The sequence below is a fragment of the Protobothrops mucrosquamatus genome, unplaced genomic scaffold (assembly GCF_001527695.2).
Source record: "Protobothrops mucrosquamatus isolate PMUCROS unplaced genomic scaffold, P.Mucros_1.0 scaffold2078, whole genome shotgun sequence".
NCBI classification, from domain to species: Eukaryota; Metazoa; Chordata; class Lepidosauria; order Squamata; family Viperidae; genus Protobothrops; species Protobothrops mucrosquamatus.
In genome coordinates, this window is record NW_015388182.1 from 1 (window position 1) to 72,089 (window position 72,089).

A 72,089-nucleotide genomic window follows, 5' to 3' on the forward strand; every position below is an offset into this window, starting at 1 on the left:
GGTAACCAGAGATTCTCAGAACTGCCGTCACTAAGCAGATTGGCTACATGATGTTGTGCTTTAAAACCACATTGCTTAGTGATGGAAATTCAGGTCCTAATTACCCATCACTAATTGAAGACTATAGGTTATGATGTCAATCTCTCAATAAATTTTCCCCCTTGCTGCATGCTTTAAATACTGAACTTACCCTTCTCCTTTGCTACCCGATTCATCACAATGGAGTCTGTAACATCTAACAAAATAGCAAAGTCAAGACCAGGTGGATGCACAGGGGGCTCTTTTGGAGCTGCAGGGTCTATAACCAGTGTGGGCTTTTTCAAGTTTATTGTATTAGTTTCTGTCTGGTCTGGATCTCGTCCGGTCAATGCTTTTTCAAGCAGTTTAGCCTGATTCAGTGTCATTGGGAATCCATCCATGATCCAACCCTTTTCTGGCTGTAGCCGACTAAATCAAAAAAGGGAGGCAGGGAGGGAGGGAGCAATCAATAGATCAAGACCAAAAATGAAATATATTTGGAAGAAATTATTAAACTCTAACTAAAACAACATCCTTTGAAATTTGCCCCTTCTTCCAATGCTACATTTAAAATTTATATTTTGGAATTCTGATACATCAAAAGCATAGATCCTGAGAGTAAACCCACTTTGGTCAATCTTTCCACAGTTGGTGCTCTTCAAATGAGTTAAAATTAAGAGCTTTTCTCCACTTTTATCAACCTGTGACAAAAACATGCCCCCCAAAACATTTTTCTTTTGTGTCTTCAAAATACTCCCACATGACACCTGAGGCAGTGTTGTCTTTGCTTACACTGGCATTACATTAAAATTTTCTTCCTTTTCCTGAGAAGCTTTGTTATGTCACAGCCTGGTGCTCTTCACTTTAATCAGTGATATAATGAAGTCACCAGTAGAAGGCAGGTGGGCCTGTCTTCTCCCCTCCAGTACCTGGGCATTGGCTTCAAGGGACTTTATTATTTCCCAAATCTAATTCTTTCAAAATGGGCTTTCGACAGTACTGGAATGGGGTGAACAACAGCTAATTGGTGTTGTCAGGATGCATGTGCTACACAATGAAACTGGGAGAGAAAGGGTGGAAAGTGAATGTCCAATTGAATGAAATACCTGCATGCCACAAATACGACTAAACTTGGTGGAATGCAAAAAGCAAGAAGGCAGATGAGTATCTCTGGGGCAAATATATCAATACTGAAGTACTGTACATTGAATCCTATTGTGATTCGCCTCCTGGTGGAAGTATATATTGAGTTGCTTACAGGAACTGATAATGTGAAAATAACACTGCATTCTACAAGTAACAAGACTATTGCAATGTACTAAATTTTTTGGAACTTGTAGAGACTGACATATCTCTGCCTCAATAAATAAAGAAGAACAGGCCAAGTATTTAGGAAAACTATATTTGACTGAAAAGCTACATTTGACTTTGAGAGTCAAAACCCAGGCAAATCAAGATTAGAAACACTTCATAAAATAATCCTTTCAGCCTACATAATCACAATAATTTAACTTGTCTAAATAATTATTGTCTAATAATTTCATCAAAATCATTTAACTTGTGTAAACATTAAAGGAGAGCCGGTTTGATGTAGTAGTCGTAAGGCATCAGCCTAGAAACCAGGAAATTGTGAATTCTAGTCCTGCCATAGTCTGAAGTCAGCTGGGTGACTTAGGACTAGTCTCTCTCTAATTGGATTAGAAGACCTTGGAGGTCCCTTCCAGCCCAATGATTCTGTGTTCTCTCTCTCAGCTTTAGGAGGCAGCCACAGGCAAGTTACCTCTGAAAATATTGCCAAGAAAACTGCAGGGACTCCTCCAGGAAGTAGCCAAAAGTTAAGACTGATTCAAAGGGACAAAAACTAAAACTGAATTAATGATTGTGAGGACTACAATATATTAGACCCCACTTACAAACTTGCTCAAGGTAAATAAAACAAATCTAAAATGAAAATGTAGGAAACATAACATTACAGGTAATCTTCGCTTAATGATTCGTTACTTAGTACCCATTTGAAGTTTCAATGGGCCTCCCCAGAGCTGTTTATCACCTGGTTCCAGAACCTATACACAGGCACACCAGTCACGGGACGGTAGTTTGGATGCTTGGCAACCATTTCACTTTTATGGCTGTTTGCAGCATCCTAGAGTCATGTTATTTTTGACAGGTTGTCAGTTTCTGCTGTTTATTTTTATTTCCCAGCAAAAACGCCCATTGAAGAAAATGGGTTTGCTTTAAGGACTGCAGCATTCACTTAGCGACCGCCACAAAAAAATCATAAAATTGGGCACAGTTGCATGGTAACCCGCTTAGCAACCTCCATAACTTATGACTGTAATTCCAAACTCAATTACGTTCTAAGTTGAGGACTACCTGTGCACCATTTGTTATTTGCACCAAGCACTGTTTTGTTTGTTTCATCTTGCAGAAATGTGGATATATTTTCCTTATATGCCATTTCAGAACCACAAAACTCTGAAAGCTAGACCGTGAATATAAACTTAATGTTATGATTAATATTTCCTGTCTGGGTAAACAAGCTCTTATTCCGTTTAACAGGAGACTATTTCAAGACTAATTTAGGCATCTTTACATTGACAAAATCTGACTCTACCATTACATAAAAGTTAAGCAGACACCTATGTCATACCTAATAGCTTCCACCATGATGCCAACTAGTAATTCATCTGGAATCTTTTTTCCTTTCTTTAACAATGTCTCTGCTCCTGCACCAAGCTGAGCACGAAGAGAAAGCTGTGGAATTTATGAGAGATATTTAAAAAGACATTCAAGTTTAGTAAAAACACAATCTTTTCCCACATGTGCGCATTTCTTTATTAAACTTAAATCCCACCCTTCTGCTTAAAACAATAACAATGATTTTTTAAAAATGAAATGTGAACTATGGGATGCAGAATTCTAATTAGAACATAAGAACAAATCATTCAGAAAGACATCACTACCTGGAATTCTTATTTTAATATGGAGAGAAAATAATTGACTTATTTTGAATAGTTTAATGTTGCTACAATGTTGCTGAGTTTAGCTTCTGAAAAATCCCAGTGATAGTTAAAAAAGGTGGAATAGTTGCATAGGTATAAAATATGTTTTCTTCAGTTTGGTCGACAAATCCAATCACACTTACATATATTTATATAATATCCACAGACGTATAAAATTGTCTGTGGCTTATAGCATCAAAACGTTCTTTCCAATTTTTAGTTGATACAACTTTCTAAGTTGGAAATTATTGTTTCTATTCTATTTTCTGGAACAAGAAAAATAAATTGTATATTGATTGATGTCTATTTTGCACCTTCAGCTTTCAGACTTTTGTGAGAAACAACCTTAATAATTAAATATAACAGAAGTTAAAATCCAGTTCATACTTTGGTTAATTCATCCTCATCCTCACTTATCTCCATTTGGTCAACCATCACAGCAGAGCTTGGTTTCTCAATAATTTCTAGGAACAGTAAAATACCAAAAAGCAAAACAATTAGGATTTGGATATTAACATTAATTCTTAGTGCATGGTCTACCACTCTCTGTACCAAACGCATCTTGAAAACTGATTTATCATCAAGTATGGCATTTTTAAAGATACATAATAAAATTTAATACTAAGATGTACAAAAATGTTTATATATGTATAACATGAACTGAAATAAATGGATTACTGATGAATTTCTAAGTTCTGTCTGTTCACTGTTCCTTTCACTGTCTTTGTATCCAGCTTCCAAGAATTGTGGTATAACCAACATTTCTCAGTTTGATTCCTAAATTTCATCATGGTTACAGCTTTCAGATTAGCTATAACTCTTCTCATTCCATCACATTATTATCATGATCAAGTTCACATTATTTAGCATCTGATCTGACAGCCAGTTTGGTATAGAGGTTAAGCCAGGGGTAGGCAACCTTGGCTCTTTTATGACTCGTGGAGTTCAACTCCCAGAATTCCTGAGCCAGCCATGCTGAGGGGAAAGGGAGAGTTTCCAAGCTGAGCCATGCTGGCTCAGGAATTCTGGGAGCTGAAGTCCACGAGCCCTAAAAGAGCCAAGGTTGCCTACCACTGGGTTAAGCCATCAGGCTAGAAACCAGAAAACTGTAAGTTCTAGTCCTGCCTTAGACATGAAAGCTGGCTGGCTGATTTTCAGCCAATCACCAGGAGACTGACAGTTCTAGCCCTGCCTTGGGCGTGAAAGCCAGCTGGGTGACTTTGGGCCAGTCACTCTCATTCAGCCCTACTTAATTCATTTCCATGAATGAACATTTTGTTGATTTGAAAAAGTGGATCCTGCACTTGCAGGAAAAACATTAGAGAGAGAAAAAAATAGCATCTTATCACTGCATGTGAACTAAATGAATAAACCAAAACCATATCAACAACGTCTTTTAATACCCGTGTGCATGTTTATATCAGTAATACAGAAACATAAAAAAGCAGGTGAGCTAAAATAAAATATAGCTTTGCCAAAATTGAAAAACATATAAATAATTTTGAACTTAAAACTTTTTCTTCCAATGCAGAGAGAATGAGAATAAGTAGTTTGGAAGAACCCAACCTTCATACCATGAACATTGGCCATGCTTTATGATACCATCTCCACACACATCATGTGCCAAACAGTGCAAAATTCTGCTCCTGAAAGACTTATAATTTGTAGTTTTGTAAAGGACTTTGATGGTAAGAATCATTGCCCCAGCATTTTGCCAAACTTGTTGAAATTATTTGAGATAAGACTTTGTATTAATGTCTTTTAAAACTTTTAAAATTAAAGTTTTACAAAGTGATATATGTGGCAGCTTTACAGTAACAGAACTGTTGCAAAAACTTACAAATCCATATAAATTTTTCACAAATCCTGTTGTAAGGAGAAGGACCAAATGGACATAATGAATGAAAAAATGAATTAATGCTGCAAATCTGGGATACTTTATCTGGGCTGTATCTGCAACTACTATGTGGTGGCAACAAATTACAATATTTTGGAGCTCTATGCTCCAGGGGTGACCTGAATTTTTGCAGCCCTGATGTGGCAATTTTGGCAAAGTAAGAGTTTTATGTTTTGGCCATCTCATTTTAAGCCTGGTGTGGATGAACATTAAAATCCAACATCAGATTTTTATTTAAGGATTTACCTTTGGGCGCCTCTGAAATTTCTATGTTCTGTTCTGCTGACTCATAAGTTTTCAATACTATCAATGAAGCCTTAGAAGCCTCTTTCAGAACCTTTTCAAATAAGCAAAGAAATCATTAGCCATTTTTTTTGTCTATTTGCAAAACACTGGTAAATTTTGGAAAACAGTTTTGTAAAAATCAGCACTGAACAGCGTATATAATACTTTAAGAACTCAACAAGAATCCAATGAAAGAACATTATTAATACATTTTGATATGGTGTAGTATTGACACAATGGCTGGGTTCCTATTTTGGATTGAGCAAGAGCTGTTAACCCTAGTTTGTTGGGAAAGTACAATTTATTTATCAGTGTATTGGATTAATTCCCTTCCTTTCTGTCAATTTGATAAACAACAATTTATATATCCTAATGACTAGATTCAGACATTCAGGGGTTGTCATGAATCTAGCAGCTGTGGCTGATAAGCCAGGGTTTATTGCTTAAAAAAACCAATGCCTTAGCATGTTGCATGAAGCCATCCCTGTTCCTCCTGCTGGATAATGAAATTTGCATTGTTTTCCAGTTTCAAAGAGAATTCATGACATTGCTTTTTCTCCCAATGAAAACCAACCGTATGCAACCAATTGATCAGATGCCTTCAGTTCTCAATTCAGAAAAGGACAAAGACTCACAAGTTTAGAGGGGGATGTAAAAGATAAGCACAAACAAAATGGCAATGGATAACATATATATATTCTTGTGACCGACATGTTTTTATTAAATTTATAAGGCCACTCGATTCCTTCATGACTCTGGATGGCATATAGCAGGGGTAGGCAACCTTGGCTCTTTTATGACTCGTGGACTTCAACTCCCAGAATTCCTGAGCCAGCATGGCTGGCTCAGGAATTCTGGGAGTTGAAGTCCACGAGTCATAAAAGAGCCAAGATTGCCTACCCCTGGCATATAGTATGCAAACTATTTAAAACATTTAAGCCCTTCTCTGGATAGGGAGGGTCTCTACTTGATCGCTCATGCCTTGGTCATCTCCTGTTTGGACTATTGCAATGTGCTCTACGCAAGGCTACGCTTGAAATGTATCCAGAACCTTCAACTAGTACAAAATGCGGCAAACCTGGGAGCCCAAAGAATGGTGCACGTAACACCTCTGCTGTGTGAGCTGCATTGAGTGCTGCTCTGGTTCCGTGTCCAATTCAAGGTGTTGTTTATGACCTACATAGTATGGGGATTTAATGCTACAGAACTGTCTTCATTGCACTACATCATCCCATCCCACTCCATCAGGCAGGGAAGGTATATTATGGATCCCGCTAGCCAAAGAATTCCAACAAGCAGGGTCCAGGAAAAAAGCTTTCTCTGCTGTTGCCCCCCACCCTGTGAGGCGGGCCTCTATCTTGGCCTTCCACAAAGGACAAAAATATGCTCTATGTCCTTGTTTAGGGTGAACAATCTCTCAGTCAGTCAGGCTCTAAGACTAGATAATGACTTGATGGCACATAATTAATGTCATAAAGACTTCATTTTATTTGTTTGTTTGTATCACATCTTTATTATTTTTACAAATAACTCAAGGCAGGGATCATATTCAACACACTTTCCTCTTCCTATATTCCCTACAACAACAACCCTGTGAGGTAGGTTAGGCTGAGAGAGAGTGACTGGCTCAAGGTCACCCTGCTGGCTTTATGGTTAAGACAGGAGCTGAATTCACAGTCTCCTGCTTTCTAGCTTGGTGCCTTAACCTCTAAGACCAAACTGGGTGATTACCAGCACCTTGAATTGTAAAGGGGCAGCCCCATGTATAGCGTTTTGCAATAGTCTAGCTACACAATGACCAAAGCACGAGTGATTAGCCTAATAATCCAGGTATTGGATCATTAGATGAATTTGTGTGAATTCCTTTCTGGCTACAGTTGCCATCTACCTCCTTGAGCAAGAGCTGGGAGTCCAAGAAGACTTCCAGTTACACCCCAATCCTGAAGTGGGACTTAAGAGTAACATCCCTAAACCTGGATAATTCAAATAACCACAGGTATTCATCTTGTCACTGAACCATTAGAAAAAAGTATTATTTTCAATATATGAATACCAACTAAAACAAAAAAATTGTTTCAGGCAATGGAATTCAAACAGAGTTATTCTTACAAGGCACAATGAAAAATTGAGATTTACTCTATGAAGTTCTCCTGAGCAAACTTTACTGAAAATTATGGCAGCACGTACAAATAAACAGAGACTTTTGCCCTCAATCAACACTTTATGGATATATTTGGAAGAGGAAGGACACAATTTGAATGTTTTATTTTAATATCAATTGTTATAGGACAGCACACAGTCCTTGGAAGCACAATTTCAGTTTACCACTCCGTGCCAGATTTTACTTACATGTAGTTGATTCAAGGAAGAGTCTTCCATTGTGGCTGGAAATAGACTTTCAATTGCCATTTCATTTTCATGGAAGGATTTAATTGCCTCTGCAATCAATGCATCCAGAGATAGGACCTGGATATTAAAAACTGACACAGAGAGAACCAGGTTATAATGGGCTTACATTTTATGCCATCATAAAAAAACAGATCGTAGAGGGAAATGCAATCAGAGGAATGCTTTTCTATGTATCTTTATGAAAATGACAGAAATAATTTTCACTACTGTACTGCTCTTTATAGAACCAAATCCAAATTTTGGAAACCACGAGGATTAATAAAGTACATCATTCATGCCCAGGGAACATATACTTCCTGGCTTTGCCACAAAGAGCCATGAAATAGATAAGAAAAAGGCCCTTTTGTGGATTTGGGAAAACTCCAATCAGTTAGAATCAAAATGCTTATGGCACATGATATAAGAAGCTTAATAAGGAACTTTTCCTTCTAAGATTTAGGGATTTGAAGACACATCCTTAGGCATTTCAAAATTAGTTGCTGGGCAAGATAGTATCTCCTTTCAGAATATTTCATTGATCTATCCAATTGTTTGCTAATGCCATTTTAATTACTCCCAAGTAATTATGGAACTTCATTGGCGTGTCTGTATAAATAAATACTGATATTGTTTGTTTTGCAAGCTTTTATGCTTAATTGACAGTACTGTTTTCTAAACAAGATAGTATCTAAGAAGTCACAAATAGTTATTGGCATAATTTAATATGATTGTAGTCTTGAGGGGAAAGGAGTCATTTAGGTCATCCAACCCCCCTGCCCAGAGTAGGATTTAAATATTCTCAGCACATAATTAACTTCTGGTTGTCTGCAGTACTGATTCCATTGTTTAGCTGTTCTTGCTTTTTTTAATAACATTAAATCAGAATCCATCTTCTTTAGCTTAAATCTAGTGCTCTGTATCCTATAAGCTGGAACTATAAAGAGCAGGTCTTGATTAAGAAGCTCAAACAAAGTAGAACAATTACTTCCTGTGTATTCAATGACATCCAAGATGGGTGTCAAAACACCAAAATGATAGTTAATACATAGCAATGAAGGTTCTGTCCCTTTTCAATATGCATTGCTGATTTTAACCCTCCCTTGCATCATTTATAAATTCTTCTGGTGCAGTCTAAAATGGCATTTTCATAGCAGTATTACATTGCTGATTCTGTTATCAGCTTCTATATATAGACATTTTTAACAAATATTAACAATTCTGTGTGTGTTTGTGTGTACAGGTATACAGTATGTATATACATTACCCACATTCTCTCATATGCACATCTGTAAGATACAGCTGGTTTCTTAACACTGCACCTTTTTCTTTTAAACTTTATTGTTATTCTCAGCCATTTGTCTAATAATATTGTTTGATTTTTTTCTTTTGGAGAATAAGCTCTTTGATAAAGATTCCTTCCACATCTTCATCTAAATTATTAGACAGAAGAATGTATTGTCCAGGATTGAATCTTGTAAACTATTTGAGACTTCCTCCAGCTTGATGGGGAACTCTTGATGAACACTCTTCATATATAATTTTTGAGTTAGGTATGCCCCCACTTAAGTCTTGTGACTCTCAAGTACCAGAATGTCTTTGGGGATTGATGCTTTTTTATTGATTGATTCACTTAATTTATATGCTACTCCTCTCACCAATAAAGTGACTCAGAGTATATCCCTTCCCTGCAGTATATAACTGTTGCAACTGTTCCTTGGTGAGTTAATAACTAGGATGTTGATTGTTATTGAATGTTTGGGTTTGATTTTTTAGAATTCTATTTTGCTTTTGTTGTGCTACTCTGAGCCTTTTCAGAACTGAGTGTGACACAAATCACAGAAACATACAACTGTTTTTCTTGGTGCATAAAAATCGGTATGATCTGCATTAGATTCTTCCTTGATATCTAGGTAAGTTTGATTGGTCTCTAATTCTAGTAAGTATCTACTTTCTGCTCTTTCTGGTACTTTGTCAGTTTTCCAAATATTTCCTAAAGGAACTATATAAAGGTTCAGCCACTCCACCAGTTCCCTAGAATATAGAAACTTAAACTCATCCAAAATCAAGACATATTCCCTGACCATGTTTCTATGAACCTCAAATTACAATCCTACTCCTTTATTTTACTGATCACAAGCACTGTGAGAATGGATTCCTCCTATCACAAAAAGTGTGAGAATGGATTCCTCCTATCTTCAGTTTTGATCTACTCAACAATGGACACGCAGCCCTCCATAAACTGAAGAAACACATTACTCAGAGGGGGGGGAGGAAAGCCCTCTGTCCCACAGACAGTACAAAAGACATCAAGAGGAGAATAAATTCTAGGGAAAATAGAAATCCACCCTACCTTTTTCTAAGAAGTTTAAGCAGGTGGTTTTCCCGCTATAGAGCTTTCCCATAATGCAACCTTTCATAGGAAATGGAGAAAATATAGATGGTGGTGGTTCAGGTTCTGGGGGATGTACTAGTTCCATCAATCTGTGAATCACATGACCCAATATTACATTATCAGGAGGTGGTTTATTTACTCTGATCTCTTCAGGAGGGTACCACTCCTCAATCATAGCCTGTAGTAAGAGAAATCACAAAATAAAATGGAACATTTTGCATCCATCCAGGCTGCTGGAAAAAGGAACCAAATTGAAACACAATCCTATGGGTGTTTACTTAGCAGTAAATTCCATTGAGCTGTATAAGATATTATCTGAACAAAGGAAAAGGCTACAGCAAGTTATTTCATTTAAGATTCACAAGGCTTATAGCCATTAACAAAAATGGACCTTCCCCAACCTGGTACTGTCCAGATATCCAGTTACCCAGACTCCTATTCCCATAATTCCAAATTTTGGGCACGAGGGACTGGTTACATGGAGAGAGGTTTTTCCGTGGACTGGAGGAGGTGTGGTTTTGTATGCTGCCTGCATCTTGCAGATGGGCTTTCCTTGTTTGTGCAGACCGGTTGCTGGTATGCTGTGGCCAAGTACTGGTCCACAGACCGAGGGTTGGGGGCCCCTGGGCTCTGTAGACTGGTAATTTTAGAAATCATGTCCAAACAACCTATTGGGTTTCAGTTATAACAAACTCTCTGGAAGATGAGCCACTGTATTATGTATATTATGTGCAAAAGCTATGACCATGGCTTAATATTTTTCATCACTAACAAGAGAAGTTAATAGGCTTTGTTCATGTAATAAATTTCACCTGCTCATTTAAACCACAATAACTTAAGTTTCACTAGGAATTCTATCTTAACGACATAAATGACTTTCTTCCTCCTGTTATTACTAGCAAACTTGCTTTTGATTTCAGTGGTACTATAGGTGTATTATGATGTAATCAACACTTCCCATACTCATGTTCTCCAGTTGTGTTGACCATTCTTACTGAGAATTAAAGAAGCTGCAGTTCACCACATATAGAAGTTATGAGGTTAAGGAAGGCTGCCATAAATAAGCCACTTGAAAACAAACCACATTGAAGCAGATTGTTCTTACTACTATTAATAATAAAGGTCCATGTGATTTGTTGTTAGTATCAATTGGAGACATGAAGACCTTTTCCTTCTTCTCAATACGACTAGAAAGCTTGATTTTTTTTGTTTTAAACTTTAACTTAATTTACTAGGATTGGCTTATATTGTTAATATGAAAATTTTGTGAATAGGCTTGAAATTGAAGGAAGAACAAAGAATGATGCAATTTCCCTGGATTCTCACTCCTGTTTTGCAGCAGAAAAGGAAATTGATGAAATTTACTTTTTTGCTTTATGAATGGCAGTATCCTATAAGCAGAACTCTGTTCAATGGTTCGGGTACTGGATATACAGGTATGCCCAGGCATTTTCATTCAAAATCTCAAAGCATGAAATATTTGAATTTAGCTGCATTATACATTGAGAATGAATTATCTTTTCCCACGTCTAAACAAAATAAAACACCCATTAATGTTTCAATTTTACTAGCAAAAGTAAATAGTTTTCTCAGCCAAAGACTGTGTTTTGGGAAATGAGATTACAAAAAAAACCTAAGATATATTGCAACCTGCATTGTCAGATTTTCGCTGAGCATGGATGTTGAGAAAAACAATCATTTGCAGACTATATTTACTCTGCCAGCACAATTGAAACTTTTTGACGAAATAGATTTTCTCTTGTTCCAAGATCCCGTGTGCTTTTTTAAAATCTCTGGCCAGGGGACTTGCCAGGCCTAATTTCTGAACATATGTGGGAAGTGAAGAAACAGAAGATGGAAAGACTTGTAAAGACAGCCTTGGTGGAGATATGCAAGCCTCTTTTGCCTAGGCAACAGCACCTGTATACCTCTATCAAATATATCTTCCTTCTTTTCTATAAAACTCCAATGCATGAATACAAATCCAAGCACTAAACAGGGTGTAACCAGATGTAAATGAGCCAAAAGTGGAATTCACACATCCTTGCCAAAGCAGGACAAATAATTAATCTGATGTTGAGCAGTAATCAATAAAGGCTTATACCTTAATAAATTTCTCTTTTGAGATACCTCAAGTCTCTTTGTTGTTTGTACTTTGACAAACCACCTCTGGAATTTTTTTAAAAGGAGGGAGAAGAGCCTATTAACTTCTATTAACCTTAATACAGAATAGTTGAAATTCCTTCTGCTGTTGTTTGGACATGTCAGAGGCAGTTATCTTAAAATGTGGAGAGAAAGAAAGAGTGAAAGCTGGCCTCACCTTAGTGAAGACCTGAAAACAAAAAAGGACACACATAGGGGATTTTAAAAAAAGTCTCTAAGAAAGAGTGCATACAGGTAATTATAGGCATATTACTTATTACTGGTAGCTCTTTTTAAACTACCACAATGGGGACATGCTACTTGACTGTAAAATAAAGCAGTTGCTAAGTGAAACATTAAATTTTACTATAGCTTTCCTTTGTTTTGCAGACCTGCAAAGGTCAAAAATCCAAGGAATGGTTGCCAAGTTATTTTTTCATCACCATTGCGCTTGAACAGTTGCTAAACAAAGACTACAGGCAGTCCTTGACTTATGACCAAAATTGAGCCCAACATTTCTACTGTTAAGCAAGGCAGTAGTTATGAGTTGTGCCCCATTTTATGATCTTTTTGCCACGGCTGTTGAACAAATCATTGCAGTTAAATGAATCATGTGGTCGTTAAGCAAATCTGGCTTCATTCATTGACTTTGCTTGTCAGACTTGGCTAGGAAGGTTACAAATGGTGATCACATGACCTTGGGGACACTACAGATGTCATAAATACATGCCAGTTGCCAAGTGCCCAAATATTGATCATGTGATCATGGGGACTCTGCAACAGTCATAAATGTGACATGTCATAAGTCACTTTTTTCAATACCATTTTGAATGGTCACTAAACAAATGCATATAAATCAAGGACTACCTGTACTTGTAATTCAATTTTATGGCCACCCAGCATTTCTTTGGATGAATAGATGGAGGGAAGGATTGGTGGATAAATAGTGTCAGGCAATCTAAAGTCTAAAGAACTGAATTTGCTGAAGGATACTAAGAACAATCACCACAGAAGTTCCTTTACATTTATTTAAAATAAAACAAGTTTCACAGTAGCTCCTCAGTGAAGATAACAATATGCTAACAGATAAAAAAGACAAAGTTATTCAACTCCTAGTTTGATTTAGTCTTCTCCAAGGAAAAAAAAATGTGTTCAACAAGAAATTGCAAAGAACAGGACCAAAATTTGAGTATAATAAAATCACGCTCAGGAAATATGTTTTTACTTTGAATTAGTTAAATCTCCAAGGCCACTACCAGATATCAATGGTCTGGCAAAAATCTTTCAAAACTTGTAAAATACTAGTGTGGTACCTGATGATTGGAAGACACCAAATGTTTTTTCCTCTCCTCAGCTAAAGGTTGAGGATACTTGACTTGGTATTAGTACTTGTGAAAAAGATTTGGTATAGTAATTACAAACTAAATGATTGCAATTACAAAAAAAGCAGATACAGTTACAGGCAGCATCAACGAAAGTACAATTTCCAAAATCACAGGAAGTAGTAACTACAGATTACTCTGCACTGTTGTTAGCCTATATCAAATATTCTATTGAATACTGGGCGGCACATAATTGTTTACTGCACAGAACAAATTAAATTGAATTGCAATATTAATTATGTTGACTGATGTCACAATACTACAGAATACATATATAGTACCTGATTTTTTTGTTTAGTAACAGAACTAGTTAATTAAAAAAACAAAAATATGTCTGGATTTTTGTTGTACATTGCCAAATAATTATTAAAGGAATAGATTTAAGTTTTGTGAGTCTGCTTAGCTCTAAGTCAATCTCTGATTTAGGAAAAACATAGTTGGCTGTTATATCCAAAATGGACAGATACATTTTTAATTTTCTCACCAATGTAACAGTAGAAACCAGTTGTAACTTTTTCTCACCATAAAGTAATAAATTCAAACCATGTTTGCTAGTTCAAGTGTAAATAGAAATGATGCAGTACTCTAACCATGTTAGGAAGTGGCTCCAGGTGCAGAGTGGAAAAAGAATCATAGACAAAGGGGCACAACTTGTTATTTCTTACAACTCTTAGCTTGCATAATCAGAAACATGAGCTATGGCTGAGCTCAAACAAACAACCCTCAATTTCATAAATTAGAAATAAGTGCATATCCTTATCTGCTGCTCCAAACCATCTCACATTAGCTTTGATGAAAATATTCTGGGTTCTATTAAGCCACAATTTTCTACTTTATTTAGATAATGTAGTGTTTCTCAGCCTTGGCAACTTTAAGATATATGGACTTCAACTCCAAGAATTTCCCAGTCAGCTGGTGAATTCTGGGAGTTGAAGTCCACACATCTTAAAGTTGCCAAGGCTGAGAAATACTGAGATAATGAATGCCAATTAACAAACCAAGAGAAGAAGCCATGAAGAGACAGGAAGAAGGGGAGGATTATTCAGTAACAATGTTTAAGGTTTCATATATTTAAAAACATTCATCAATGTTGTAAAGCTGTTCAAAACAAACTGTAAGCATGTGATACATTTGCAAACTCACTAAGCATCCTCTTGGTTAGGACTGGGAAAACAGACTGGTAAAGAATTGGAACAATGTCTCCTGAATCAAATTAAGCGTTACAGAAGATGCAGCCATACTGTTCTTAGTTCAAGACTGAATACACAACTGAAAAATAGCAAGCAGCATTTTGGGCTATAAATATACACAATAATATGGCAACAATTCCCCATGCCCCCCCCCCAAGAAGTTCTGGATGCTCCAACACTGGAAGTTTTTAAGAAGAGATTGGACAACAATTTGTCTAAAATGATATAGGGATTCCTGCCTGAGCGGGGGGGGGGGGGGAGTTGGACTAGAAGACCTCCAAGGTCCCTTCCAACTCTGTTATTCTCTTAAAATTAGCTTTTTAAAATGAATACCTATCGTATAAACAGCCTATACTTACATGTGCCATTGAGGGGCAGAAAGACAAGATAGGCTATGTACAATTTGCATGTTTTAAGTGTACTGAGTGAATTTCATCAAAGATTATCCCAACATTTTATGAATATATATTTCACCCAGTGTTATATTTAGCTTGGGAGTCAACAGCCTATGTCTATTAGACCTATGATTTCAACTCTTACCAGCCTTAGCAGCATACCAATAGCAAGGAACTCTGGAATTGTACTCCAAATGTCTGGAAGACATCAGATTAGCTACTATGAATTTATAGTAAACATTATTGTAGTTTACAGAACTAGAGATGACCAGAATTTGCATGTAAGTTATTACAAATAATTTCATGCAAGCAGGAAAATAAGCAAGAGGTCTGCTGGATGAAGAAACGGTAGCCCATTAATGTTTGGAACTATATTTACTAAGTTGTTTTCTGTAGGATTTAATGAAGAAAAACTATAGGAGATCTTTCAGGATCACTTCTACAGGTGATGAATCCATAGACTGAATGGAAGTTAAATCAGATACACTTAATTGCCATGAAAATCAATGACTTAAGTTTTACCAAGAAAGTCAATAGAAGCCACCTTAGCTGGAATCCAACCTGTTATTTATTATTAACTAATTATTTATTAACTAATTGCTTTTTAAAAGTAACTGCCAGTACTTTGAAAAGAGATATCCTCAGATATCCTAAAAAACTGAAAACAGCAACCAAAATCGCCAAAACATCTCTAGGTAAAAACCACTTTGAAAACAGAAGATCATCATATTCCAGTCATTGTGGAGTCCTTGGTGCTCTCTGACCCTGGTTGTCTGCTTGCATATATTTCATTATCCAATAAGGTAACATCATCAGTGCTAGTGAGTGTGGGGTTTGCTCCATTTTATACAGTAGCTTGCCTGCAGTGTTGAAGAGGCTATGGCTTTTTTTTGGTAGTTCCTTGATTAGAGTGTTTTTCACTTCATTGTGTGTCTGGTGTTAATCCCTGCTTATCTGGGTGTTGGTTGCTGAACAGAATATGTTCTGGACTTTCTGCTTCCTTCTTAGCTTTTCATTGTCTCTTTTGAATTGTATACAAAGATGTCTATTGGGTTGATTTGTCTGAATGCCGGGCTTCCAGGAATTCTCGAGGATTTTTGGAGCTTGGATTTACCAAATTTATCAACCTGGATTTGATGATTTAGTTGGGTTGCTTGATTTTATTTACCAAGCTAAATCCAAAACCAGGGAATTCATGCTACTGTATATAAATAGAGAGCACCTTCTTTAGCACTGATGATGTTATATAATTGGGTAATGAAACATCTGCAAGCAAACAACCATGCTCAGAAGGCATGAAGAACTTCTATTGATTCCAGGCATTACAGTTCCTTAATGTTCCTTAATGAAATAATATTAAAGAATTATACTGTATATTGTTTTGATATACAGTATCAAATACTGGAATGTATTTAGTAGTACAGGTAGTCCTTGAGCACGACCACAATTGAGCCCCAAATTTCTGTTGCTAAGTGAAAGAATTGTTAAGTGAGTTTTGCCCCATTTTACAACCTTTCTGACCACAGTTCTTAACTGAATCACTGCAGTTGTTAAATTAGTAACGTGACTGTTAAGTGAATCTGGCTTTCCCATTGATTTTGCTTGTCAGGAGGTCGAAAAAAAGTGATCCCATGACCCTGGGCCGCTGCAACCGTCATAAATATGAGTCAGTTGCCAAGCGCTTGAATTTTGATCACATGACCACAGGGATGCTGCAATGGTCACGTGAAACAGCCATAAGTCCCTTTTTTCAGGGCCGTTGTAACTTCAAACTCAATGAACTGTTGTAAGTTAAGGACTATCTGTAACCACTTTTTAGGGCTCAGAAAAGCGTTTGAAAGAGGTGCTTCGAGAACGTGCAAGAGCACCAGCAAAGCATCTCACTCTGAACCACTAAAGCAACTGCAAGGCTCGTGCAAAGCTTGGGCAGTCGTTTTGCAAAAGTATGTGAAGACATCAGGAACAGCTTGCGAAGCAGCCACATGAGCCTTGCAAAAGATACAACTGATTATCAATGCAAAGACTGCTTGGTTTGCTCTTTTACACAGCCGTATCTCTCTTCAGTTTTTGCCATTACTTTGGCACTAGAAGTAAAGAAGCTCTGACTCTTCCAGATTACATTTCCAAGCAAGTAATCTGTGGCATCAAGATTGCAAATTGCATAAAACCACATTTTTATTTTAGTGCTATTTTTATGCTTAAATGAATTATCTACAATTCTACAGAGAAAAGAAATACTGAATATGAAGTTGTCTTACATCAGTGCAGACCGTTAGTTCATCCAGCTGAATAATGTGTCTCCATAGAGATGATGTTGATAATGATTCTATGGGGATTTGAGATAGGACATTTTCTGAGCTCTACTGAAAGTTACCAGAAATTTTATTTGGATCTTCCTGCGCAAAAAAAACATGCTTTTCTCTCCAAACTGTGTCCTTTCCTCAACCACGCTAATAGTAACAGTTACACTGCCAAGTTTGTAGATTACATGGTTTGTAATTTGGGGTATGCTGTTTTTATGTCTTCCTCCCCCAAGTGCACTTTAATAAATTTGCAAATAAACAAGCACAATGCCCTTACATTTGCAACTACATTAATTCCCCCCTTTCTTTTATGGAATCCTATGGATTCCATAAAATGCTAAATAAACAGGAAGAATCTTATAAACCTGAACAAAAATGGAAACTTATAGGCTGAGAATGTTTTTTAAAATGGTTGATACAAGAAATGACTGGTGGCAGCTGACCATGATATGATCATTTCAGCACAAAGTATTTTTTGTCTATTCAGAACATTAATATATTGTTTATAGTACAAAGAAAGAAGCTGTTCCACATTGACTGTCCAGAATATGTACAAGCCTACTTTCTGTTGGAAACCAATACACTTATTGCCTATGATTATTTAATCAGGCACTTATATCACTATCAATAAAAATGGATTATAAGTAGAGCCAACTATCTGGGCTGCAGTTATCTGGACCATTAGAAGCAAAGTCAGGTTTTTCAATAATTCTGTGCAGTCATCTAGTGGCCACCTGGGTTGTTGCAGCCAGATAAGGTAGCTCAACTAAAGAGTTACATTGAGAAAAATAATTCAAACATTTTCAAATAAAGGATGTTTTGAAATTTAGAAGCTATCTGTCCACAGACCTTAGTTTTTCTTTCTGTGTAAATAGGTTACACATAAAGATGTATATGTTACCACAGGTAGTCCTCGACTTACAATAGTTCATTTAGTGTACTGAAAAAAAGTGACTTATGACCGACCATTGCAGCATCCCCATGATCACATGATCAAAATTCAGATCATGATCAAAATTGCAGTGTCCTGGGGTCATGTGATCCCCTTTTGCGACCTTCTGACAAGCAAAGTCAATGGGGAAGCCAGATTTACTTACCAACCCGTGTTACTAACTTAACAATTGCTATGATTCACTTAACAAATGTAAATGGGGCAAAACTCAGTTAAAAAGTGTTTCACTTACCAACATAAATTTGGAGCTCAATTGTGGTCGTAAGTCAAGGATTACCTGTAGTTGATGCAGCTGCTACTTTCACATGGCATGGCTGCATGCTGTCTGTAACATGTTAGCATGAACTCATTTTTTTGCTACATTTTTTTGCTCATTTTTCTAATACAGGCAGCACTAATGTGGTTCCTGCTTAGATGATCGGCATGCTAGTGATAACTTCAGTCTTTGACATCTTGACTAGAAGGAAAAAAGCAACTCTAAAATAATATATGGATCACACTGAAGATAAAAGGCATGATATACCTATTCATTTCAGTGGAGCAATGTAATCCTAATAGATTAATGCAGAAGCATCTTGGGAATTTATCACTGTAACTCTGATGAACAAAATAGGGCATCTTTTTAAAATATATATAATTTGTTGTATGAACAAAGAAATAACCTTCACTTTCAGAAATAAGAAAGAAGCTAAATTGTTTTGTGTTAATTCAAAAAGACCGCACAGACTCTAAAACTTACAACTTGATGAAAATAAAATGTACCATTTGTGTTCAGGATGTGGGTACAAAAAGAACATATAAATGTGGTTTCCCAAACAAGATAAAAAATAAACATACAGGCTATTTATGAAGATAGTGCAGACAAGCTGATAGAAAAAATCCAAACCCAACCCAAATAATATATTTTTTTTTTCTCAGTGCAGTTGAGCTGCAAATAGAGGAATCTGAAAATAAGGCATAAAGAATGGAAATCAAAAAAGGCAAATATTCAGAATTCAATTATTTAATCATGTCTGCTTTGACAATGGAATGGGAGAGAGGGAATTTATATTTAAATATATACTTACCTTTTCAAAGAATCCTAAAAAGAGATAATGATAATTCTGAGAACTGCCTATTATAAAACTAAAGATACTGAAATGAACTGCTCTTAAGATAACAAGAATTGTACTAGAAAATACCAATGAAAGAAGACCACTCATTCAGTGACAGACAGTGTTTATTTCACATTAGGTTTTGTGTATTACTTTGCATTAACATTTTCTAGCACACTGTAACGTACTACAGCTTAATTTCTATTTAAGTAAAGTATCACAGCCTCAGAACTCTTGCATATTATTGTTATTGCTTATGAGGGGCAATTGAAAGGACTGTGGCAAATAATCATCCAGAGTGGCATGAATCAGTGCATTGCCAAATCCTAGAAAAACAGAATATAAAGTACATTTAATTCTGCCAAAATGCTTATTATGCTAATATGAAATCTAGGCATCAATCACAAAACAAATGTGATGTTCATGAACAATGATTTTATGAGCTATATATTCTTCCACTAGGCCATATCAGTTGGGAGTACCTTATATTCATCATAATCTTTCTCATCTAGCAAATTAATTTTGTCCAGTTCTATTAATTGTTCTGGAGTTGGCTCAGCTGGCAAATCGCTGATGTCAGCTTGCTCATAAATTGGCTTTCCTTTTAAGAAAATTTCCTTCCAGTCACGCATTAGCTTTGCAGGAATTAAACTGTGGAAATCAAGAAAAACAAAATTGTATTTAGTATAAAGGGAACATGCTTTTAATCAATGAAAGTGATCAATGGTTACATGAAATATGGAACATAAGAAATAACTCTGAAAAGAGGAAGACACAGTGAATTTTGTCAAAAAAAATCCATTTACACAAAATGGCTCAATTACACATTAGGAAGATCAGTTTTTACCCCAATTAACTTGGGAATTGGCTGTTGAAATATTATTTTATATTCAAACTGTTGAAAACAAACAAATGGGCAGGAAATTGAAGTAATTGCAAATAATCATTGCTAAAACATATGTTATCTTTTATGAATAGTAGCTTGGGAATGACCAGTGCTTTTTTTGTAAAAACAAAAGGTGCCGGAACTCATACATGTCATACAACCCGCCTTGCCTACCCTACAAGGTTCCATCCAAAAAAGGTGCTGGAACTCCGTTCTGGGCGTTCTATGAGAAAAAAAGCCCTGGGAAAGACTACCGGTAGTTGCTTAATGAATTGTAAAGCTTTTTTACAGTGCATAAACAAAATTTTTGTTCTTTTCCTTCCTCTCTTCCTCACCTAAATCTCAATTCAGTTTTGTTTCTCTTTCTCTTTCATACCCACTTTTTATTCTTTCTTGCTACTGCTGAAAAGAATAAAAGGAGTATGTATCTGTGTTTCTGTAAATTGGTCTGTATCTGTGCCTGAAAGTTGCTTGTGGTTAGTAATAGTTAATAGCCGTAGTGATTAGTTAATAGCCTGGTGGCACAGAGGTTAGAATTTAGTATTGCAGGCAAACTGTGCCCACAGCCTGGAGTTTCATCCTGAGGTTGACTCAGCCTTCCATCCTTCCTAGGTTGGTGAAATGAGAACCCAGATTGTTAAGGGCAATATGCTGACATTGTAAACCACCCAGAGAGTGCTGTAAAACACTAAGGAGCAATATATGTCTATGTATAAGCTATTGCTATTATGTATATGATATGGTTGGTAAATGTAAACATGGATATGATTTATAAATGTGATTCCTTCTTTTATAGGCAATTAATGCTAATCAATTATTAACTGTTATTTTTTATTCTGTTCCTGTTTAGCAATAGCAATAGCACTTAGACTTATATACCACTTCATAGTGCTTTACAGCACTTTCTAAGCAGTTTAGTGTCAGCATATTGCCCCCAACAATCTGGGCCTTCATTTTACGGACTTTGGAAGGAGCTGGTTGGGATCGAACTGGTGGCTCTGTGGACAGAGTTAGCCTGCAATACATTCTAATCACTGTGCCACTACAGCTCTGTTTAGGAACATGGCTTGGTAGACATAATATACTTACCTACACATGAACATATATAAAGAAAAACCTTGCATACATTTGGCTGGGAGAAAAAATGTCTAAACTTGATTTCAATTGGAGTTCATAAGTCAGGAATCTGGATATTGCACAAGATATCTGCCTCTAGAGGGACAAGGTGTATCAATCTACTCTACCTGGAGGATCTCTGAAATTCAGGGCATCAATATTCCAGATAAATATACTAAGCAAAATGAAGAGGCAACAGACAGCTAACGATTGTATATGTTCATCCATGCTCTCATTTTTTTTCCTCTGGCCAGGAATATTTCCAGTGGTATTATGTCAAAAAGAAGCAACTGCTAAATTTGGATCAATCCAAATTAAGCTCAATTAGTCAAACAGATCTGGGATTTCATTTTAGAATGAACATGGGTACTATCTGACAAGGTTTTATTTTAATATTTTTCACTTAAGAAAATTATTCTGGACACTATTCTGAATATGTGTATGGGGGGAATTTGATCAGAAATATTTGATCAATAAAATGACAAAAAAACAGATGGGCTTATCTGGAATTATTTTTATTTTACTAAGAGTATACAGTTTGTGATTATTTGAAATAATGCATTAGATTGTTGAGTATATCTCAGCATAACATCTAACAGTAGATGTGTGTGTGTGTGTGTGTGTATACATATATACAATAGTCTTATCACAAAAACAACTATACAACTAAATGTTCTTTGGTATTATTCTTGTCTGGTATTGTTGACTAATGTTATACTGAGCATTAATTGCATAATTTAAGAAATAACTCATTCCCAACTTTTCTAACTGATAGATAGCACAAAAATATTTTGAAAAAATCTGTATGGTAGATATTTTTAAGGCAGTGTGTTTCTCTGTCTTGGCCACTTGAAGATATCCCAGAATTCCCCATCCAGCATGCTTTTTCAAGCAGCCAAAGTTCCACAGTGACCAAGGCTGAGAAGCATTGCTTTAAGTTATGTAACTTATATGGAGCTGCAGGTAAATGTACATACAATACCCATTTTGGTGGGAGGAAATGCTGGGAAATGGCATTAACCACTCTAATGGGTACCATCCAAAGGAAACTCAGGTTAGAGTTCATTCTTTAACTTTCCTATAGCTTATTTAATTAAATGTTTATAACTCAGTTGATAGCAGTCTGTTAGAGTGGATTATAATAACTAATATCAACAGAAACAACCTAAAGAAAACTATGAGGCACAACTGCTTTCCCTCGTCCCAAATTTGGATCAATCACTAGATTTTTACAAGGTGATGAAATAAAAGTAAACTAAGGAGGATTTCACCTTGATGCCAGGACAAAAAGACTCTTTATAATTAGTGGATTCATCTGAATTTGGTTTTTCTTAAATCTCCACATGGTGAGCTCACACTGGGTAGGTTGAAGAGGACATCTCAACAGATCTCAGCAATTGTTCCTATATATTGAGTTCTCAAGCCCAAATTTTACTCAGGCTTCATTGCTGTTTTCTCATCTACACGCCTGAGGATCAAATTGAAGCGAACTAATTGAAGAGCAACAAAGATGATTAGGGGACTGGAGGCTAAAACATATAAGGAACGGTTGCTGGAATTGGGTATGTCTAGTTTAACGAAGAGAAGGATGAGGGGGGACATGATAGCAGTGTTCCAATATCTCAGGGGCTGCCACAAAGAAGAGGGAGTCAAGCTATTCTCCAAGGTGCCTGAAGGCAGGACGAGAAGCAATGGGTGGAAACTGATCAAGGAGAGAAGCAACCTAGAACTAAGGAGAAACTTCCTGACAGTTAGAACAATTAACCAATGGAACAACCTGCCTCTAGAAGTGGTGAATGCTCCAACACTGGAAGTTTTTAAGAAGAGACTGGACAGCCGTTTGTCTGAAATGGTGTAGGGTTCCTGCCTGGGCAGGGGGTTGGACTCGATGACCTCCAAGGTCCTTCCAACTTTATTATTATTATTATTATTATTATTATTATTATTATTATTATTATTATTATTATTATTATTATTATTATTATTATTATTATTATTATTATTATTATTATATTTCTGTAACTTTGCTCACTTTTCCCAACATAGCCAAAAGGCAATGCAAAAACAAAACAAACAAAAAACAAAATTGTATATATAAGGGACTTACTTATTTGTCAGTGTTCTATATTCTCCTATTTTAGTTGCTAAATCAATGATTTGTTCAACTACTTCCCAGCAAATTTCATAATGATTCTTATAGCGAGCCTCAGCTCTTTCAGCAGCAAGTTTTGCATGCAGTTGTTTTTCTCTAAGGGCCTGTTCTGCGAGTTCAATTTTTTCTTGTTTTGCAAGGGCCTAAAAGGAGATGGGAGAAAAATGGTCAATTTCCTCAAATTGATAAGACAAGAAGTGAAATTATCTAAACCTTGCGGTCATTATTAATAGTACACATACATACAATCTTATATAAATGGTCTCGTGAAGGAATGTCACCTTGAGAAGTCAAGGATTTAGAGACCAGCAATACCTTTTCTTAGGATCATGCGAGAGTTGAAAAAGGATTCTGGGATAGAATACCAATGTTTTAGAGAATGCAGACACATACTATGTTTGTGCCTCACCGTCTTTTTGGAATTAAATCCAAACATCCAAACACTGCACACCCTTAGCAAAAAATTCCAGTTCAGAAATGGATTATATCAGCTCCAGATTAAACACTGGTATTAATTTAATATCCACTGAACACCTGCAACATTTGAATAAGTATTGGAGCATCTTCAGAATCTGATGATATGAAGAGTATCAACACGAGTGTTGCAACATAAGCTTTGCTCCTTATACATATGTGTGCAACATCATGGTGCACATCTGCATCTGCCACGGATGTCCACTATAAGCATTTTTGTTCACTTAATAGCTATGATGCAAGTCAGATCCTCAGCCGTAGATCTCTTTAAGAATCCAGTCAGGCATTATTTGTTCTATTTTGTAACAGCAAGGAAAGCAATCAGTGCAGTCCATCAGATTTGCATGAACATAAAGAATTTGGAGAAGAGGGACATACTATCAAATTTGTATCTTGCAAACCAATGTGCCTGCGCAAAGGCAGGTATGAACTATTTTCATCCTCTGAAAGGACTGGAGCAGGCAAGCCTCAAAATGTTCTTTGATTGGACTTTCCTCCATTTTCGTCCACTAATCATCTCCCTTTCATGAAATACATTGTTCAACCAGTATGTTAACCCATTTATTCCACTGTTACTAAAGTTAGAATTCTGCTAACTATATCAGGTGACAGAAGAGCATGATGATCAGTCAACTGTTATTCTGTTAATGCTTTGATTTGACCTCTTCAAATATGCATAAATGTAAGGACTAAATGAGGACACTTCCTTCTGATTCTATAGCTTCCTATGTATATAAGTCTCTCTGGCACACAAGGGAATTGTGGCCTCTAGTGGATGTTCCTATCATTTCAAAGTAAAGTTCTGGTGGCCTCAAAAGGACCATTTATAAGGGGCTACACTTTATTACAACTACATACAGGTAGACCTCAACTTACAACAGTTCATTTAGTGACCGTTCAAAATTACAACAGCACTGAAAAAAGTGACTTATGTCCATTTTTCACACTTATAACCTTTGTACCAACCCCATGATCATGTGATCACAATTCAGATGCTTGGCATACATATGACCCTTGCTGTGTCCCAAAGTCACATAATCACATTTTGCAACCTTTTGACAAGCAAAATCAAGGGGGAAGCCAGATTCACTTAAGAACCGTGTTACTAACTTGGTTCATATTTATGACAGTTGCAGTGTCCTGAGGTCATGCGATCAGCTTTTGCAACCTTCTGACAAAGTCAATGGGGAAGCCAGATTCACTTAACTTATCAACTGCAGCGATTCACTTAACAACTGTGGCAAGAAAGGTCAAAATTCACTTAACAAATGTCTTACTTAACAACAGAAATGTTGGGCTCAATTGTAGTCATAAGTCGAGGACTACCTACAGTATATGTGGAAGTGAATCTTTGGTGAACACTGTCAATCAAATCTTTCATCCTCTTTGAAGGATGAAAAAGTTAACTTTTCCCAGAAGAATGGAAGAATAGCGCAAGCTTCATAAACATTGTCCAGCAATCTTCTCGTACTAGGTATATTTCATTCTTTGGGCTAGCCGCGAGGGCTACTATTGCTGCATTGCAGAAAACTCTTCTAGCTGCCATCAAATCAATGTTGGCATTTTTGCAAGTTCAGTAGTATTAATATAGACAGGCATATTGAAAGTCTGGTGCTGAGATTCAACTCCTGGGAATAAGCTTGACTGAACTTAAAAAGCAATCAGTTTGCTTTTTTTCTTCCTAAACGATGGGGGGGGGGAATATTGGACCAATACTGGACCCCACATTTCTTCAAGACAAAGAAATATAGAAGTAAATGCATGCTAGAGATGTTTAAAAATTAAAAATAAATAAAACTGTAAGGGTTTAGAGCAGTGGCTCTCAACCTTCCTAATGCCGCGACCCTTTAATACAGTTCCTCATGTTGTGGTGACGCCCAACCCTAAGGGCTCTCCAAGCGCGCACCGACGCCACCCACTCACCCGCCACGCCCGGGGCTCAGCGCACCTCACCTGTCTGCGCTTCACTTCCGAAGGTCGCCGGCCTGCCCGGCTCCAGCTGGCCGGGGAGGGGGGGCAGGAAGGCCGCTCTGCCGGCTCCGCCCAGCCTGGTTGGAGAAGCACCCAGGCGGGGAGAGGGAGAGCGAGAGCCAAGAGGGCGACAGCGCCGGCAGAGCTTAGTTCAGCCTCCTCCATGGAAAGGGCCGCGAAGCAGCGCAGCCTCCCTTAGGAGATGCTCGACGGAAACGAATCCGGCGCTGCAATGGCCCCCAGCTCGAAGCCGTGCAGAGACGGATAGAGGAGCGGTGTCTCGGTTCCTAAGACCATCGGAAATAAGTGTTTTCCGATGGTCTTAGGCGACCCCTGTGAAAGGGTCATTCGACCCCCAAAGGGGTCGCGACCCACAGATTGAGAACCACTGGTTTAGAGGAAGACTTCAACTTACAACTGTTTGACGTTATTATGAACCCGAACTTGAAGTTCTGATGGTTGCCTACCCATGGTCATGTGACTGAACTTTGGGCGCTTGGCAACATGGCTGCATTTATGGCCATTTGCTATGTCTCATGGTCACATAATCACATTCTCTGGTGGTTTTGCTAAAACCCAGCACTTAGGGAGGGAAATGCAAAAAAGAAAAATATAGTAACAAAGAAGACAATAATGAATATCTACCTCCTCCCTATCAAGAGCTTCTTGAAATTCTTTGAGGCGTCTTTCCTCAAACTGCTTTTCTCTGTAAATTCTGTTTTGCCACAGGACTTCTTTCTCATGCCTCACATGCATAAGTTGAACAGCTATTCTCCGCTCTTGCTGGGACTGTCTCATAAGTCGGTTGATAAGCTGCTCTTCTCTATAGGCCTCCTAAAATAGTAAAGAAACCAATAAGAGTGACATAATGTACAGCTTTGGCTGGAAACTGGGAGACCATGAGGGTAGCCCCACTTTAGGCACAAAGCCTATTAGGTGACTTTGGGTAGTCACTGAGAGGGGTTTACTTTCAGGTAAATATGAAAAAAAAGTTGCATAGTATCATCAGTTGACCTCTTGTCGGGTTAATTAGCTTCGGTTTATTTCAAGGGCTTGTGGATAAAGAGATTAAAGGTATTGCTAAAAGTACTAGTAAAAATGGATGATTGGCCATCAGCAATTCTTAGTCTCAATAGTCCTGATGCACTCATAAAATCAAAGTATCATCTAGCAAGTTGCTGTAATTTTAATTTTGAAGAATTTGCCCTGTATTTCATTTTTAGTTTTTTACAATTTGAGATTTTGTGCTTTAGTATTATGCTAGTTTTTTTAAAAAAAAATCTACCACTACGTTTAACATTTAAGTCTGATCAGGAAGTCAAAAAATGTTCTTATTATTTTCACTACTAAAGTTACAATTTACTTCATTCTCCAAGCAGGTTTCATAATAGCTTTTACTTTTCATGTCTTTTCAAACGGGTTAATTTACAACAGTATCAATGCCTCATCTAAACATCAGAAGGCAGCGTATCTAACTCACTTCTTGTGCTTCATGAGCTATGAGTTGCTCCCTTAACATCTTTCGCCTTCTCTTCTCCCGTTGTTCTCGAGCAAAGGTATCCTCCTCAAGACGTTTCTGAATTTTCCTAATATATTCATCATCTGAGTAGGTGTTCAGTAGGTCAGTAATGGCTGGTTTTGCTGTAGCTAGTTCTTGTGCCTGCTTTATCGCACTCATCATACTAAGAAAATAATATGGGTCATCTGGTGTTACAGGTTTTACACAAAGAATGAAAGAAACTGTTTCTTATCTGTTGCTTTATATTGCATTATATTATTATTACTATTATATATTTTTCTTTTATATTTTATATTGTAATAGAATATTTACAACACCATCAATGCACATAGAGATAGTCCTCGACTTACATCTGTAACTGAGTCTGGCAATTACAGTCACTAAATTGTGAGTCATAAAACAGGTAACCACATGACCAGGCCCATTTTTACTTTTTTGTGGCAGTTGTTAAGCGAGCCCATTATTCACTATGGGTGATTTTTGTGGGAAACATGAAGTAAAGACCAATTTCTGACAAAAATGTAAATTGTGGTCATTTGACTGCCAAATGCCGCAAACAGCCATCATTTTGGCCATGTGCCCAAAATGCGGTCAAATGATCTTGGAGGGAGGGCAGCCTCAGAACTTAAGAAGCTGGCTGTACATATTTTGTTGGGGGGGCAGGGGTCTTTTGTAACTTTGACCGATCGCCAAGTGATCGGTCATAAGTCAAGGACTACCTAACTACACTTCAAAATATCACAAGAATAGGATGGCTTTGGAATCTTTCCATTTTTTTGCAAATAGCCTGGCTACTTCTTGAACAGGAGATAAACCTATACATTCTTCACTGTCCTGATTTATATCTTTCCCACATCTAGCTCTCACAAAAAAAACCAAAAAAAAAAACCACCCTTGCCTTTAACTCTAAAACCAGTTTCCATGGCAACTATCAAGCAATAAGTCCCAAGCTGGATTAAGACTTGAGGATTTAATTCCTTTAAACCCATAATCTCATTATCCTAATTTTCTTCTCTGATGGAGGATAGGAAACAAAAGAAAAACAGTAAAAGAGAGACAACTTGTGTGTCCCAAGCTTTGAGATCTTTGTGGGCACTGTCCTTCCTTTCATCAATCTTCTCTTTTGTGTGCCAAACTGGGGATAACAAGTTAAATATCACAAGACTGCTCTTCTATTAAGACGGCATATTTTGGTAGAGATCTCACTCTACTTTTGGGATCAACATCTTTGTAAAAATAAAACTGTCAGGCCATATTACGTATAAGTAGAATCATGGGGAGAAGAATGAAGTTACTAACAATGTCTCCAACATCATTTCTTCCCTGTGCACTTCGTACCATTAAGTGCCCCAGAGTGATTTAAGGTTTTCCATAATCTATTGAAGTCAGTTCTCTCCAAAATATTAACTGAAAGGTTTTACCCTATCTTCACCCCCATGAGACAATCAGCATTTCTCCAGTAGCAATTTATGGCTTCTTCTATAGTTGTCCAACTTTTGTTATGCCAAACTAATAAGGACAGGGTTTATATTGCATTAGAGATGGCTGGGTGAGGCCAAGTTATTGGTAGTAAACTAGCTGATTAATGAAGTATATGCTGACATTTCAACTGTGTGGAGAAATATAAAGTATTCCCAGTGAAAAATGAAATTATGCATGATAGCTTATCTATCCAGCATTTATGTCAGTACAGTACTACAAATACAGCATATTTAATCACCTACATGACTGAAACAAAAGCTTATTAATAAAATGTCTGGCTAATGAGAGCGTGTTTCTATTTCCACACAGTCCAGCAGAAAAACAGAGCAAAATTTACTAAAAGTAACATTACCTCTCAGTGAGTTTGGCAGGCATAACAGCCTCTTTCCTCATTTGTTTTTCGAAGTTCCTAATTTCAGTGTATGTGATCTAGAAAAAAAAGTAAGCATTTTTAACTCATTTCCTTCTGTTTAATTCTTTATGGCATCCCATTACAAATTAACAAGATGTTCAAAGCACAAATGCACTGTGCCATGGGGTTTCTGTGTTCAAGGTGGGGTTGTGCCAGTAAGCTTAGTAAAGCGCATCGGAGCTTCATTAAGTTATGTTATACATGAGCTGTATGAGTCTGATGGTATTACAAACTTTTAAGTGATTAGATGAGAACCAAAGAAAAGATTTCTGTAAATGCATTGGTTTAATTTGTATTGTACCAATTAATTACTGTTCGTGTTTAAGCAGACAAGTGAAATAAGCAAATAAAACAATAGCCATATAAACAAATGGAACAATTAACAATAGTTAACTAAAATATGTTTAATTATTAAGAGTTTACAATATCCCCATACCTCTTCTTCCTGAACAGAAAAGATTCAAGACCTTGAGCTCTTTACTACTTTTTTCCCCCCACAGGAGTGTTCAGTTGGGTAGATTACAAAAAGCAAGATGGTGGCTGCAGTTGCATGATTGAAGGCCCACCCATTTTTATGAGCTCACTTTTACATTCCATACACTGACAGTTTTGCTTCCAAGAGCAGCTTTTCTCCCTAACAAATGCAGTGCCAGCAGGGCAAACAGGATCGCAACAATTCCAGATAAGAACTTCCATACATTGTCTCAACGAGATCCCACTAAAACAAGTGAATACAATAAAATGTGGCATGGTCACCCAAATAATATGAGTTTTGCCATATATATGGCACTGTAAAATCAGGGGGCTGTGTCTGTTCTGCTGTCTTAGGAACAGTGCATGTTATCCTCAAAACATTTTTGAAGGAAAGGGAAAGAAGACGGAGGACAGCAGATTTGTACTGGATTTTAACATGGCAGTACGGTAAATTCTAACAATCTTTTTCAGTCTGTGGGTAACTTCTAGATCTAACCGGCATCTCCAAGGGGAAAATTATGGATGTGACATTGCTGGAGCGAACAGGGATACATTTTTGGAAGAGTATGTTTGTTGTTTGGGGTTCAGTGGTATTAAGCAACAAAATGAGTGACTCTACAAGGTTTAAAGTTTATTTTGCCCCCAAATCCATCCAACCCCCACTAAAAGCCTGAAAAAATTCAGCCCTGATGATTCCAAGGACCATAAATGGAGTGGTGGGGGGGGGGGGGCTATGCAGTCTGCTGATTACTTACCCATAAAATATATGAACTATTACTTTTAGCAATCTTTAAAGTGATTCTAAATAAGGATTCCTCAGCTAAATTCTGAAAAAACACCTTTCTCTAGATTTATATTTACTCCTGTCTAACTGAAGGGATATGTATGGGTTATGACTGTTCCTTCCTGCATATTTATTATGAAGAAAAAGGGGTGAATTTCCAATTCTGAATCTTAATGATCTGAATCCCAGTTATATATAGCTACTACAGCATTTTTCCTCATTTGCACCTAACTACCTTACAAAGTCCTTATGATAATGCCGTATCTCATTCCCACCTATACACAATGCATTGTAAAGTGTCCTTATCTGCTCCACTGTTAAAGTATTATTTTCCCATTAAATACTCAACAAACTCTGGCAGTGTTATGTGGGTGTAGTCTAGAGACGTCATTGATCATTTTGTGGGGTTGCAATGAGGTGACTTGCAGAGAGTGAGATTAACTCAACGCCTGTTGTTATTTTAGCAGGCAGGGACACTCTCTTTTCCCTTGAACTTCTGAACGCTGTAATCTGAGGCCAATCTACTTTGGCAGGGGGAAAATCAGGTTCTTTCAGATTAGCTGATCCCCTGTAGCTGCCAGGTCTCTGAACCTAACCCTAGAACCAGATGATCTTGACTCTTCCCTGGTCCCATTTCCTTCTCCCATCAAGGAGAGAGATTGGTGGATAAATTCCTGCTGGCAGATGACATTTAGAGGAGGGGAAGGAAACAAAGCTGGGGAAACTACTCAGCCTTGTCTTTAATGTACCCTGAATATCGTAAATAATGACAGCTCCTGTTCCTAGCATCATGCCTTTGGTATGATAGGGATGTCCCGTGAGCAGAGCAAATGTTATACCAGGATATTTTCCCATTGGCTTAACAACTGGTGGAAGGCCTTTTAATTTGGTTCTCAGGAAAAAATATCTGATTATCTATTTCACTGTTACTAGCACTGTTTTGAAGATTCTTTTCCATGTATATGGTGGTATCTGAAGGCAGGAGGCCATCAAAACAGGAAAAACAGCATTTGTGGCAGCACAATAGAAGTCTTGCCCTTTTGTACATGTGTACAATGTCAGCACATACAGAATTGCCATCTTTCCTGTTTTAACTCCCTCTGCATATGCTATTTCATGCATAAGCTTATCAGACGCCATTATTATTAACAAAGTATAATGCTGCACAATGAAATACTTCTGTTTTAAAATGAACGCGTTTATATTAAGATTCAGGATAATCAAAATATGTAGTACATGCTGTTGCTTATGCATTCTTTAAATAACTATAAAATCTCGTAACTTACGTCTGCTTCCTTTTTCTTCTTCTGCAGTTTTTGGTCTTCAATCGCTTTGTCAGTATGCTGTGGCAATGGTTTTGGAATCTGGATAACTGCTGCTTGAATCTTGGCCATGATTTCATTCTGCCTGCGTTTTTCTACAATTTTCTACATATTCAAAGGGGAAAGATAGTAAATTGTTTTAAATTGGTTACTAAATAAATCTTAATCACATGGAAGTATTTTTAAAAATCCTTTCTCACTCCTGTGGCGATATGTGTCTTCCTCACTTTTGGGTCCCCTCCCAGACGACTTGGAATTTGAGAGTTCTGTGCAGTCTTAATTATTCGTAGCACTGCACTCTTCTGGACAGAGACATTACTCCTGGGATCTGTTGGAGCCACTCTCCCAGCTTAGGAGTCACAGTCCTGAATACTCCTGTCGCCACTGGAACCACTTTGGCCTTTACTTTCGATATTCCTTCTAATTTTTCCTTTAGTCCTGGTATTTCTCTATCTTCTCCTACTTCTTTTTCCTGATGTTGCTGTCACTTGGCACTGCTACATCTATCACCACTATTGTCTTCTGGTCCTTGTCTACCAGTACGATGTCTGGTTAATTGGACAGTACCTGCTGTCTGCTGGATCTGGAAATCCCGCAGAATTTCAGTCCTCCTGTTCTCCAGTATCTTCTGTGGGATCTCCCATCTGGACTTGCCCATATACTATGCCAATGTTCCTGTACATGATGCCAGCTACTTGGTTATGCCATTCAGTTTATGCTGCTCCTCTCTTCATGTAGTGGATTGTTTTTGAGACCTTTCTACATACTTCCTGTCTAGGGGGACTCCTGCTTCTATGGATCTGGTGCTTTGTGCCTGTTCTTGTGCTGCTGTGATCAGTACCACAGTGCTGTTTTTTAGTCTGGCTCTTTGTAATCACTGGTAGGATTTTCTAACGTCTATTACCTCAGCTATCTATCAATGGTACATCTTATTTAGTCTTGTTTTGCCTTGGGACTTCTTCTGCTTGATCTTCCTTCCATATCTGCTGCTGCCTCAGACATTTCTCTAAACAGCTCATCTTTGGGTGTCATCTTACTGATGCACTTCTGGACGTTCTGAGTTTTGTCCAGGAAAGTGGCGTTAACACTCACCAGACTCACTCTTATTTATTTATTTATTTATTATTATTTAAATTTATATACCGCCCTATCTCCCTTACGGGACTCAGGGCGGTGAACAGGCAATAATAAAAATCACAGTAAATATTACATAAAAGCCTACTCTAAAATATAAAACCCCTAACAAAACCCAATCAAAACTACGCCAGGCCGGCCACATGGAACAGATGACTTTTCAGGGCTCGGCGAAAGAGGCGCAGGTCCGCAATTGTACGTAGGTCGGGGGGCAGGTCATTCCAGAGGGCAGGAGCTGCCACAGAGAAGGCTCTCCCCTTGGGGGTCGCCAGCCGGCATTGGCTGGCCGACGGTACCCTAAGGAGGCCCTCTCTGTGGGAGCGGACTGGTCGAAGGGAGATATTCATTCATTCATTCATTCATTCAATATGACTCTCTCACATACTGAATAATTTAAAATATTATCCTTTATCACATTAAAAACTCTGTAAGATTCCACCTGGTTCAGTGCTCTTTCCCCTCTTATTCAACATCAACATGAAGCTGCTGGATAAGATTGTCCATTGCCATGGGGTGTATTGCTGATATCCTACCCCAGTGCCTGGAGCCTAAGGGACCCAGACAGAGAACAACAGGTTTTAGCTGAACCTTGGCAAGATTGAGTGGTTCTGGGTTTTAGAGACTATCCCATCTTTGGTGCTGCACAGGGTTATTCTGCCCCAAATAGGCCCAATACATAACTTGTGGGTTTTCCTAGACATCCAACTCCTGCTCAAAGAGCAGGTGACAGTCACGTCTGGGGTGCTTTTGCACAGCTTCCCATTGTGCCCCTTCCTGGATTGGGAGGATCTGATCACAATCACTCATGTGCATAGCTGTTATATGTGAAGACATCCAGTACCTCCCATAACCAGTGATAATTTAAAGTGTATCTGGGTGTATCTCTTGATGCATAAATCTATGTGCATGCTAACTCAAAATAATCAAGTGTAGATAATACAATTCACTCGCCTTTTAATGGCATAGAATACAATCTTAACCCAAAGGTGCTTTTTCAAAAGGCAACTGGACTCTGTTTTTGCTTGAAAATGTTTTGCTTCTTATCCAAGAAGCTTTTTCAGTTCAGAACTCTTCAAGCAAAAAGAAAGAAAGTCCAATTGCCTTTTGAAAAAGCACCCTTGGGACAACTATGACTGGATGACTGAGAATCTCCACAGACAATACAATCTTAACTACTTTGCTGAAGCCTCTATATACACCATTCTTTCCCATCTTGAGTCCTTCAGATGCATAAAAGCTGCAAGTTCTAGAAGGCCCAATCAGCCAAACAATTTTTTGAAAAATTCTGGGACAGGTTATTTTGCCATGTTTGGAGGGCATGAGAGTGATGGAAGCCAAGCTATAAGGACCAATTTAGTAATACACCTGGCCTTTGCTTAAATACAAAGCAGGAAATAAGGGTATTGTGGAGCTGGGTCAGAGAAAACTCACCCTTTCAACTTCTTCAACCTTTTTTTCCTCCTGGATCTGTTTGGCTTGCTGTTGTTTCACTAATTGCATGCCAACTATCTTACTTTCCAGGATCTTGGCTTTGTTTTGAAAGCTGTCTGAAATCTGTTGGAGTGAGAGGTCTGCCTGGCGTGGTACTAGTGTTTTGAGTCTCTGAAATGAAATGAGACAGATATATAAATGCAAACATATACTGTATATCAGGGGTCCTCAACCTTGGCAACTTTAAGACTTGTGGCAAAAGCTGGCTGAGGAATTCTGGGAGTTGAAGTCCACAAGTCTTAAAGTTGCCAAGGTTGAGGACCCCTGCTTGTATATGACATAGGAAGAAGCATAAGAATCTTGTTTGTCCTGGATTGGTGCATTTAATCCATTCTAGAGTAGCTCATCTGTGCTTCCGTTTCCTAAGAGAACTTTTACTGGAAAAGACCAGGGGTTAAGACATGCATAGGGGAATTCATTTTTTTCATAAGGTCTCATTGCTTGTGATGCACCTCTTCATATTGCTTTTTACTGAAGTAAGGTGGCCCTACAGGCACTACCAGGAGCTGTTTCCTAAGCAGTCAAACCTAGAAAATACGGTGGCTGATTTAATAATTTAAGGGGATCTTCCAAACAGCTTTTTTGTGCTGCAAAGTATCTCGTCTGAAGGATCGTTACAACCATATTAATTATATGGTTCTTCCATATGGTAGCTTCTAGATGTCTTGGAGTATGGTTCACATTATTCTCACCAGTATCATTAGTCATGCAGATGGTGAATTCCGGGAATTATAACCAATACATTATGAAGATACTTGGACTTGCAGTGAATATGTCGATGAGGTAACAGATTGGAAAAGTCTACATTGATCATCAATAATTCTCAAGGATTATTGTAAACTAGAATTCTTTTATCTCTATTTGGAGATGTTGGACAGTATTTGGCATTTTAATTCTCTAGTTTTATTTTTTTCTCTTTCTAATTACAGGAACCTGATAACTTTTATCAATACTCCAGGAACCTTCAATTGGATTATAATAATTTTTTTTAGTAACTGCTTGTTTTAGAGTCCAGGTTAGCTCAAGCAAAGTATATAATACAGCAAAAGAAAAAAAAAGATTTCAACTGTAAACTTGGCCTGAAAGATGCAGTCCTTGACTTATAACCATTTATTTAGTGATCATTCAAAGTTACAATGGGACAGAAAAGAATGACTTATGACAATTTTTCACACTTGTAACTGTTGCAGCATCCCCATGGTCACATGATCAAAATTCGGACACTTGGCAAGTGGCATGTATTTGTAAAGTGTCCCAGGGTCATGTGATCACCTTTTGCAGACTTCTTATAAGCAAAGTCAATGTGAACCCAGATTAACTTAACAACCATGTCACTAAATTAATAACTGTAGTGATTCACTTAACGATTGTGGCAATAAAGGTCATAAAATGAGGCAAAACTCAACAACTGTCTTGCTTAGCAATGGAAATTTTGGACTCAATTTTGGCTGTAAATTGAGGACTAGCTATAAGCTTAACAGATTTTTGCCTTGATAGTGAGAGTACAACATGCTTAGAGGGAATAATAATGTATGTGAAGTGAGGAAACATACGTTCTGAAAAATATATAGTACTGCTCTCTTTACTTAATTTTCTGGGCCTATGGCCTAGCTTCAACTTTACAAGATAAGAAATACAGGCCCTCACACAACAGCTCATTGTTTTAAAACTGAAAGTGTAATGTGCTGTGAAGATATCTATTGGGAGAAGATAAATCAAAGAATTAGACTGTAATTAAAGTACCAGTTTTCTCCAGTGAACCAGTATGACGGGAAACAACTCTGAGAATTTCCCAGAGGTTTAAGCCAATGGTACTATGAATCTCCATATGAATCAACACTGTGGAACTTGTTTAGTTCAGTGGAAAGCCTTGTATGTGCTCCCATTCTTCATATGTGCAATAAAATGGACCCAGAGTATTGTTGCAAATTACTTAATAGAGGTGCCTACCTTCTGCAGTTTGGCAGTAATTAATCCATTTTTTTTAAAGTAATCACTTAAATTTCTGTAAGGAGTTGGGTTTTTTGAATTTGCAACAGCATAGATTTTAAGAATGCAAAAACAACTTACTTTGGGCCTGTCACTCCCTCTCAGCCTAACCCACTTAGTATAGTTGTTGTGATAAAAATAGGAGGCAGGAATACTATATAAGGTCTGTTCGCCACCTTCGCCTTAGGTGCAATTCCAACTGAAGCATCACTTGAACACCATTGGCATTGACATTAGATACTATCAGTCAATTGCAAAAGGCAATTTTACTTGGAACAGCTTACATCCTGCAACAATAACTTTAACACTATCAAACAGCAGTATCTGCCTGTGCCAGGTCCTTGGGAAGGCTCGATAGGTAGATAAAAATACCAAATCCAATCCAAACATCTGGACTGCATGTTGAACTATAATAATATGTGTCAGACACTTTCAGGAGTGGAATACAATATAAGCACTATTAATTAACAATTAAAGCAGTGCACTCTCGACATCTGGATGAGGTGACCTAAAGAGGATTTTGTGTCCTTGTACTGTATTTTCATTTGATCCTCACTCATTCCTAAAAGAAGTAAATAGGAAAGCAATGCTTTACTGACAGAAATTCACCAGTAAGAAAGGTGTCCTAACGTAAACAAACTCACCTCACGATATATTTCGGTTCCTACACCTTTAAGCTTTGCATGAGCTGAAGGTCGCATTGCATCCATGGCAACTCCAGTGAGCCCTGCTTTTTTCTTTTTCTCTAGGGCCACATACAATTGGTACACAAGTTTAATAGCAGCTCCATGCTGCTCTGTCATGATGTTTCGGGCTACATTTTGGTCAAACTGTACACCCAGAAGTTGAAGGGTCGGCTCCATGCGAGAAAAGTTGTTAAGTTTTGCATTGGCAAGCCTGTAGAGACAATATAAAAAAGTCTAAATATGTAGAATATGTATGTTCTCTTGTGAGTTCATATGCAAGCCTAACACCCTTCAGTAAGCCCCATGTGGTAAGGCAACAATGGAACCAAACAAAGTCAGAACTCATAAACATGCTTGGTTTTCAGCTTTAATCCCACTAAAATCTATGGTCTTCAATCTAATCTTAATTGCTTTACAATCAATTGCTATACAAATCATTGGAGTTTGACAAGTTTAAGTGGCAAATCCTAGCCAAACTGACTTAAAAATCTAGGTAGAATTAGAATTAGAACTCACTGTTTGGAGTGGACTGGACTACCAAGAAATATTACGGTTGTAAACTAGAATAAGTTTAGAAGTCAGTACCAAACAATACTGTGCTCCTGCCATGAAAATTACATGATTTTCTCCATGTAGTCATCAGAAATCTAGTGTGACTCAAGATACTTTATTTTTATACAATATAATAATTTATTTGCACACCATGAACTTGGTCAACAAGTCCAAGGTCCATCAAGACTACTGTCCATATCTCCAAGCTAATTCATATAGGAATCTAAAAGCAGAATAGAATCTTGCCACTGCATCTAAAAGTGACATAAGCAGTCATACTGCTTCTGAAATTGGCTACTGTGACTAGTTATCTGGTGACACAAGTGAACATTTTGTTAATCTATCACTTCTTAGTATCATATGAAAACCAGTATTATATGAAAATCTGCAAACTGTGAAATGCAAATCATCATCTTGCTATTGGGCTTGACATCAGAAATTAACATTGTCAAGCACCTCCTGAATTTCATAACTGAATCCAACCACTGCATAATCCTCATGCTGTTCTCCTTACTGGGGCTGCTTGTTCACTTGATGTCTCCAACCAAGCAATGGCAAGAATACAAAGAGTACCAAGCTCTACTCTTTTGGTATTCTCTCTTTATATACTGGTGGAAATATCTTGCAGCATGGGTGGAGAATTTATTGCCTTCCAGATGTTACTACGCTTCAAGCCCTGTTACGCTATCCAAAATTGCCAAAGTACAGTTTATCTGCCCTGCATCACTCTCACCAAAAGTAGTTTGTAAAGTTAGTCTCTGCAATGCAAAGGCAAAGGCCTAGAGACAGTTCACAAAAGTGTTTTCTTTCAAAGAAGAAGCAGTTATATGGAAAAAAAATTGGCCATTTCTAACTTGCTGGTTCCTTGCAGATCACAGCCATCTCTGTGATAATTCTGGGGACATGAGTATAAACAAGATATTCTTTTTGTAATTTTTAACAACCATTGGTCATTCTGGCTATGGATGCAGATTATTGTAGTTCAGAAAAGGAGACCACACAGTCCTTTTCTGTTTCAGTGGGAAACTGACTGAGCAATGGTAAACATGGGAATAAGGGAAAGTTTCTATATAAAAAGTGGGAAAGGGAATTGCAAATTCCCATCCTGTTCTCCAATACAAGGAAGTGTTAACTGAACCTACTGTAATTTAGTTATGATATAGTATACAGTAAATCAGAACATTATTAGAACAGTATTGATACTACTCACCTGCTTTGTGAAAACTGATCAAAATCTTCCTGAAGTTCATACTTGTTTAGAAGTTCTCCGATGAGATAACCAGAGGAAAATTCTCGGGCGAAAGATTCTGCATCTGATTTAATTTCCAAAGGAAAAAGGAAAGTATTTTGTTTATAAGTTGCAGTTATTTGCATTTGATACATAATCATTCATTATAATGATGTACAGTATATCAACCCAATTTATTTTCAATGGATTTCTATGGCTTGATTGATGTTTTTATTTCTGTTCGCTGTCTAGAATTCCCAGGCATATGGGCATCTATATACATTTATTAAATAAATACATAAAATATAGCTCATCAATAAACAATGGTTCGTTTGTCACCATGTTAACATAGAATCAGATTTCTCTGAATCTTCCAATAGATTTATGGAAATAGCTAAGTGAAGAAGTTAATTATGAATTCTCTAATCTGAGATGAATTGCATAATCTACCTCACCAACTTTTGCTGATCAAATTGTGACCAAAGTAGCCAAATTACAAAGTAGTTTTCAGACTTAAAAGATTCTGTTACTGTAGTTACAATAAAGTAGAATTAACTCGTTTGGTCATGTTTCCTGTCTGGTTTACCATGGAAAGCTGACATCACCACATTCTGAAGAATACATATTTTTATTTTATATTATATTATTTTTTGTTATTTGTAGTATCTTAACCTTATTTGAATAATTTATATTTATTTCTCATTGCCATTTTTATTATTAACTTTTATTTGGAAGGAGTTATATATGATGTATCAAAGGTCAGTCCCCATAAAGTAGTTACAACTAATATTAGTTAATATTTTTCCCAAAGAAAATGTTATTTAGGAATCTTCAAATGTCATGTGTCAAATAAGAAAGGAAGTATTTAGAAGAAAATGACAACCAATTCAAATATTAAAATTAATTTGTATCGTATCCATGGACTCTGATTTTGTATAACAACAATTTTTTTAAAAAACTGTTTTTCTTCAGTTGAGGATGCTATGGCACTAAGATTGTGTTTCACATACTATACTGCAGACATGTCAAACACAAGGCCCGGGGGTCGGATGTGGCCCGCAAAGTGGTTTCATGCGGCTCGCGAAGCCATCCTGGAAACAGTGAGGGAATGGACCCCGCTGCCTTAGCTCTGGCCCAGGCTGGCTGGGAGCCAATGTACAATTTTGTGGTGGCCATCTATGCTGAAACACATTCAGTCTTAGCTCCACAAGGCCGTCTAGAAACAGCGAGGAACCAGTCTCTGCCGCGTCAGCCCACACCCCCTGGGTGCATGCTGGGGAGGTGTCACCCTTTGTGAGGAATGAAGAAATGGACCATGCCTTGGCGCTTGCCCCGGTCCCACCCCCTTCTGCCAGAGACCCTCAGATATGTCCCACTCCTGCCCAATCTCCCACAGGCACCCTTGACGCGAACGATATAGAGCTGGCCATGCTCACCCAGTAGGCCACACCCAGTGCATCCACGCCTACCAGTAGGCTGCACCCACCCTGGCCACACCCACCCGGCCCCCCAAGGGCAATCGCAATGCTGATGCGGCCCTCAATGAAATTGAGTTTGACACCCCTGCTATACTGTATTATATGCTATAGTACTAAAACTCTCCTATTTGCTTGTGTATAGCCTTTAATTGGGCAAAATGATGGGCAACAATTTTTGAACCAAAATACCTCAAATGGGCAAACAGAATGAATCCAAAATTGAAATTTGGCAAATTTCATGAAATATTTTATGACATAAAAATTATGATAGAACAGTTTTTGATTTAATACAAAATGTAATAAAACATTTCCTGGGCTGATATTTGACTGTGCTAGATATTTTAACATGGGCTATTTCCAAGGCAGATACATCTCTGAATATATCCCAACTTTTCGAGTGAAGGCAGTACATTAGAAATTCTGTCATTGTTAAAGGCATTGAGGAATCTGGTATGGAAATATCTGTGATCTAACAGGTCATGGGTTGTCCATGGACAGTTTACAAACAATGGATGCAATCCATGGCCCTGGGGGATCAACTTAATTTCTAATCCTAATTTTTCAGCCTGCTTGCAAAATCTGATTTAAGTAATAACAAATACTAAAAATCAGTGGTACAGCTTCTTGCAGGTTTGAACAAAGAAATAAAAGTAAAATTGTGGTATAAGCCTGAAGTGAGCCTAACACCAGTAAACAAAGGACCTTTCCCGAAAGAAAACACAAAATCACTGCCCTGTGAACTAAAGTGAATAGAACATTGGTTCTTCTGCTTCTCCTCAGGAGGATTTCATCTCCAGTGTGGGTGAAACTCTGCTCCGGAGGGAAAGCATTTGTAGCTAAAACATTAGGAACTATGGAATAAACAGATACCTACAAGGACTGACTGTCCTCTGGAGTCCTTATTAATTGAGAGAACGTAACCATAGTGCATCCCTTGAATCTATAAAAGCGTCCTGGGTAACCAAAATCCTTTCCTTGTTTTCTTATGGGAATTTCAAATATGTAACTGGATTGCTCAGAAGGAATACCATCCAAAGGCTTTTCACGTAAGAAGCTCTGTCTCCAAACTCTTGTAGAGATTTGTTTCCTTAAGTCAGAAGTGTAAAAATCATGGCTTCTCAGCAATTCTTCTGTGGTATCCAGATTGTTCCCCATCTCTTAAAGTGGGCATGACCAAAATGGTTACTTTAAGTAGAATTTAGGCCAAATGGGTGACATTAGCAGCATTTTCACCTTTTCTTGAGAGAGTCCTCATCCCACTCACTTTTGATATACAGCCTTCAACATACCACAGAAAGCCCTGAAGCTACAGTAATGGAATATTTACATTCCTGATTCAATAGTGAAACAGAGACTTAAATCAGTGGCTACAAAAGCAAACACACTCAACAGGCATCTGAACAGGCATTCTGGAAATTCAATGTTAAGTAACTCAAGGCTATCTTAAGCATTAAGCATCATTCAAACTATGCAACCCACATCATTAATTCAGGATTACCAAAAGAGGGCATGCCACACAATTTTTAAAGGTTTAGACAATCAACTGTATGAATAATTACAATCAGCATACATTTATATATGAATAAAAATACCTCTAAGGAAAAACAAGCATTATTCTTTTATTGTGCTTAGATGTGTCATAATAGGTGCTACCTGAACAATTTTCCAGTGCAAAATAATTGGAAGAACAGGTTGCCCACTCAGTTTTGCAAGCAAGACTGTACAAAAATGTTTCTAAAAGATAGTCTTGATTAATCTCTTCATAAATGGGTGGTAAGTCAATTACAACTCTAACTGGATTAGAAGTATGGCTCTTATTAACAAACCAGAAGTTAAGTATATTTTTAACTATTTGATGCAGAAAACATTGTGATGCTTGCTTGAGTTAGTATTTCAGAGATAGACACCTATGAAACCTGGAACATCAGTTTGCAACTGCTACTGCTGGTTAACATCAAACATTATGCTATCTCAATGCAGCACCAAAAGAAGCCTGTTCCTGATCTGAAAAGTGCTAAGCAAATGCTAAGCAAGATTCTGATTCCCTTTTTGAAAATTTATCATTCTAAGCTGTTAAAAGTAATTAAAGTTGCTAAGAGTTGGGCAGTGTATAAATGTAATAAATTATTATTAATTAAAGTGGAATTTCTTCTTCCAAAGTTGGTCACATATCAACAGCAGGGCTTTTTATATGCTAATAACTCCACTGGATAGAGGAGGAGGCTTAAATATAGTATAATATAGAGCTGGAAGAAAATCCATCTCCATTTTATACTAAATTGAAAGTCATGTTCTTTACTAAGATGCCTACAAGCCACAACAGACAACTAATTATAAGTTACAGTGTGAGAGGATAGATGTTGCAAATTGCTTCAACCTGTTTTTCAAGCTTTGAACTCCTATAAGGAGCAATCTAATCACATCATACACAAAGAAGTACTGGAAACATTTGAGCTTCTTTTTTTCCCCATTTATGGAAACTGTCCACAAAATCTTCAAAGGCAGGGGTCTGAAGGTTGTTAAGTATAAAGGTTAGATTGTTAGGAGACAGCCAGTCAAAACCTATACCAGGGGTCTTCAAACTTGGCCCTTTTATGACTTGTGGACTTCAACGCCCAGAATTCCTCAGCAGGCACGCTGGCTGAGGAATTCTGGGAGTTGAAGTCCACAAGTCATAAAAGGGCCAAGTTTGAAGACCCCTGAGCTACACAATACAAGTAGTCCTCGACTTACAACTGGTGGTTTAATGTCCATTCAGTGTTACAACAACCTCAGAAAGAGTGCTTTGCAGCCTGTAAAGCACTTCCTAATGTTGTAAACCAGGGATGTCAAACTGCCGGCCCACAGGCCGGACGCGTCATCCCAAAACTGTGCCCACCCCATTGCCGGCAATGGAGAAAAAGCTCCGATACGTCGCGCGACGTCACATGACGTCGCAAGTTTAACATGCCTGTTGTAAACCTTTGCACAAAAACCCTGGTCATGCGATCCTGATCTGGTTGCTTGACAACCTGTCTGTAAGTGCTACCAGTTGCCAAACAATCATGTGATTGTCCTTTGCAATTTCCTCTTGTGGCTTCCCCAGAATGTCAATGGGAAAGCTGGCAGGGAAGGTTGCAAGCTGCTGTCGCCTGCCAAGAGAACTTCCTTTCATCCCTGGCAGCTGACTGAAAAGAGCTGCCTATTGAGGGGAGCAGAAGGGAATTCCTTCGGTGGGGTGCAAAAACAGAGCTCAGATCCTAATGATTTGCTCTGTTTCTGCACCTCACAGAAGGAATTCCCTTCTGTATGCATTGGAGAGATGACATTCTTTGGCAGGAAGCTCTTTCTGCAAATCCCTAAAGATGAGAGGGAGCTAAAATAAAAGAAGAGAGACGCCATGATAAGGTAAGCAGTTCAAGATGCTTTGGGTATCCCTGACAGACCCAGTGCAGGCCACATGCAAGTGTCTCTCACTCAGGGACACTCAGGGACTGCTTGGATTTCAGCAGGGAAGATTTTCATTTCCTGAGTGGAGCCTCCAAGGGTCTCTCCTTATCCTGAGGAATCACACACTCCTTACATGGGACTCTGTCCACTTAATGACTTAATGATCTGTGCAATCACTTAACACAACTGGGAGTGTCGGGATTGTGATCCACTTTACTTAGCAACCAAGATTTTGGGCTCAATTATGGTTGTAAGTTGAGGACTACTTGTAGTCTATTTAGTTCATTGCTATCTCTTCCGGGCCTTAGGTGGAAAAAGAGCAAATTCCTATTTACTGGAATTGCATCTTTGGCTTAACTGTAATGATATATTCAATATAAATTTGAAGCCTTCTTTTATACAATTGTTTTTTCCACTTCAGGAATAATTATAAAAATGACAATTTCTCACTGATTTCTTTACTAGTAGTAGAAACAAAATAAGCAGCCATAAATGTCATCTAAATTTGGAAACCCAGATTTGGATTCTGACGGATATTTATTGTTGTGAATGTTTTGCAAAACAGTGACTGGGAGGACTTGTCATAGATACTTTACGAAGCATCTATTTCAAATAGCATTTCTTGATTGTGTACTCTTACCTGACCCCTTGTACTGTACCACTGCATTTTGGATTCGAATAAGGCAGCTGCATTTTTTTCCTGGGATTATGCAGCTTTTCCTGGGATTATGCAGCTGCCTTTCTTCCCCAGAAAAGGCCATATTTGGTTTAAAGAATCGCAGACAAATGGGTCCCTGTGCACTATAGCAATACACAGCCCTACGCTTATACTTTTTCTGCTTTTTTCAAGACAGGTGGACACATTTCTAAACAAAACACTGGCTACAGATAGCTCTCTTTTTCAAGATCCAGGAAAGTTCAGGAATGGCTCAGTGAGTTAACAACTGACTGGCTGATTTTGGGCCAGTCACCCTCTCTCTCAGCCTAGCCTACCTCACAGGACTGTTGTGGGGAAAATAGGAGGAAGATGGATATTTGGAATGTTTGCTGCTTTGAATTACTTATAAAAATAATAAAAATGGGATATAAATAAATGATTATTCTGGAGGATAGTGTTTTGCTTTGTGGCAAGTCAGCTCCCCATTTTTTAAGTTGAAATATATTTTAAAGAATATAAAAATTCAGGTGCAGTAGATAAATTGCCAAGTAGCCAGGGAGGTATGTCCAGGCACACTGGCCCTCTGGGTGGTACAAATAGGGACCCCAGGCCTCAGATAATTGGTAGAGCATATAGAGATCCAGCAGTCATTAAATCACCATTGTCTTTTTTTAAAAAAAAATTCTGCAAAGAATCCTTTCTGCAAATTCAGAGAGCCTATCAAAATAGTCAACGTGAAGTTTGTAGAAAAAGTTAACCCATGAGCTTATTTTAAATAATTGGAAAATACAGTACAAAGTAACTGTGTGGAAACACGGTCCAATATTTTTATTGTCATAAAGCACTGCCACTAAAAATAGTTGTTTTCAATTCTAAGGTATCTCCAATGTACTGCCATTAAATACGTTTTGCTCTCCGTCATCAAAAGTGAAGACTTCAAAAGTTTCCAGGAGCTTAATGCCAAACTTAAAAATCTATACGGTTGCTAGATGTTGGCATATAATCCATTATTCAATTCCAACACCACCAACGTGCACAGCTTTCTCCTCAAATGTACCTCATATTATTTTCTAATCTATTATTTTTTTTTTAAATCTTCCCTTGCAGCAGATAAAGGGCAGGCAGAAGTGTCAACCCAGACACCCGTTTTCCAAGGCTGTGGCAAAGCAAAATACCAAAAACAGCATGATGGAGATCGCAGTGCCTCTGAGCATATCCAAAATATCATGCACTTTGGTGCTTCTCCCACCCTGAGTGAAGTGGGGCTCGGTTTCCAGAAAAAAGACACGGTCTGCTTTTGAGACAAGCTGGAAAAAAAAAATATGAATCTTCCCTCCTGTTGGAGGAGCCTGCTGGGAACCAGTGGGGTAGGGGCGACGCCCCTCGCCTAGGCCTCAAAGCAAGGGCACCCCGCTTCCTTGGACTCACCCACGGTCCGCGAGAGCTTCACTTCCCGATTCAGCCAATCGCACAGAATGCCAGTCATGGCCGCGAGCGGCCGCAGTTCCGCGCCCTTTCCCCGCTTGGCTCGAGACCTGCTCGAGCCACACTCCGCGTCCCGTCACCACGGCAACCAGCCCTTTCCCGCCAGCAGGGCTAAAAGACGCTGCCCGCCGAGCAGCACCGGGAGAATAATGTGAGTTTGCGCAGACGAACCAAATTGGCTCTGCTGAGCCCGGAGAAGGTAACCAAGGTCCTGCTTGAGAAGCTGGGGGGAACGCAGTTTGTGGGTGAGAGCAGAGAGCATGCGCAGTTTAGAAACTTAATTGGAGCACCCCATCCCATCTTCGGGATTGTTTCGAATCGCTTTTGGGAAAGATGGTGGGGGTTTTAATCCCGGAGCACGAAACACCTTTTAATTTTCGATTAATCCTGCAGTTGTTACGTCCCCCCTTTCTTTCTTCCCTCCCTCGCTTCGTTTGCTTTGAAAAGTTGCGGGGCAGGTGAAAATTGAACCGCTGTATCCTCCGGTATAATACAAAAAGCTGAATCTCTTCGTGTCTGCTACTGATATGTTGCTGATTTTTTTTACAGCATCTCTCACATGTTAACGCTAATTCAAACTCTGAACAATGGGAACAGAAGCGTCACTTTATCCAACACTTTATTTAAAAACACCTGAATATTTCTTTTAGTCCGAAGAAGCAGCTTCCTATGTAAGAATTTCAGTTCCACCCTAATAGATTTCATTTATTTAAACATACATATCAATAACCCCCTGATAAAATAGGCATTGTATAGACAAAACCCTTTCCTGAATTTTTATTATTGTTTGGGGAGATGAGACAATGCAGAGTTTTTGATTTGGCTCTTATTTGTTAGATTTATATACCATCTATCCTCTGGGAGTTCCAGGTTGCCTGCAGATTATGATGATGATGATGATGAAATCCATTCTGTTGTGTCCGACTCTTGGTGATTCTATGGCCCAGGTCTCTCCACATCTTCCCATCTTGCAGTACTTTTGAGTTTTTCTATACTCTAACTCAGTGATGGCGAACCTTTTAGAGACCGAGTGCCATCACTCCACCCCGCCCGTTCCATCCCTGCCCCACCCCACCTGCCAGGCCACCCACCACCTCCACAGCCCGCTGCAGATCAGTCAGGAGGCCCTGCAGTGCCATGGTGGCCACGCCCTCCATCCACGCCCCGCATCATCTGCACGTGACGGGGTGTGAGGGCAGAGTCTTGTCCCTGCTGCCCAACTGCCATGTGCTTGGATGCACTGCTCCGCACCCGGGGGCGACTCTCCTCTGGGGGGGCTGCTAATGAGGAGGGGGCTACGGGGGGAGGCAGGGCTGGGGCAATGGCACGCGTGCCCACAGAGAGGGCTCTGAGTGCCGCCTCTGGCACCCATGCCATAGGTTCGCCACCACTGCTCTAACTAGTGTTAGCTTTGATGGTGACCAGCCACCGTGTTCTTTGTCAGCCTGGTTTCTTTTTACCTCTAACTCTTCCAAATATAATTGCTTTCTCAAGCAATGCCTACATGTAACCTTTAATTTGTCCAGACAATCTTGAAAGAAAGCAATTGGCTAATTAGAATCAGTTAATAAGTTTCTGTGGCCAAAAGCAGTTCAGCCTGAATATTCTTATGTAGTAGTAGTTCAGCTCCTGATCCACACCATTACTTGTTTTACAAATGTTTACTTGTTGGTATTACATGAGCCTCTTCGTAGTTTTGTACAGGAATAGAGTGTGAACTACAGTGAAGGAAGGATCTTCCAGATGATCAGATTTGAAACAGTGAACCTTCAATCTAGAGACCAGAGTTGTTAGTGCTGGATTTTTAAACCCATTTCTGAGTTTTATCTCTGTCTGGTTTTCTAGGTCTCATAATTTTAAATTTTAATGAGATCTATTTTTATACACTGCATTACATTGTGTATAAGATAGGTAAAAAATAGTTTAAACCTGAGTTATTGTGGTTTTTGTTACCTGGATTCTTCATACAGTATCTGGATTTACTTGAAAGTAAAACTTGGGTTTGTTTGTTTTTTTAGGGAATCTCACTGGCAACCCTGATAGAACTTGGATAGAGTCCTACAAAGCCAGAGAAACTCAAACTCTGCAAGCAAGCCACCATTTGTAGGAACATTTTCTCTCTTTGGGGTGAGTTTTGGAAAGAGTTCTGTTTGTCTTTGTTCTCCTGTCTTAATAGATCTTCTTCACCTGGAGATAGTGAAGGTGTGACCAATGTGAAGAAATTGGTTTGGATTGCTAGAAGCAATAATACTGTTTGTTTTGGCTTACAATGCGGTATAAACCCAGCCAGTGACTCTTGCGTCTTTTTAATGTACTTCAATGAACTTCTTTGTGCATTTTCTCCTGTGCTTGCCTGTTATGGATAGGAAAAAAAATTATTTTGAACGACAGCAATCTAGGAAGAGGGTGAGCTGGAGAGGATTTGGAAATCTTGATTGTGAAAATAATGGTGCATTGTCCATGTCTGTATTTCAGTCCCATTCATTTAGAGAACATTCTGCAGAATGAAATTAGTGGGTCTGACCTAACAGACCTAATGGAATGGGGAGATTAATGGGGAGAATCATATCTTCCCTGACTTCTTTGCTTCCATAACAGAAGCAACACACTGGAGAGGCCCTATAAAAATCAGGTCGCTTTAGGAACTGTCATGTCTCATATTCCTCAATAGTAGTCACCAAGCCTGTGAATATACTGGGATCAAGTGAAAACGTTTAGACTGCTTAAGTGCTTAGAATCAAGCATATATAATCCATTTATGAACAGTAATCTAAGCTCAGTCTTAATGTGTTGAGCTGGACTGGGGAAAACCTGTGCTTCTGAAGGACGGTGATACAAGTATTGCTTGACAATATATTTTCTGAATAGGAGTCGATTTACTCTGATTTTGCCTTGATTATGTAAAAAAAAGATGGAAGGTATTAGCATCATATTTATTTAATTAAAATGCCTAAAGTCTGCTCAATACCTCATTGGTACCAATGAGATTTCAGTAGCTCTTGCTCATTTTGCATATTACTGAGAGATGAGTCAAAATGGCCATCAGTTTAACTTCTGTTTAAACCACATGGTGAATATAGGTGGTCCTCAACTTTTGACTACAGTTGGGATCAGAATTTTGGTTACTAAACAAAGTGGCTGTTAAGTGAGTATAACCTGGTTTTATGACCTTTATTGCCATGGTTATTAAGCAAATCACTCCAGTGAAAGAATCATGTTATTGTTAAGTAAATCTGATTTCCCCCATTGAGTTTGTTTGTTGAAAGCTAGTTGGGAAGGTTGCAAATGGTGATCACATAATTCTGGGATGCTGCAACTGTCATAAATACATGCCAGTTCCAAGCACCCAAATTTTGATCATGTGATGATGGTGATAATGCATGGGTTGTAAGTGATAGGACTGGTTGTAAATTACTTTTTTCAATGCTATTGTAAAGTTGATCAGTTGCTAAACCAATGGTTATAAGTCAAGGACTACCTCTATTTCAGCCAGATGCAGGATATACATATTTTAAAATCAAACAGTTAAAGACTGTGGAGTACTGTAGTTCTTTATTTTTGAGGAAATATATCTCTGATAGTTCACAGGTTTGTTACCAGAAGAAAACAGTTCAAACTAAATATGTAAACTACTGTGTTTGATGAAAGGGTGGGATACATTTATAACCATCTGTTTATAATAATAAAAACTGTTCTTACACAAGAGCACTTTATAAAAGCATGACTCAGTATATAAATCTTACTCATATGTAGTTTGCTTCAGGCCATAATGTGTGGGACTGAATCTAAGACCAGTCCTTTTAACAGTTAAATCAATTTTGTATTTATTACTTTGTACACAGTATTGAAATTCAGTTGTAAAATTCAATCTTGCACCCAGGGACTTAGATTCATGTGATGGAGCATTTTCCTCCCTCCCCTGTGCATCCTTAGAAGCTACACTAAGAGCTTGGTGATTTTAGAAACAGATTTTGAGATATTCTGGGGACTCTGACAGGAATCATCAACTACCATCAGCAGAAACATACAATGGGATTTCTTTTTACTTTTGAATTCCCCTTCACAGAAGGTGTACAAAGTTGTATTGCACAAGTGTTGATAAAGGCTGTAATGAAATCCAGGTTGATTGATAAACTCAATTATTTTGCATAATGTTTGACACTGATCCAAATATAATAATATAGGCCTGCAGTTTGACATATGTTCAAGCTGCATCAGGGCTGACCTGACACAATACTATCTTTTACTTGAAGACTAGATTGTGCTATGTAAAAGCTAAACTACATTTTAAGTTAGTAATGTTTCCAAAACAGGCTTTCCAATTGATCGTTTTAATATTTTGAAGTAAAGAAAACAGCTATGGGCACTCATCTGTAATGTGCTCTGAATTCAGACTAAAGATGTAGTTTCAATCGAATTTTCTTTTTTAAAAAGCATCTCTTTCATCTTCAAAATGTTCTGGAAATATATGCATCAGAACAAATGAGGACCTACTGTAATAGTGTTATTATCATTCTGTCATTCAGTTGCTGGTAAACTCACCATGATAGTAGATACTTATCTTTCTAACAATGTCTTTTTCAATTGTCTTCAGTTCTCCAAACCATCAGAGTCTTCCCACAAGACTCTTTAAAGTATTTATCCAAAATATTTCATCTATAGTTTCATCACTAATGCTTGCAGTGAACCATTTAGTTATAATTATTTGTTTTTCTTGCTGTCCAAGCTATTTCTCATAGTTTTCTTCAGCACTGCAAGACATTTTCTTGTTTCAGTAATTCAGATTATTAACCTTTCAAGTCATATCAACAGTGACTTAGCAATATGTTCCTTTATTGTTAATGTGATGTCTTTTCATTTTAATCTGCCATGAACTGTTTTCCCCACAATCTTTTTCAGATGTCTCTTTATTTTATGGCTATAGTCAAAATCCTGTGAAATTTTTGAGCCTAGGAAAATAAGCACTGTTACTGCTTCTTGCCAGTTTGTATTGGGCTATGTTGGGCTATTATGCTCTGTTGACATAATCTTAGTTTTAGTAACATTGACCTGTACAATGGCTTTTGTAATCTTTTCTTTCACCTTCATCCACAGATTCCTTAAGTCTTCCTCACTTCAATCCTCAAGAATGTTTGAGGATGCTGATGTTTGCTATTTATCCTAGTCCAGAATTATATCTTTTGCTTATCAGTTAAATCAATAAAGTGAAAATATGCAAACTTGGCACAATTAGTTCCCAGTTTGTTGCTCCTTATTCCATTTGAACTCCATATTACTTTGCTTCCTGGTCAATATACACATTTTTAAATTGGCGGACTTTATGGGCTCACCCATGTTTTAAGGGTTATTTGTATTTTCTTGTTGCACACTAAGTCAAAAGCATTAGTCTAATCAATAAAGCAAAAATAGATGTCATTGTGGAACTTCACATCCTTTCCCATCATCCATCAGATGTTAGCAATGTGATCTCAGGTTGCCTCTTTGGAATCCAGCTTGTATATCTGACATTTCTCATTCCATGTATTGTTAAAGTTTGGATTGCAAAATCTTGAGCACTATCCTAATAACATGTAGAGGTAAGTGTAATTGTTGATACTTTGAACATTCTTTGGCATTTTTTTGTTTGATATGGGTTATAAATTGTTATATGGATCAGTAATCTTGATAAAGATTTTGTGTGTGTATGGATGGATGTATATATGCATATAAATTGTTCTTGGCCAATATTACACTTTCTATTTCTGCTTACAGACTGGATGTACTCCTTTAATTGAATCATCTTTTAGATTTTTAAACAATTCTGTTGATATTTCATCCACTCCTTCAACTTTGTTATTAACAATATTTTCTAATGCCCGTTTTACTTTCTAGAATATCTGGCTTTACTTAAATAATCAAATCTTCACTGTTCTTTATATAAACCTTAACTGTCTTTTTATATTTTTGTTCATTATTGTATATCACTCAGAGTCAAATTTCATGAGATGGGCAGCTATATAAATATGATAAATAAATAAAATATGTATAATTGATTTGGAGATATTTTCTGTGTAGTTTATCCAAAGAGTTGCATAATTCTTTTTGTGTCTTCTTTATCCAATAGATCTTTGACTTCTCTGTTGTTTTACTGAATCCGTCTTTGCACCAAATATTGCAGTAATTTGTGTAAATAAATTTCTTGCCCTTCCTATTTGGTTGTAATCCTTTATGTCTTCCTATTTATTTGATTACATGCTTTTCTCTTTTTGTACTCCCCTTGAACTACTCATTACTTGGGCAGATTTTCCTGTCTCAGCCATCTTTTTCTTTCTGTCTTCCACTATTTTCGGCTTATTGACCTTCAATTCTCAGCAATTGCTATGTTGGATATGGAATTCTTGGAACTGAGGTTCATATGACTGCAAGTTAACAAGTTTAGGAAACACTCATATAGACATTTATGATACAAGAATGACAGTTTCATATTTGATGCTTTTTGTGAATATCTTATAAGTGGATAATGCCACGGTTTTTGAGTCTTTAGCTATTGATCATTTGAAAAACAAGAATCCAATGAGGTAGTTTAAGGTGAGAGGTAGTCTCGTTAAACACAGAACTGAACCACAATCTCCCTGATCTCAGTTGGTCATCTGATCCTCAAAACTCTATTGCTTAAAAACATGTTTATACAATAAGGATTGTTTTTGAGTCAATTACATTTAAGTTTTTCTCCACAAAAGTGATTGCAAAAGGGGCTGTATGTTTGTGTGAGAGAAAGAGAGAGCGAAAGGACACCGCACCACACCGTGGCCAAGTGCTAACTTCTGCAGGCCTCTTAGGCAAGATGAATTCTCTGGACCCACTACTTCCTTAATGTTCCCAATCTGTTTTATTTGCTTTCCTAATTTAAAGCAAAAGAAAATGGCAGAAAAAGTTGCTCATCCATGTCCTAATTTATATCACAGCTCACCTGAAATAACAAGGAAGTGAAAAAAGAGCCAGAATTTTAAGGTGTTGGGAATGGATGCTTAGCTGGAGAGTAACTGCAGCTTCTGATCAACTGACATTAGTAGCTGCTTCCAAAAGAACAGGAGCTTGACCTCATAATTTCATATGTCACACGAGCTTAATCTTTATGGATTGAGAAAATAACCCATAAAGTGGTAGGGAAAACATTAGCAAATATAATATATTGGTACAGGTATGGGTAACTATGGAAATAATGTCACTGTATACTTGCAAATGGAAGGACATTCAAAAGTAATAGATTCTATCTCTGAATCTGAATCATGGTGTTCAGCAATTCCTGACTAACATCAGCATATGAAATCCTATTTTAAAATAAAGTCTGTTTCATTCAGGGAAACTCATTCTCAAATATATGAATAGAAGTAAGAATACTCAAAAATTATTAAAAATATATTTTTATAAGAACTATATTTTTTATAAATTATAAAAAGTATAAAATAAAAATCTAGGGAGCAACAGTACTTGCATCTGAACCCCTAATTGAATGTAAACACAGGAAAAGTAATCAGCATATGAAATCCTATTTTAAAATAAAGTCTGTTTCATTCAGTGAAACTCTTTCACATACATACTGCAAGTACTGCTGCTCCCTAGATTTTATTTATTTTATAATTTATTTTATAAAAATTATAAAAATTATAAATTTATAAATTATAAAATTATAAAAATATTTCAATTATATATATAATTGAAATATTTTTATAATTTTATAATTTATAAATTTATAATTTTTATTTTTATAAGTTAACATATATATATTAAGAATACTCAAAAATTATTAAAAATATTTTAATAAATTATAACAAATTATAAAATAAATAAAATCTAGGGAACAACAGTAGTTGTATCTGAATCCTCAAGTGAATGTAAGCACAAGAAAAGTAATAAGATAGTGATAACTTGTTCAGTTTCTTGAGTATATTCTCCAGGACCAAAATAGGCTGGCAAGCCATATATTCTTCTTCTTGTGCCATATCCGTTATCGGATGTTAGCGATCATGTTGGCGATCCTGTTTTTATCAGCAGCCGCACAAAAAAGTGCTGCTGAGTTGTCCAAACCAGTCACTTAGATTTTGAAGCCATGATGTTCTTCTTCTGCCTGGACCTTGTTTGTCTTCAATCTTTCCCTGGAGGATTAAATGGAATATGCCGTATTTTTCTGGGTGTCGCATCATATGTCCGAAATATTCTAATTTTTGTTTTTTAATTGTTTTGATGATTTCCCTTGGCTTTCCCAGGCGGCTTATCACCTCCTCATTTCTGATCTTGTCAACCCAGCTTATACGTAACAGCCGCCTGTAAATCCACATTTCAAATGCTTCTAGTCTCTTCAGGTAGCCTTCTGTCAGAGACCAACTCTCTACTCCATAGAGCAGGATAGAAAAAATATAGCATCTGACAAGCCTGATTTTCAATCTTAGGCTTATGTCATGACTGCAGAAGACCTTTTTTATTTTGAAGAATGCTGTTCGTGCTTTCTCTATCCTTGTCTTTACTTCAGTGGTCATGTCCCAGCTTTCATGTAGATTAGAACCGAGGTGCGTGATCCTTTCAACTTTTTCTAGTGGTATTCCTTCTGAATTTATTGGTGGTAAATTAACGGGTTATTTGCTGATGACCATGATCTTGGTTTTTGAGGTGTTAAGCTTCAAGCCGTATTTTTCAGATATTTCTGTGACTCTGTTGATGAGGAGCTGAAGGTTCATGCTTACTGGCAAGCAGAACTGTATCGTCAGCATATCTTAAGTTGTTGATCCAAACACCGTTTACTTTGATGCCAGCATCAATGTTCTCCAGTGCCTCGTTGAAGATTGACTCAGAATAGATATTGAACAACAGTGGAGACAGAATACATCCCTGTCTGACCCCTATTCTTATTTCTGCATCAGCTGAGTATTTTTGGCCTAGTCTCACATTTGCTACCTGATGCCAATACAGATTCTTTATGATTTGGATGTCTTTGTCACCTAGTCCCCCTTGTTTCAGGATTTCTAATAGTTTGCTGTGTCTTATTTTATCAAAAGCTTTTTCAAAATCAATGAAGCACATGTAAACACTGTGATTGACATCTCTACAATGCTGTACAAGAACGTGTATGCTGAATAGTGCATCTCGTGTACCAAGATTGTTTCTGAAACCAAATTGTGTGTTATCTAGACACTCTTCAATTTTGTAATGGTGAAATACAGCTAAGAGCAATCTGAAAATAGACAATAAAGACAAAAATGGATTGATTCAATGATTAGCTGGCTCAGCATTCTTTGACCTCTAAAGTAAAGTACTTATATGTATATTTGGATAACAAAAATACTATTTTAACTGAGTTTTACATCATAAACTGTCAGCAAGATTTGGTGAACTAATTAAATCTTTATGATGAGGCAAAACCAGTCTTTTTCTGTATTTAAATAATGAAGATATTTGTGTGAAGAAGAACAAAAGAGAGGCATATCAAAATCTGTTTTCTGAGTTGGAGATGCTCCTAATTACTTAATTCCCTATAAATAAAACAGCCTGCTGATTGTGGTTCTGAGGGGTTTAAGCTGATGAAGAGAGCCATAGAGCAGAGGTCCCCAACCTTTTGAGAACCAAGGACCGGTTCCGTGGAGAGAGGTTTTTCTGCGGGCTGGAGGGGGCATGGTTTCATGTACTGCCTGCATCCTGTGGATGGGGCTTTGCTTGCTTGCGTGGACCGGTTTCTGGCATGCTGTGGTCCAGTGCCGGTCCACAGACCGGGGGTTGGGGACCCCTGCCATAGAGGATTGCAGAAGAAAATTATGTGAACAAAAATATTCAGTATTTTTATCCTTGGGGATGTAGCACTTGTGATTTCCCAGGAGTCCTCAACCTCTCATCACAACTGGAACTCATAAAGAAAAAAAAAACCTGCTCTAGCTCTCAGTATTCTCTTGTACCATTAGATAAGGAAGGGAGGAACGTAAGCAGAAGTAAAGAAATAAAGGGAGGGGGCAATTGTGCAATGGTATGTCAGAATCTGATACTTATTTAACCACTCGCATTTGCATATTTTCAAACTGCTAGGTTGGCAGGAACTGGGGCAAGGACAGGAGCTCATTCCGTCACATGGCTCAGGTCTTGAACCTGAGCTGCTGGCTTTCCAGCCGACAAAAGGGAAAGTAATAACATTCCATGATGTTATGCTGGCCACTTGATCGTGGAAATGTCTTTAGACAGTGCTGGCTCAGTGGCCTTGAAACAGAGATGAACACACATACCCCATAGTTGGCAACGATTAGTGGAGTAAAATCTGCAAGGAGTCCTTTAGCTTTACCTTTTATGTCAGACCAGGGGTGGCATGCCAGAAACCGGTCCACGCAAGCAAGCAAAGCCCCATCCACAGGATGCAGGCAGTACATGAAACCATGCCCCCTCCAGCCCGCAGAAAAACCTCTCTCCACGGAACCGGTGGACTTGTGGACTTGTGGACTTCAACTCCCAGAATTCCTCAGCCAAGCAAGCTGGCTGAGGAATTCTGGGAGTTGAAGTCCAGAAGTCCTAAAAGGGCCAAGTTTGAAGACCCCTGTGTCAGACTGACCTTCGAAAAATGGTAGGAAGAGCTGCAACCTAGACAACCACCATCAGTCCCCTGAAGGAAAAAGGTTGTGGGAAGAAGCATCTCAGAAGGATGCTTCTCGTTTTCTGGAATGTAAAAATAGGGAGAAGGGCTTTCAGACTAGCAAGTTTCTGCTACTAGTAATCTTACAATAAAAGTAGTGTTAATACTCGTGGCTGGTGCTTCTTGTCTTAATTACCTTAAACAGCTGATATACTGCTTGCAGCTGCAATGACATAGAACCCCTTAGGATTAAAGATCTTGTAAGGTAATTACACACCTTGTGTAGTGTCCTCAATTCCAGGCTGCATTAGATACTTTTTCTACAGCTGTGCAAGGATCTGGATCTGTAGGAGAAATGTATGGGCATGCCTGTTGCACCTGTTTGTAACGCCTTTAAAAAAGCTGCATCGTTTTCTGGCTTCAAGGTAATGATATATTTGGATTAAGGAGGTTCAAGTATCTACAACAAGTGTGCCCACACATTCTCTGAATCATTGTTTCTCTTTTGAATTAGCATCATTGCACAACTCTGTTTTCTTACTAAGAGCTTGTGAAATATGGACATTTGTATTTTACACATTTCTGTATTTAAAACATAAGATACTGTACTTGTCTCAGATCCCCAAACCCTTTTTGTTTTCCCTGCATGTGTGCTCTTGTTTGGGGCCTGCCATTCTGCTGGGAGGGGGAGGAATTTGCTTTCGCTTGGGATAACTTTGGCTTTCTACTTTTCCTCTCCCGCCTCTATCCACCTGAGAGAAGAATATGTCTCCCTTATCAGGGAGACAGTTATGAAGAAACGAAACAATGCACGCCAACTGTACCAGTTACCCAAACATTGTGCCACCTGTTCATTGGCTCGATTTCAAATGGACATTATGACTTTGATGGGAGAAGGAAGATTGCTAGTTTACCTATATCGTTTGAGCGGGATTTCTCCCAGATCTCGCCTTGACTTCCCTACTATCACTAACCCCTAATAAAATTTCCTTTTGAGACAATGGCTGTTTCAAGAGTTCTGCTTTCTTGGACGCTTAGCTGAGGTGGGTCCTTACAACTTGCCAATAATCTCAAAGTAGCTTACATATAGTAAAACATAGAAAAGTAGAACAGTAGATACTTCACTATGGGGAAGTTGCACCACTTCCAGTTGGAATCAGATGAGCTGCAGGATCTAAAGATTTAGTGACATGATTTGTTGGTTCATCACCTGAAATTTATACCACAACTCATCAATTTTTGTTAACAGAGTGGATACATTTGTCTCTTAATAAAGCACTACAGCAATTAATCTTCATTTCCTTTTATGATCCTTGATGTTTTGCCATTAAGAAAACAGTACAAATCTCCTTATATTTTCTGTTTTAATAATTATTATACCACATAATCCTCTCAAATATTTCTCCTTCTAGGTTGATGCTTTTTAAAATCACAATGACCTGGACCGTGCTATGTTTATAGTTTCTTTTTCAAGCTTTTGGCACAAAAAGCAGTCTTGGGAACGTGAAAACCCATATGTTCCTCTAGAAATAAAAAGTGTTCCTTCACAAGCTGTGAATAATTTCATCAATATTTTGACAGCTATAATTCTTCATTTATTTTCTGCCGGCTCTTTGTCTTTCTTAAACAGAATGAAGCAATATGTTTGCACTCAGATGTGAGATATATTAAGTTCAGTGGAATGTACCCAGATTCATAGGCTTGCAGTGACAGGGAGAAAAATGGGGGCATCTACATTGAAGATAAGGAAAAGGTGCATCAATTCTAGCGTACATTCAGCTGCATGGAGAGAGACATATTTGCAAGCTGAAGAAGGAATTGCTGGCATTATGTGGTCTATACGTATAACTTGAAACTATCCTTAAGTGTTCACGGCATTCATATGTTGTCTAAAAAGCATGCATAGTGACCAAAGGAAGAATAGTGTAAGAAATGACAAATGTGTTATACACCATATTAATGCTGCAAAGCTATTTACATTTCCCAGAATCTTTTAGAAACTACATTCTAGAATGGGAGTTGGCAACCATGGATGTCAGTGTACCATCAACAGTTCTCCTAACATTTAGGAAATGCCATGTTTATCTCCCTTGATTAAATTGGGAGGGAAGGCGGGCATGGACATTACAAGCACTGCTTGTCAACAATGCCACTCAAAATGGAAATTTTTTAGGATATAGAGATGTAGAGAACTATAAGCCACTGTTTCTTTTTGAAGGACACCTCTGCAACTACTGTCTGGAAAAGGTAAAAAAAGGCTAAGGGATATTAGCAGGGCAGCCAGAGGATAGTCCAGGAACGTTCTGTTCCATGGGAAGAAAAAGCAAAAAGGACAGCTGCCAACTGAGAAATATGGTGCTCTTTTTTGAGCATGGATTCCAATCTATCTCTTTGTCGTTTGACATATTTGATCGGGATGGTGCAAGGTCTCTTGCCTTGAGCAGGAGATTAGACTAGAAGACTCTGAGGTCCCTTCCAGCCTTATGACTGAGGCTTTAACTGCCCAGAATTGTTGGCTACGAGATGGGTGGCAAATAGATTTCCCAAATAAATAAATAATAGGATGGTGCAGGGAAGAAGAAGAAATGGGATGGAAAGAAGCAGTAGGGAGACTGTCCCCACAATTTCAATTTGGCAAGAGATGAGAAGGAAGTATGAGAATTGAGTGAGAAGGATAATGAAAATATCCCACTTTGATTTGATTCAACAATTCTCCAAAATGTTAATTTTAAAAGAGAGGAGGAGATGTATTAGGCTGGACTTCATTAGTCAGTTAAAATTGGTCTTCTCTTTTTAAATGGAGAAAAACTAGAATGTAGCCTTCTCTGATTATTATTTTTTTAAAAAAAAACCTTTACAAAATCCTTTCTTTAATAGCTGAGCCTAAAAAAAGGAAAAAGCAGATTTCCTATTTCAGTCCAGCAAGAAACCCAGCAATCCTCCTTTTTTTCTGGTTTGTATGTGCCTGGATTACATATTTCAATTTCGCGGTTGGACAGAACAGGACAGTGCGGATGCTGAGTCCTAACATGATCAAAAGATGATGTGAGACAATACCAGCCCATCCATGGGAGGCTGGCCTTACGAGTTAAAGAAAGTGATAAAAGTCTTGAGCTAGGCTGCATGAGAAAACAGTTATTAAGAAGTAACTGGGAGGGGAGGGGAAAATGCAGCGACTTGCTTTTAGAAAACTAAGGTCTTATTTGGTCACGCTGTGCATAGGAATATGGAGGAGACACTATTTTATACAAGAAAACACAGAAAAATGGACTCCACCATAATTGTTGTCTCTTGCAATAGCAACACAGGCAGGACGCCTCTGTAAACATATTCATTCTAAATCTATTTATAACTAGCTTTAGAAGAGGTATGGCTTATTTTTCCAAAGAAAGTATGATTATGCCACTGGAGGCTATCAGGATGGATAGATGGGGTAGGAGATGGGGACATGTGAAAAAGAGATGCTAGTTCCATCTTTGGGAGATAAAGAGAGGATTGGGTTCCAGAGGAAAGGCACAGGCAGAGGGCCCGATACTATCTATGCCCCAGTCAGGAAAGTGAAAGTACCAAGTCAGCTGAAATTGATGAAAATAGAACCTCTTTAGATACGTTAAAAGTAAAATGAAGGAAGAATAATTATATTATTCTTGTTTTATTTTCCTAAATATTTCCCACTCACTTTTGAAATGCAGCAGGTACAGCCTCTTATTCAGAGGCCAAGAGCTCTGTGATTTTCTGCAGTTGGTGGTGGGGGAGGAGGAAGAGGAGGAGGAGGAGGACAGGAATTCAAACAGATAAGAATCAGATCTGTCTGATCTGTCAGTAAGAAAGACAAAAAGAGTCTGGATAGTGAACATGGCAGTAGCTGGAGACAGCAGAAAAAAAGAGAAAAAATTAGAGAAAGATCACAAAATACAAAGATTTGCAAATAGAAGTAAAATGACTATTGTTAAATAAATAAAGAAGCAAGCAAAAAAACAAAAAGTACCAATAGTATTAGGTGCCTTGGGTGCAGTCCCACAATAACTGGAGCACCATTTGATCACCATTGGCATTGACAAAATCACCACCAGTCAATTGTTTAAGGCAGCTTTACTTGGAACAGCTTACATCCTGGGATGATACTTTTAACAGCATCAACAACATCTCCCTGGTATGGACTTGCTAGGTAGATAATAATGCCAAATTCAGTTTAAATATTTGACTGACTATGTGATGAATCATCATAATATATATCATCATTGAAATGTTGAAAAGTCGGTAATATAGGTAAGGAAGTAATGATAATTAGACTGGGAAAACTTGACTGTCAAACCTTGCTAGTGTGATACTCAAGAAACTACATTCCAGCCACAGTTCAATCAGTTCAGAAATATGGTGAACTGGAGAAAAACATAATCCTAAAGATTCAAAAAGGAGAAAAGAGGGAAACTGGGAAACTACAGATTGGTTACTTAAATCTGTAGGCAGAGTGCTAGAACAATTTGTCCAGCAGCTTGCAAGCAATTACAAAAGTATACTTGTTATCAGGAACCAGCCTGGATTTGTCAAGAACAAGTCTGTTGGGTCAACTTTATTTATTTTTATGACCCAGTGATTAATTTAATGGACCAAGAGAATGATAAGGAAGTAGTGTTCTTTGATCTTAGTCAAGTATTTTACATAGTCTCCTATAATATCCTTACTGTCAAATAAAACACACTTGGGCTAGATAATATTGCAGTCGGATGTATTTGAATCTGGTTAAGCAATCTTACCAAAAATGTGCCTATAAATGGTTTCATAATATCCTGCAGGGATGTATCTAGTATGGTCCCCTGCACATCACCCACATCAAATGCCATTCAATATATTTATGAAGGACCTAGAGGATGGAATGCAAATGATGCTTGATTTGCAGAGGACATATGTTGAAAGAATTGATTGTTGTCTTAAAAGACAAAGATCACAATTCAAAGAATATTGGGTTACACTCACCAGGTTGTTGTTCAGCTTTGAGAGGCATATGAAGCACTGTATTTGGATAGGAAAATATGCAGTGGTGTAGAATTTTAGCTTATTGGCAAAATGTATAAGAAGGATTCAGTATTAGTAGAATACCAACTACACATGATCAAGCAGTATGATGCAGCTCTACAAAGATCAGTGCAGAATTGGGCTGTTGCAGCAGAAGCATAGTATCAAATCCAGTGCTTTTTTTCTTAAAAAAAAAAAAAAAAAAGGTACCGGAACTCACACACATCATACAACCCGCCTTGCCTACCCTACAAGGTTCCATCCAAAAAAGGTGCCGGAACTCCGTTCTGGACATTCTATGAGAAAAAAAGCTCTGATCAGATCAAAGGAAAAACAGACCTATTCTCTACTGTGACAACTCTTGAAATGTTGTGCCCACTTTTCATGGGAATGTAGACAAATAGGAACAGATTCAAACTTTCCTACTAGGCTGCTAAGGGACAGGAAGCCAAGATTTATGTCAGATAGCTAAAGGAACTGGATATATTTAGCTTGCAAAAGACAAAATTAAGAAGAGAAATGATCTCAATAAGAACATTTACAGTACAGTGCTGTCCCATATTAGAAGACATGGATCTGTCCTCTACTGAAATTGGAAGAAAAGGCCAACAAGCTGAAATTAAAGAAAGAACTTTCTGACTTAATATTAGGAGGACATCTGTGACAATAAGAGTTGTTAAGCAGTGGAACAGCTTGCCTAGAAAGGTGATAAACTCTCCCTCTCTAAAGGTTTTTAAATATTGGCTGGATGGGGATGGTTTGGTAGATTCCTCCACTAAGAGGAGTGGACTAAATGACCCAATAGATCCCGTCTAACTCATATACAGTATCTGCAATAACTCCTGTTTTCTTTCCCTATGTCTTGATCCCTTATTATTTATCTCTTCTTTCCCTGATTTCATTTTCCACCTTTGATCAGCTTTCACAGTTGCCAATTTCCTTGCCACAGAATTTTGCAGAGGAGAATTTTCATACGTTTATTGGAAATTTGCCACATATTGTACCAGCATGATTATCTCTTCACTTCTGCTCTCCAGCGAAAGACAGCCCAAGGCTCTGGGCAACAGAATCCGAGTTCAAGCATGAAAAATGCAGTTTCCAGCTTAGGGTACTTGAGGTCAATGTCCTTAGTTGGAGACTGGCCTGCAATAAACAGAAAATCTTTTAACAAGGGTAAAATCCTGGTTTTTACAGAATTCCTCTTCTTCTACAGCCAAATTTCAAGTCATTCACTGGTGTCTTAACCATTGTTGAAAAGATGTTTAGCATTTTTTCATGTGAAATGTAAATATTAATGTCTCTTCTATGCTAATTAGATTCAAACAATCAGTTTATACACAAAGCAGCTAAAGTCGTCCAAAACATCTTAAGTAAATGAAAAAAAATCCAGTATCTCAAGAAGACGTAGGAATCATCCAGAATGCACAGTGTAAGGACTGTAACAGCCACTATGTAGGATAGACAGGCAGAAAGCTAGCAAAGCATATCTATAAACACCAAGACATGAAAAAAAACCAGTTGAAAAGAAAACACCACAGTTGTTAAGTAAATACCAAGGTCGTTAAACAAACCCATTATTCACTGCCTGGTGTTTTTTACCAGGTACAAACACCACATTCCTGAAAGCAACTTTGTAAATCACAGTCACATGACTGCAGAATGTCACAAATGACTGTAAATTTGAGCTGGTTGCCAAGCACTCAAAATGTGATCATGTGTCCAGGGGAGTGAATGTCAAATCCGGGTCGTAATTACCTTTGGGGAGTCCATCATAACTCTGAACAGTGGCTAAACAACCATTTGTAAATTGAGAACTTCCTGTATTACATTTCAGAATGCAGAATTCAACCTTCTCTTTAAAAAAACAAGCAAGCAAAGCTTATGCATGATGTTTGTGCCATATAGAGATCTCGGTCCAGAACTATTTTACCAGAACCCTGTCCCTGTCCCCAAGATAAATCAGTGTCCCTGTAGGAGGTAGTTAAGGTCACCTTTTTGTCGTGGTCTGTAGTTGTTTTTGGCATTGTTTGTTGCATCAGCACAAAGTGTTCTAAAAGGGTACGTGCCCCAGCTGGCTAGAGCTTGTGCTCTAAATCAGATGTTTGTAGTCCTGAGTGCATGGATTTTTCTCTTTCTTTTTCCAGTCAAAGCACTAAAAAAGAAAGAAAGAAAGAATCTTATTTGGGTCCAGTATTTTAGCTGACCCAGATTTCAGAAGGCTAGATGTAGCACTCAGCCACTTATTCTACATTTGAAACAACCAAAATAATGAGGTGGAAACTTTACAATAACCTTAATTTTAGATCTAGCAGTTTGGAAAGGTATGACTCTGTGCATGTTCTTTGTATTTGGTTGTAAAGGTAAAGGGTTTCATTTTTGATGTGTGCCGTTGTGCCCACAGTAAAAAAAAATGACAATAAAGGTTATCTTATCTTGGTAACCCTATATCCAGGTGAAGAAAATATAATTACTGTGCCTGAGCCAATTATATCGTGTGATGCCTTAGTTCACATACCAACTGAAATAAGATCTGGATTTTATGCTGCTTAAAACCATAACTCAAATTGCCTAGTAAAACATGCCTTGGACTTGTGTGAATCCAGAGAAAACTGTGAATTATTTTATGCTGGGTTTGTATCCCCTTCAGCGAGGAAGAATGGCAGCAGTTCCAGAAAAATAATGATTTTTTAAAAAAATGATGCACTCTATTTAAAGCAATGTGACAACAACAATATAGGTGTGAGCCTGTCTACATTTGCTTGGACCATAATTTATTTGAAAACACTCAGCCCTGGATTAACCAGTGAGCAGAATAAGCCTGTGCTTAGGGGATCAAGAGAAAGGAGGCACCATGTAGGTTTTTCCCGTAGCAGTCATGCTCCTAACATTGCCACATGCAACTTTCGTCAATTTTTTGGGTCATTGTTCTTGTGTGCTATATTTGTCTTTAATCTGCACTGTTAAAAACATTTTCTTTGGCATAGTGAGTGACTAAAGTTTAAAATTTGGGTTTGATGGTGTCAGATAACACATTTGTTTTTGTAACAGTTTTGCTAATGTTGAGGAGCACCATTGTTGGACTCTGCTTAGATTGGTCTTAATCCAGCTCTGAGCACACCAGCATAAAACCATTTTGAAGAGTTTTGTTTAAGTTTTTTTTACATCTTTAAAAGTATCTTAGAAGCTATGAGTCATTTGTCTGGATCCACACTAAGTCATGGCTTGTTTTAAGCACAGATTGTTAAACAAGATATATTTATTTGATTCATACACACCCGTATAGTTGCTGTGTATACACATCATGCTAAGCTAAAAACAAGCCGTGTTGCAACTATCAAACTGAATTTGATCGCCCCCAGTGTACCTGAATAAACAAAAAATGCTGATTTTAATGGCATTGTTTTTCACCTTGTTTTGCAAAAATAAAGACAAAATAAATGTTATTTAACCCTTAAACACCCCAATACAACATAGCCAGCCGTACCAACAGGCTGAAGAACAGCCTTTATCCATGGGCTGTCAGGCTTCTGAATGGGACATTATAACTTTAATGCATGACAGTTATAAATGGGACATTTATAACTTTATGCATGACAGACTCGTGAGGCCGGCGTGATGTGCAATTAGTTCACAGGGCGAAATAAGTTGGGGGGTTGTAGTCACCGTGAGTTTGTGGTGAGGGGGGGCATAGAAGGAGGCTCAGCCAATTTCACTGTATACATGTTATACTTTGATAATAAAGGGTTTATTTATTATTTATTTAAAGCAAAACAAAAATCTGGAAAAATTAGGGGAATTGGAAGGTTTTGATTTGTTTTCCATTGTGTATTTATATGAAACAAGAAATCCTGCTTTAGTAGAGCAAGGACCTTTCTAACAATTAGGCACTCATGCTGATCTAAAAAAAACACAGACTTCCATTCTGAGCTGATATTGTTACATCTAGCTTGTTTATAGGCACCTTTAGGAGGATCTTACTGGATCATTTGTTGATCCTTTGATTACACACACAAGGGAGGATTGTGTATAGTCTTAATTGTTCCCCATCTAGGCAGAAATACTGAATGTTTCTTTTTACCCTTTTAAATGTCATTGTCATCTTTTAACATTGCTGAGTGGTTAACTGGAAGTTTAGATGAATAAATATACACTTGCCTGAGATGGGAGCTAGAAACAACGACTTCATTAACAACAAAATAACATGGTACATTGATTGTAAGACAGTGTGTGGGCACCTGAGACTGTATTTTAAAGACTGCTTTTTTGAAAAGTCTTCGAAAACTAGAAATAGATCCTGTTTGCTTCCTATAATATTTTTATTTTTATAAATGCAAGTTATTTTGTAACACTTCTATGTCAGTTTGTATTTTTTAAAATGTTTTCACAAAAAGATGCATTTCAGACAGACAATTCATAAATCCTTTCCCCAAAGTATGCCTTTTCCTGTGTTATTTTTTCTATTATACTTCCCCTAAAGTATATTTTGCAATTTTTAAAAAATATCAAAACAGAATTGTAGAATTCAGAAAAATGCAAAATTGCTTTCCAATTTTGTATTCAGAAAATGCAAATTAGAGTAAGATTTCTTTTTTATTCAAATGTAAACCACATCATATACCCCATCACTGGACAGATGGACTATTTTATGTTTGATTTCCTCAAATTTCCTCTTTATTCTATAGAGATATTTCAAGTATTATTTATGTACAAGCAAATAGTTATCAAACCTTAGGAGTTCATGAAATGCCAATGTTCTTGGGCATCTAACAAATATAGTATACATTCAGCTATTTTGTTGGTAAAATTTTTAAGAACCAAAAGCATTGAGCATTGTACAGCATGTCCATTTATAACATAACCTGAATAGATTGCCTATCACTAACATCAAAAATACTTACAGTATAATTCTGTACCACCCAGTGTTATAAATTATAAGTTAATGCTTTAAATAAATCACTAAATTCTCCAAATACTCTTATGGCCTATGTTTTGAAGGACTGTCTTTTCCCCACCAGAGGAAGGAGGCAGGTATGTTATGGGTCCTATTTCTTAAATCCATCTGGTTGGACCAAAGAAGAGCCTTTTCTGTAGTGGCCCCCTCTCTGTGGAAAATCATCCCTAAGGATATAAGATGGGCCCCCACTTTGACACGGTTTCGGCATTGAAGACATGGTTTTTACAATAGGCATGGAGACCACAGGATAATATGGAACCCATCAAGTGGTTGGTTACATTGTTGGTACTGGGGGGAGGGGCTTATTGGGTATGTACTGGGATTTTATTTCTGTAAGCCTCCCACAGTCATCGTCAGTGAGTTTGGAGGCCATATTAAATAAATAAACAAATAAATAAAATTGATATCTCATGACAAGTTACACAGAGAGAAGAAGACAGTGTATATCATCTGTCAGTGATATCAATAAAAGCAAGGAAATAAAGAGAAAAAAGAAAACAGAATAAGCATGTTCTGGTATCTAAATTTGATCCATTTGGGGAAAGGATAAAACGAAAAAGCTGAGATCTCCTGCTGAAATCAAATGCCCTTCAAGGGAATACCAAGAGCTCATTAAAAAAATTGCATTTTTTACTGGGCATGAGGTGAGATTCCACCCTAACATCTGGAGGGTTGAAAAGTCAGCTGATCCCTATTTGGTTTCATTTTCTACTCTGCTTTTTTGTGTATCAGCATTTTGTTTCATCTAATTTTTCCTTGCTTTTCAAATTAAAAGAAGTGGACAAATCATATATAATTCCCCTAAAGCATGGTTTTCAAAACTGATTTGTTCCTCCCTTGAGGAAGTGCAGAATCCAGGTGAGATGTGAAGAACCTTTTAGTTGTACATCATATGTTGTACATACAGTATATGCATGTATACATACAGTATATGCATGAATATTTTCAGTTTAATCTATTTAATGAATGGATAATAGGGATTATGCATTCTATCTCACCTATATGCTCGTATTCCTAGAGAAGTAGATCTTTCCTTTTTATTCTTATCTAGATAGAGAAAGGAGTCAATGTAAAGTACGAAAAACAAATGCTTGATCCTTTGGGTATAGATATTTCAAATGTAGACTTTATGCAGGAAGATATCAAAAAAGTCTAGCAGGCTTCTTGGGACAAAAGACAGAACAACTAGGTTGTCTTCACTTTTTTTGTGTTTGAAAAGAACGAGGGCTGTGGGCATTGCTTTTAATTTGATTTTCAGTAATGTTACAACTAAAACAGTGTATTTGAGATATAATAAAATTAATTATCAAGAACCCAGGCTAACTCAGGAAGAGGTGTTGGAGGAGATTGACGATAAAAGGTTAGGATAATTTTTAAAAAATACGTTATTGTTTCTAGTAATGGATAAGAACATTAGTAATCAAGCGGAGGTTTTATATCTTTTCATGTTCAGGGCTAAACTGCTTCTATAATGTGATGCAAAATCCTTGCAGCATCTCTTTGATTTAATTATTTCAAATGCTGAGATTCAACAGTTGAGCTGGAGAAGACTAACTTTTCCATTAAAGTCTTTAGGCTACAAATTCTGTATAAGAGGATCCCCAGTGAACTTACTAGGATTTACTTATGAATAAATACACGTATGATTGCATAGTCAGAACCAAAATTCTTCTCCAAAACTGATGCAAAAAAACCAGAACAAGTTGTTAAAACCCTTGCAGTAAAAGGTATTTTCCAGAGTTTCAGGCAACATTTTTCTCTGGTGACGTCTAAAAGTGCCAAGAACTATAGAAATAACATCACAGAAGGGCCTATTTAAGCCTCTGAGTCCAATCTGTTTAACCAACTGCTCGGACAAATCCAGTGAAGAAGAGGCCATCATTTCTATGGATAGTTGGTCTTATTGTCAGACTGGTCTTATTGTTAGAAAGTTTTTTCCCTAGCATTTAGTTGGAATCTCCCTCCCTATAATTCAAATCATAATTCTTTATTTTGTCCCCTGGAATAAGAGAGAATATATCTTTAACCTCTTCTATACAACATATAACCTCTGGTATTTGAGGTGTGTAGTCACATCTCCTTGCAGTCAGATTTTTGTTTTCTCAAAATGAAGCATGCTCAGCTTATTCAATGTTTCATTGTAGGTTTTAGTTTTCTACCTCCTGACCATCTGTGGTCTTTTTCAAACATTTTCAATTTTTTTAAAAAAATCTTAAATTGTGAAGACTGGACACCATATTCAAGGTAGGGATTGTCCAAAGCAGAAGAGACTGGCATGATTGCTCCTGAAAATTTTGAAATTATGCTTTCATTGATGCAAGTCACAATTGCATACACATTTTTATGGACCTATCACATGCTGATTTGCAAACAGGAAGGAAATTTATTTTATGTTGACATCAAACCTTGACATCACATGTGGCTGAGAATGCCGTAGCAACTGCAAATGTGTTGTCAAGGAAACAGCCTGGTGCTCAGCAGGCAAAAACCAATGAGGATTAAGCATTGTTATATTCTGCTAAGCCCTGGTGACCTTATCAGAAAGCAGCACAAGCTATTTGGTCTGTACTCTGCAGGTATCCCTCTCTCTCAAAAAAACAAAAAACAAAACCCTGTGCAGACTAGGCTGGCATCTCTATGTTGTGTAACTGCAAGGCTGGAAGTGGATTATTCGAACAACCGACTTCTCAGAGAAAAAAGAGTAAGTTGCATACTTTTTTAAAAAGAAAGTGAAACAAAGCTATCCATGGCTATTAAGAAATTAGAGGCAATATATGTGTTTGCATTCAGTAAGGGTTACTGATTGCAACTGAAATTTTTTTTTTTTTGCAAAGTATTTGCGCTTTTGTTTTCTTAATGGGGAATCTGGACTTTAAAAACCACATTTCAAAGAGTTTTGTGAATTAGAAGTAAAATTAATCATTGAAAAGCAGTATTTAATCCAATATGATACCGTTTCCTTCCCCAACTTTATTTGCCTGAGATCATAAAGTGGTTTTTATTGTATTCCTGCTCCAGCTTGGCATCCTCCAGCTGTTTAAATTGCAATTCCCCCATCCCTAGCTAGTTTTCCCAGGATATCCAGAAGAACGTACATAAAAGTATTGAAAGTACTGAATCTAACTGTAGTAAGATCGAACAATATACTCAGTTGCAACAGAGATGTTTTTCTTCTAAGAAAATAAATAATTGCTGAACTAAGCTTATAGTCAATATTACCATTAATTCATTTCAACTTTTTGGTGAAAGGGCACTAAAGTGCAAATTTATTGCATTAAGTGAAGGGGTCTATGTTTTATTGAAATAGATGTGATCCAATAATGTTTTGGTATTCAATTCCAGCACAGATGCTTTTTTTATTTCATTGTGATGTGTCAGAGAATTGCACATTTGACTTTCTTTGTACTTTTGCACTGCAGTGGGAGAACATTGTGCATTGAAACTAGTTGAGAGACACAGGAATGCTTTGTAGATAAGGCTCATACATTGTTCTAGCTATTAGGTGATCATTCTAATTTGGAAGCCATAATTTATGGCTTCGCATTTTATGAAACCCAGCCAGTGGTAGTTTATTAAGCAAACCATAGCTTAATACAATAGATGACATTGATTACAGTAGCATCTAATGTCATTCAGACTTTCTTGTCCACTCTCATATTTCCAGTTGCCAACCATTTATCCATAGATAATATCAAGCAGAATTTAATGGGCTACAGAGTCTTTTAATTCTATATTCCCCCTTCAAATTTAATCTACTGTAATTATGTAGAGGATGACAGAATGCTACTGTTTGCAATGAGAACATCATAGTTAAACAATTCAAAATCCACTAGATTTCAAAGAGAGAGCTAATGTCCATTGAAATGAGAAGGACTGGGAAATCCCTTGTAATTGGCTGTTAATTTTAACTCCAACTAAACATGTCCTTACTGTATATTAATGTTCATAGTACAAATTATGTTGCTCCAATTTTAAAAAAAGTAGTTTACACAGGATACCTTCCCTCTGTAGTTTAGTAATTATTCTGGTATACAAGTTTCACTATATGACATGTAGAATTATCTGTCTGATATATGCAGCTTAGCAAAACCCCCCCCCCAGCCATGAATTTTGACAATTACTTAAGACTTACAGCATTCCAGGGGCAGTGTGTAAAACATCTCATTCTTGCTGCACATATTTTCATTTTCATTCTCACTTCACATAATTCATGTAACATAACAATGGATCGTCTTAATACCTGCATTTAATCCCTCCACATATGGGATGGGAAAATAATTTTTGGAACATAGGGCTATGTGGATATGCAGGCAAGCACACTTTTGTGCTTGTAATTTAGCAAACTAAAAATAATTGTAAAAGAAGTTTAAAACAGTTCCAGATCAAACAAATAACCATGATACTAATTATTTTTTCCCAAGACTCTGGCAGAGAAGATACTATATAGAACTTAAACATGATGGTTGCAGAATCTGTACTATGTATCTCCAACAAGCTGTGTATTTGTGGATTAGTTAGGGCTTTTGCATATGTTGTTTAGTCATAAAATACATTTTAAGATTTTTGCACTAAAAGGACCAGATCAAACAAAAAATTATATAATTTCAGTGGCAATATATTAAAAATATTTTGCCCAATGAAATAGTATTGATTATTATTACATCTGAAGGTGTGTGTTCGCACCCCTCTGTTTCACTTTGTTTTTAGATGTTCCAACTATTTTTAAGTAATTGTAGTGACAGGCTTGATCAATAGTTGAATGAAATGATGCCTGCTTTATTTTGTTAACAATACAAAAAAAATGAGCTTCTGTATGTTTTATAAAAACTTTCTAGACATTTATAGCACTAATGGTCAGTGTATTAATAGAGAAAAGCATGCGTCTGATTTTTGTAAGAGTGTGATCTAATTTTTTTACATATATAAAACACCTAGAAATGTCCAGTGAACTATAATTGCAGATTCTTATTTCTGGTTGCTTTTGTTCGCTTGCTGTTCTTTGTATAATGCTGTAAGGTTTCAGATAAATATATTTAAGAACTAACTTCCAGAGTCCAGCTCCGTTTTAATTTTAACATCAACTTGGGTTGTTTATAGCTATAAATAAAGTTTTGCTATGAGATTTTGTTATTTTAAATTTTCCTTTAAAAAGCTAAATGTTAAGGATAGTTGAAAAGGTTGCCAATTTGCCTGTCCTAAGGCAATCACATACAACATACAACAATGTTACCATTGTTTATTAAGTTAATTTATAAAGTATATATTGCCTTTACAGACAAACCTCTTCCAATAATGTAAGGTTCTACATTTAGGCAAGAAAAACCAAATATACAGGTATAGTATAGGGGGTATCTTGCTCAATAGTAGTAACT

At 37.5% G+C, this 72,089-nt stretch overlaps 1 protein-coding gene across 1 annotated transcript; it reads right to left on the bottom strand.

Annotated features, from left to right (window-relative positions):
- Positions 1-190: 190 nt before the first annotated feature.
- On the bottom strand, positions 191-46,209 carry SPEF2 (sperm flagellar 2; the record flags this gene model as incomplete). The annotated part of the gene is made up of 16 exons (XM_015824013.1): positions 46,106-46,209; positions 39,095-39,197; positions 37,291-37,543; positions 34,598-34,768; positions 31,997-32,137; positions 29,393-29,469; positions 27,520-27,721; positions 26,685-26,873; positions 23,550-23,737; positions 19,923-20,091; positions 9,941-10,160; positions 7,552-7,682; positions 5,164-5,254; positions 3,408-3,484; positions 2,669-2,772; positions 191-447 (listed from the first exon to the last, which is right to left on the bottom strand). Coding segments are annotated over exons 1-16 (2,431 nt in total), but the record flags the coding sequence as incomplete, so codon positions are not given.
- Between the last annotated feature and the right edge of the window lie 25,880 nt (positions 46,210-72,089).